This window comes from Salvelinus fontinalis, chromosome 30, assembly GCF_029448725.1.
Source record: "Salvelinus fontinalis isolate EN_2023a chromosome 30, ASM2944872v1, whole genome shotgun sequence".
NCBI lineage: Eukaryota > Metazoa > Chordata > Actinopteri > Salmoniformes > Salmonidae > Salvelinus > Salvelinus fontinalis.
Window position 1 is genome coordinate 38,579,444 of NC_074694.1, and position 64,723 is coordinate 38,644,166.

The window sequence follows — 64,723 nt, forward strand, 5'->3', positions numbered from 1 at the left end:
CCTCCATCCCCCCCATCTCCCTCTCTCTCTCCCTCTCTCTCTCTCTCTCTCTTCCCCCCTCGGCTCTCTCTCTCTCTCTCTCTCTCTCTCTCTCTCTCTCTCTCTCTCTCTCTCTTCCCTCTCTCTCTCTCTCTCTCTCTCTCTCTCTCTCTCTCCCCTCTCTCTCTCTCTCTCTCTCTCTAGATCCAGTTATACTGTACTACTAATGAACTATAGATGTCAGGAAATCAGGCAGGACCATTTCCTCTTGCGGTAAGTAACACTAGCGTGTTGAAGCAGAGGGGCAAAGGGGAGTGGCAGGTTAGAGGGGTATGATACTGTAGTTACTAGCTACTGGGACAATCTGATTACACTGACCCCATGCTGCTGTCTCCAGTCTTGGGCCTGGCCTGGTCCTGTCGTGCTGAGCAGAGGCAGGGTTATGGAGCTAAGAGAAGCTGAGGGCCGGACGTGGCTGGCTGTTGGATGCCAGGGGATGCCTGGGGTACTGTACTCAACAGCACACACTCCTATTCACACTGCCTCCACCACTTAGCAAAGTGATCTTCAGACAGGATGGGGGGGGGGGGTGAAAGAAGGTGAGTGGTAGGAGTGAAGGAAAAAGAGGGCAGAGGTGAATGGAGTGAGGAATGGAGAGGGAATATAGTGATGGACGATACGGGGAGAGGGAGGAAGAGGGGCGCAGACTCTCATAGGTCAGTTTAATACCAGAGGAGAAAAAAAAACACAACAATAACATATATAGGATGTGACCCAGGAGTACACAGACGGCTTCATTTCCCCGAACAATTACCACTCTCAATGGGAGAAACAGAAACAAGGTTATTCTTTCTGTTAATAATGTGCTGTCTCAGCATGTCCACTTCTGATTCAAGGCCTTTCAGGCTGTGGTTTGGGGTGCAGAGTGGTACATTGCGGAAGAGACTGGTTTGAATAGCTGACTTTTATCCTCCCTCCTCCATTCAAACATTTGTCTCAACAGCATATATTAAATCATTTTGACATCGCTATGGCATGTTGTTTTCTTGAATTACTTAATTATACAAGATCTTACTTTTACATAATGTCCCTTCCTTTTGGAGAGGGTCCCTTTCGGCGGGTTTTGGGGAGGGCAGAAGTGGGAGTGGGACGAAAGGAAAGAAGGAGAGATGCTAAGCAATCCGATATCATCACTCTTTCATTTGGCTAGCAGCCTTTCCCAGGTAGTATAAGAGTGAGTGACTGTGCAGGAAAGAATAGGGCTTTTCATGAGGCTGACGAACCCTGACGGCCACAGAGAGGAGGGGGAGGGAGAGGGAAGCCATGAGGAAGCAGAAATGGGTTGACAAAATTGCCAAACAACATCCTATAACACATTATGCATAGCTGCATAGCGATGCTGAGGTCGTCTAAGCCCTGTCGACGAGTCAACAATGACTAAGTGGTTTAAACCACAAGACCGTGAGCGATTTTAAAGGCAGAACGGTACTCATAACGGTAGCTCCGGCAGGTCATTTACCATGGAGTGCCCTTGTCAGTGTGACAGTGCGAACTATATTTAACCACCTTGCTGTGGTTACGGAGAACAGAATCAAGGAGGGAGGGGAGAGGGTTTGGATGAGGATCCACTCAACAGCACCTAACACAGGTGCTCAGCTGTGAACCAGCCAGGAGCAGGCAATGACATCATATCCAGTTAAACGTCGATAGCTCTGAGAGTCTGCTACTGGACCACCGAGTTTGGTCAGTACAAGTGAGTCACTGAAACACAACAGTCCAAGATACACACAGACACACACACGCATTCATGCTAGGGACTTATGTGAATTGGACCTGTGTAAAAATACATCTGCATTGTGGTTTTGCCCTAACTGACACCAAATAATGGCATAATGAACCACATCAGTTAGTGGGAAACAAACATGTGTAAATGGCAAGCCCACTGCATGGCAGCAATTACCATAAACCCCAGCCATTAAGGCATCAAAATCAGCCCTGAAACGTAATTGAGCAGAACCACGGGTAACTGTAGGTTACAAAGCGCTAGACTATGAGGACAAATAATTTTTAGAAAGCATCGAGCACCTCTGTCTGCACTGCACAATTCAATAAGCTATGAAAAATGTGCTGCGTTATGGCTGGAGCCCCTTCCAGTCAGACTAAGATTTTGCTGTGTCAGAGGTTTTCAAGCATTCTTGCTCTCCGCCTTGGATGCTCTCTCCCTCTCTCCATCTCTCCGTCCACAGACAGAGTTTTCCATTGGCATGGGCCTCCCACTGACAAACCATTATCCTCTCCCCACTGTTAAAACCTAACAACTGCTCAGCATTAAGGTGTGTATCTGTCATTAGTTAACTAGCCCTGGCAGAGGACACCATTGTTATTGTAGAGAGAGGTATTTGCACAAGCCGTATCTTTGGAGAGCACCAGTATTTCTGCGGCTTTTCGCCATCCCCTGTCTGAGTGGATCCAGTTTCCCCTGGCTTGCTCCCATGCCGGTCACCTGATTCACATGTTTTTTTTCAGGGTTTTGAATTCCCTGGAAACCTGACATCTGAAGGCCTCAGAGTGATTCTATGGAAGATCACACTGGATCTGTGCTGGAGACATTCTATCCAAACAACAGAGATGATATTTAGTGGTGGTTTGGTTGGTGTCCAGCAGGGGAGAAAGAGCGAGAGAGAGAGAGAGAGAGAGAGAGAGAGAGAGAGAGAGAGAGAGAGAGAGAGAGAGAGAGAGAGAGAGAGAGAGAGAGAGAGAGTGGGGGGGAGTTAGGGAGTAGGATGGAGCAAGAGAAGGAGAGCATATAGTGGGAGAGAAAGATATTTAGAAAGAGACAGAGAGAGAGAGAGAGAGAGGTAGGTGGGGGGAGTTAGGGAGGGTGGGAGTAGGATGGAGCAAGAGAAGGGGAGCATAAAGTAGGAGAGAAAGAGATTGAGAAAAAGGGAGAGAGAGGGAGAGAGAGAGAGAGAGAGAGAGAGAGAGAGAGTGGGGGGGGGGTTTGGGAGGGTGGGAGTAGGATGGAGCAAGAGAAGGAGAGCATAGAGTAGGAGAGAAAGAGATTGAGAAAAAGAGACAGAGGGAGAGAGGTATAAGGGGAGAGGGGGAGGAAATGCGAGGGAAAGAAGCTCTGCCTCAGTGTGCAGGTGTCAGGGGCCTGATAAGTCCTGTTTAAACATTCACTGGAACAGAATGACGTATGTCAACAGACGCCTGGTACTCAGGTCTCTGTGATGTGAGCTGAGCCGCTAGCAGGCAGGCACACAGCCCTACAGGAACTATAAATCACAGACACTCGACAACGAGCAGTTAGTGACACCTTTGACCCACGCAGCCAGTAGCCCTGGCACACGCATCCAAGCTAAACCATCCCTCTCCTCTCCTCGTCTCCACCGCACCATATGACGGATATCACATCCAGAACTTCCAATTCTGAACACACTTCCACATATCAAACACCCTGTCACAACAAGTTGAAGTGATTGACTGAATTGGTGGCCTGGTAATCAAAGAATATACCACTTCTGTGTACGATGGCGAGGGAGGCATGGATCTATGACATGGTGTATTGATTATCGTTGATATATATATATATATATATATATACAGTTGAAGTCGGAAGTTTACATACACCTTAGCCAAATACATTTAATCTCAGTTTTTTACAATTCCTGACATTTAATCCTAGTAAGAATTCCATGTCTTAGGTCAGTTAGGATCACCACTTTATTTTAAGAATGTGAAATGTCAGAATAATAGTAGAGTGAATGATTTATTTCAGCTTTTATTTCTTTCATCACATTCCCAGTGGGTCAGAAGTTTACATCCACTCAATTCGTATTTGGTAGCATTGCCTTTAAATTGTTTAACTTGGGTCAAACGTTTTGGGTAGCCTTCCACAAGCTTCCCACAATAAGTTGGGTGAATTTTGGCCCACACATTTTCTATAGGATTGAGGTCAGGGCTTTGTGATGGCCACTTTAATACCTTGACTTTGCTGTCTTTAAGCTATTTTGCCACAACTTTGGAAGTATGCTTGGGGTCATTATTCATTTGGAAGACCCATTTGCAACCAAGCTTTAACTTCCTGACTGATCTCTTGACATGTTGCTTCAATATATCCACATAATTGTCCTTCCTCTTGATGTCATCTATTTTGTGAAGTGCACCAGTCCCTCCTGCAGCAAAGCACCCCCCACAACATGATGCTGCCACCCCCGTGCATCACGGTTGGGATGGTGTTCTTTGGCTTGCAAGCATCCCCTTATTCCTCCAAACATAACGATGGTCATTTTGGCCAAACAGTTCCATTTTTCTTTCATCAGACCAGAGGATATTACTCCAAAAAGTCTGATCTTTGTCTCCATGTGCATTTGCAAACCGTAGTCTGCCTTTTTTATGGCGGTTTTGGAGCAGTGGCTTCTTCCTTGCTGAGCAGCCTTTCAGGTTATGTCGATATAGGACTCGTTTTACTGTGGATATATATATTTTTGTACCTGTTTCCTCCAGCATCTTCACAAGGTCCTTTGCTGTTGTTCTGGGATTGATTTGCACTTTTCGCACCAAAGTACGCTCATCTCTAGGAGACAGAACACGTCTCCTTCCTGAGTGGTATAACGGCTGCGTGGTTCCATAGTGTTTATACTTGCGTACTAGTGTTTGTACAGATGAACGTGGTACCTTCAGATGTTTGAAAATTGCTCCCAGGGGTGACCCAGACTTTTGGAGGTCTACAATCTTTTTTCTGAGGTCTTGGCTGATTTCTTTGGATTTTCTCATGATGTCAAGCAAAGAGGCACTGAGTTTGAAGGTAGGCCTTGAAATACATCCACAGGTACACCTCCAATTGACTCAAATGATGTCAATTAGCCTATCAGAAGCTTCTAAAGCCATGACATTATTTTCTGGAATTTTCCAAGCTGTTTAAAGGCACAGTCAACTTAGTGTATGTAAACTTCTGACCCACTGGAATTGTGATACAGTGAATTATAAGTGAAATAATCTGTCTGTAAACAATTGTTGGAAAAATGACTTGTGTTATGCACAAAGTAGATGTTCTAACCGACATGCCAAAACTATAGTTTGTTAACAAGACATTTGTGGAGTGGTTGAAAAACGAGTTTTAATGACTCCAACCTAAGTGTATGTAAACTTCCGACTTCATTTGTAAACATATACATAATAGGCACATGTACAGTAGTTATGTCATGTGTAGTAATTTGCCTACATAGTAGTTACAAAATAGACATGCACACTCTGGACTCAATGTCTAATCATTGCATCTAGATGTGTCCCAGCTAGGACATCCTTTAGGACTGTTAAACCACAACCTGAATGGAAAGAGAGAGCGCTAAGCCCAGGAGAGAACTCCCAGATCTCCCCTCAGACAGCCCAGTGAGATTCTCAGGAAAAGGCAGACACGGTTTAGCGATTGACTCCCACTGTTTGCCCAGAATTTTGACGCTGCAACTCGAAGTCAAGATGAGAAGTTTCCCAAGGCGTCTCAGCCATACCCATCTCTGGCCTGTCCAACCAAGGCAATGCCTTATGTATGACCGACACTCATCACTCATGGACTGGAGTAGTTATGGTGGATTACATAGTGGAGTGTAAGGAATTCAGACGCTGCATAACGTGGATGTCACGATGCAGCACTTACTGTATAGAAAAAATGCAAAACCCAAGGCACATGTAGTTTAGAACAATCCAGTATGGTTGGAATGAAAACAATGTCACATTTCATCCAAATACATAGGCCTAGGTCAGCTGTTCAGCCAAAACCAAAATGTTAAAATGGTCTTGATGAAAATAATAAACTATGTGAAATCTTACCTAGGTAACAATAATGTAAATGCCTGCACCAAAGCCTGCCATCTTATCCTCCAACGGAGACGTTTCTTTTTAAGTGCCTAATTGTCTTCTTATCCACTTTTTTTTATGCATACATGTGTATAGATTATGTCATGTCTTATAGATGCAGCCTGTACCATGTTTGACCATGATTGTTTTTAGTGTCTCAAAACTCAATTTGACTTGGCCACAATGTGGTTAAAAAAATATCTATTATGTATTATTGTATCATTGTGGAGTGACACTTAAATAAATGCTTCCAAGTCCAACTCGTTCTAGGCCTACGGCTCAGTGAGTCTTATCATTGTCGTATCCTACCTTTCAAAGGATAGACTATTTTCGACATTGTACAACAAATAGGATAAGGCGTAGGCTATGCATCCCAGCCGATATCTTACAGTCAAGAGAAGTCATAGTATGCTATCTGCACAGTACGTAGTGTTTTAATTCCATTCCACCGTTGAAAAGTTGTCAGACATTTCACATTGAATAGAAATATAAACTTGTCAGAGTGTGTGATATGTGGGGGAGTATGGCTGAGTGTAAAGTACATTAGACCATATGTTTTGTTAGCTTGTTGTGTGCCAATTCTGTAGACTTTGTTATCTTTGACAGGACGTCGCGTGGGTGTAGGGCTACCGTAGCAGTAGCTCTTCTGTACGCACTCTGAGGAAGGGGAGGGGGGGGGGGGAAAATCCACATGGTGCAATGGTTACAAGGTGTGTAATCGTCAGTCCAAAATGTTTTAAAACGGCGACCGTTTACTCCAAACGACAACAAAAAAAGAGAGTTTCTATTGGAAAAATTCAGGTAGATCCCTCCCTGTTTGGTTCCGTTTGGTTCCGAGTGAATGTACCCCTTGGATTCAGGTGTGTTGGCCTAGTCTGCTATCTTGGTGCTGAGCAGGTGGCTGGAACTAGAGGCAAACAGAGAGAGAGAGAGAGGAGGGGTTACGGGTGAGTCACATTTTTCCATCTCTACTAGTTTTGATACTTGGGCCTCTTTAACCTACACAACTTAGATGACACAAACTAGGTCGAGGAGAGAATCTTGTGTATTGTAAAGAGACGAATCTACATAGATTAAAATCTCTCTTGAAGAGATGTCTTCTACACTACCTCCGGAGGTAGAGGGTCTTCACACTGACTAGACTTTTCACAAAAATACCCTCAGCTGCTCATTTTGTGACACTCGCCCGACAGTTACTAAGCAGGGCAGTGTAAACAGAATTGTCTCGTTAAGGCAACACTCTTACAGTAAAAGTTGTAGTAGCAGAGCAATTTCACAGCTGAAATCTACGGACATTTTAAATTTTTCTAAACTCACCAGGGAATTATAAAAAAGTTCAGTCGCAATTTGCTTTTTACCTCATATCACGAGTTCCACGATACTGATCAAATTAAGCCTGGTTTGTTTGAAGGTGACTTTAATATCTCCCCACCTTGCAAGCTAAATATTTTGGTGGCAATTTTACTAATTTTGCCATGGGGCAGAGAAGGACATTTGAAGTTGTACAGCAAATTTTCTGCAATTCCACACATTTTGCAATAGGGTAGAGAGAAATGTTCTCAGTTTTTAATATAATATCTGAGTGAGAGTAACAAACATAATCAATGGGGGCCCCCCGGTAGGAAATTACAGGTCAGATGCTGAATTGTCTGTTCTGGCAAAGGTATTGGAGTCCCTAGTCAAAAAGCAGCTTAAGGCCTACCACCAGGAAAACAATATTTTGAGTGGTTGTAGGAATCAGGTTTCAGGTCTAGAAACAGCATTGTCACAGCAACTTAGAAGGTTTTGAGTGATATGAACTGTGCCCTGTGTAAAGGCGATCCTCCTCCTCTCCCTCTTCGGAAAAGGAGGAGTATTGAGGGAACCAAGGCGCAGCGAAGTTTGAACACATATTTATTAAACAAGACGAAAAACGAACACGAACTACACTTGAAATGATACAAAATAACAAACGACGTAGACTGACCTAAACATGAGAACTTACATAGACACGAAGAACGCACGAATAGGAAACAGACTACATAAACCGAACAAACCGTATACAGTTCCGTATGGTGCAAACATAACACAAACACGGAAGACAATCACCCACAAACAAACAGTGAGAACGCCCTACCTAAATATGACTCTTAATTAGAGGAAAACGCAAACCACCTGCCTCTAATCAAGAGCCATACCAGGCAACCCAAAACCAACATAGAAACAGATAACATAGACTGCCCACCCAAAACACATGCCCTGACCATAAACACATAAAAAACAACATAAAACAGGTCAGGACCGTTACAAAACCCCCCCCTCAAGGTGCGAACGCCGGGCGCACCAGCACAAAGTCCAGGGGAGGGTCTGGGTGGGCAGTTGACCACGGTGGTGGCTCCGGCTCAGGACGCTGTCCCCACACCACCATAGTCACTCCCCGCTTCTGTCTTCCCCTCCCAATGACCACCCTAAAACTCACATCCCCTAAATAAACGGCCAGCACCAGGAGACGGGGCAGCACCGGGACAAGGGGCAGCACCGGGACAAGGGGCAGCACCGGGACAAGGGGCAGCACCGGGACAAGGGGCAGCACCAGGATAAGGGGCAGCACCAGGATAAAGACCAGCACCGGGATAAGGGGCAGCACCGGGACAAGGGGCAGCACCGGGACAAGGGGCAGCACCGGGACAAGGGGCAGCACCGGGATAAGGGGCAACACCGGGATAAGGGGCAACACCGGGACAAGGGGCAGGTCCCGGCTGATATACTCTGGCAGATCCTGGCTGAGGGACTCTGGCAGGTCTATGCAGGCTGACGGCTCTCGACGCTCATGGCAGGCTGACGGCTCTCGACGCTCATGGCAGGCTGACGGCTCTCGACGCTCATGGCAGGCTGACGGCTCTCGACGCTCATGGCAGGCTGACGGCTCTCGACGCTCATGGCAGGCTGACGGCTCTCGACGCTCATGGCTCTCTGACGGCTCTGGCTGCTCATGGCTCTCTGACGGCTCTGGCTGCTCATGGCTCTCTGACGGCTCTGGCTGCTCATGGCTCTCTGACGGCTCTGGCTGCTCATGGCTCGCTAGCGGCTCTGGCAGATCCTGTCTGGTTGGCGGCTCTGGCAGATCCTGTCTGGTTGGCGGCTCTGGCAGATCCTGTCTGGTTGGCGGCTCTGGCAGATCCTGTCTGGCGGGCGGCTCTGGCAGATCCTGTCTGGCGGGCGGCTCTAGCGGCTCCTGTCTGGCTGACGGCTCTAGCGGCTCCTGTCTGGCGGATGGCTCTGTAGGCTCATGGCAGACGGGCGGCTTTGCAGGCTCATGGCAGACGGGCGGCTTTGCAGGCTCCTGGCAGACGGATGACTCAGACGGCGCTGGGGAGACGGATGGCTCAGATGGCGCTGGGGAGACGGATGGCTCAGATGGCGCTGGGGAGACGGATGGCTCAGATGGCGCTGGGGAGACGGATGGCTCAGATGGCGCTGGGGAGACAGATGGCTCTGGCCGGATACGGCGCACTGTAGACCTGGTGCGTGGTGCCGGAACTGGAGGCACCGGGCTAAGGATAAGCACCTTCCTACTAGTGCGGGGAGCAGGGACAGGGCCCACTGTACTCTCAAAGCCCACTCTGTAACTGATGCGAGGCACCGGCACTGGTGACACCGGGCTGAGGACAAGCACATCAGGATTAGTAGGGGGAGAAGATACAGTGTGTACAGGGCTCTGGAGACGCACAGGTGGCTTAGTGCGTGGTGCCGGAACTGGAGGCACCGGGCTAGATACACGCACTACAGGGAGAGTGCGTGGAGGAGGAACAGGGCTCAGGATACGCACTGGTAGCCTAGTGCGTAGTGTAGACACTGTAGGTACTAGGCTGGGGCGGGGAGGTGGCGCCGGAAATACCGGACCGTGGAGGCGTACTGGCACTCTTGAGCATTGAGCCTGCCCAACCTTACCTGGTTGAATACTCCCGGTTGCCCGACCAGTGCGGGGAGGTGGAATAACCCGCACCGGGCTATGTAGGCGAACCGGGGAAACCATGCGTAAGGCAGGTGCCATGTATGCCGGCCCGAGGAGACGCACTGGAGACCAGACGCGTTGAGCCGGCCTCATGACACCTGGCTCAATACCCAATCTAGCCCTACCAGTGCGGGGAGGTGGAATAACCCGCACTGGGCTATGCACTCGTACAGGAGACACCGTGCGCTCTACTGCGTAACACGGCGCCTGCCCGTACTCCCGCTCTCCACGGTAAGCCTGGGAAGTGGGCGCAGGTCTCCTACCTGCCCTTGGCCCACTACCTCCTAGCCCCCCCCCCAAGAAATTTTTGGGAATTTCTTACGGGCTTTTTGGGCTTCCGTGCCAGACGCGTTCCCTCATAGCTCCGGTTCCTCTCTCCGGTAGCCTCTGCTCTCCCCAGTGCCTCCAGCTGCTCCCATGGCTTTTCGGGCTTCCAGCCACGTCTCCTTGCTGCCTCCTCAAACCTCCGCCTCTCTGCCTTCGCTGCCTCCAGCTCAGCTTTAGGGCGGCGATATTCTCCTGGTTGATATTCTCCTGGTCCCTTTCCATCCAATATTTCCTCCCAAGTCCAGGAGTCCTTGTTGCTCTGTCCCTTACTCCCATTACTCCGCTGCTTGGCTCTGGAATGGTGGGTGATTCTGTAACGGCGATCCTCCTCCTCTCCCTCTTCGGAAAAGGAGGAGTATTGAGGGAACCAAGGCGCAGCGAAGTTTGAACACATATTTATTAAACAAGACGAAAAACGAACACGAACTACACTTGAAATGATACAAAATAACAAACGACGTAGACTGACCTAAACATGAGAACTTACATAGACACGAAGAACGCACGAATAGGAAACAGACTACATAAACCGAACAAACCGTATACAGTTCCGTATGGTGCAAACATAACACAAACACGGAAGACAATCACCCACAAACAAACAGTGAGAACGCCCTACCTAAATATGACTCTTAATTAGAGGAAAACGCAAACCACCTGCCTCTAATCAAGAGCCATACCAGGCAACCCAAAACCAACATAGAAACAGATAACATAGACTGCCCACCCAAAACACATGCCCTGACCATAAACACATAAAAAACAACATAAAACAGGTCAGGACCGTTACACCCTGGGTAAGAAGCTGCATTGTGTATCTATATTCATAGACTTGTCAAAGGCATTTGACACTGTGGACCATACTGTCTTGGTGCAGAGACTGAAGTTCATTTTTATTACTGGTCATGCTTTGGAGTGGTTTGTGAACTACCTGTCAAATTTAACCCAGTGTGTTAAGGCTATAGAGTTATGCTTGGGTGTGCCTCAAGGATCAATTTTAGGTCCCTTGTTGTTTATTATCTAGATCAACAACATTGGGAGACATATTTTAATGCGGATGACACTGTTCTATATTCAAGTGACAACAGTTCGACTTTGGCATTTTGAAAAAGCTCATAAAGCTTTTCACATCATTCAATAGAATCTGTACAATTTTAAGCTTGTTCTGAATTATTTTAAAACAAAATGCATGGTATTTTCCAATACTAAACAATTGCTACTTTGGAAGGACATTCTATAGAACAAGTCAAAACGTACAAATATCTGGGAGTTTGGGTGGATGAGAAGTTGAAACCGAGCATGTTGAAACCAGAAGTTGGAACAGAGTATGGAAAAAGATACTTTCACCGTGTACCAATGAAATGCTTACTTGCAGGTTCCTTCTCTACAATGCAACAACAATAAGAAATAATAAAATATAAGAATACGAACTAAGTAAATGTAGAATAGAATAAACATTTTACCCTAACTATAATACAGGAAGGCATCATTTATAGTCCAATATTTACACATAATAAGAGTTTAGTAGCAGCGTGGGTGAGTTTATGTTTATTGTACTTGGCAAGTCAGTTATGAACAAACTCTAATTTTCAATGACAGCCTAGGAACAGTGGGTAAACTGCTTTGTTCAGGGATAGAATGATAGATTTTTACCTTGTCAAATCAGGGATTTGAGCATGTAATCTTGCGGTTACAAGTCCAACGCTTTTACCACTAGGCTACCTGAGTGAGTGAGTGGGTGAGTGAGTGCATGTGTGCAAAGGTATGGAGAATCAAAGCAGGTGGTCAGTCCAGTTCAAGTGTTCAGCCGTCTGATGGATTGTAGATAGAAACTGTATCTGAGCCTGTCGGTATCAGACCTCATGCTCAACAGTAAGGCAGTGAATAACTCGTGGCGGGGGTGTGTCGTGTCCTTGATGATGCTGTCTTCCTTCCTCAGGCACCGTTTCAAGTAGATGTCCTGAATGGGTGGGAGCACGGGTCCCAGTGATATACCGGAACGTCTTCACCATCCGCTGGACGGCCTTGCGGTCGTGGACGGAGCAATTCCCGTACCAGGCCGTGATAACCGGCCGGGAAACTCTCGATGGTGTAGAGGCAGTATTTGGAGAGGACCCAGCGTGGCATGCCAAATTTCTTCAGTCGCCTTAGGAACAGAGATTCTGTTGTGCCCTCTTGACAAGAGTAGTGGTGTTGTTGGTCCATGTCAAGTCCACGGTGACGAGGAACTTAAAACTGCTTACTCTCTCTACCGCAGTCCCATTGATGTGGATCAAGGGATGCTTCCTGAATTCAACAATCAACTCTTTTATTTTGCTGACGTTGAGGGAGAGGTTGTTGTCCTGGCACCACAGTGCCACTTACCTCCTCTGTATTGGCTGACTTGTCGTTGTTGGTGATCAGGCTTACAAAGTGGTGTCGTCAGCAAACTTGATAATGGAGTTGGCGTCATGCGAAGCCATGCTGTCATGGGTGAACAAGGAGTACAGCAGAGGGCTGAGGACACACCCCTGAAGGGAGGAGTCTGTGTGGAGGAGATGTTGTTGCCAATCCTCACAGCCTGTGGTCTGCCCACCAGGGAGTTCAGGATCCAGTTGCAGAGGGTGGTGTCTTGATCCAGGTATTTGAGCTTGGTGTCGAGCTTGGAGGGAACAATAGTGTTGAATGCTAAACTGTAGTCAATAAACAACATTCTCACATAGGTGTTTTAGGTCTGAATGGTGTGAAATTGCATTTTCCAATGGATTTGTATGAGCGGTAGGCAAATTGGGTCCAGTGTGCCTGGATATGGTCCACGACCAGCTTCTCCAAACACTTCATGATGACCAGGGTGAGTGCGAAGAGACGATAATCATTTGGGCATGTCACCATGTTTATCTGGGACACTGGGACGATGGTTGTCTCCTTCAAGCAGGTGCGGACTACATCCTGGGACAGGGACAGGTTGAAGATGTCCGAGAAGACGCCCGCCAACTAGTCAGCATACACTCTGAGGACGTGTCTTGGGATGCCATCTGGGCCGGCGGCTTTGTGAGTATTCCTCACATCAAGCTTGGAGAGCGAAAGCACCTAGTCGTCCAGAGCAGGTCGAGTCTTCCTGGATGGCTCGGTATTGTCTGCCTTGAAGCGAGCATAAAATGAGTTAAGCTCATCTGGGAGGAAGGCTTCGGTGGGCACCACACAGCTGGATTTTCCGTGATAGTCTGTAAGTCCTTGCCACATGCGTTCAATTCAAGTTTAAGTATGTATTGTCTTTTTGCATCCCTAATGGATTTGCAGAGCTCATACCTGCTTGCATTGTCATAGGGGTTCATTCTGCTGACATTTAATACTGCATTACGAGCCCACAGCATGGTACTGATATCTCCGTTCATCCAGGGTTTTTGGCTGGGCTATCCAAGCCTAAAACTCCAGGACCGGGTGTTCCTGGAGGAGTTCAAAGGACAAATAGATGAACATGTTGTTGAGACATGTACAGTGCATTCGGGAAAGTATTCAGACCCTTTGATATTTTCCACATTTTGTTAGGTTACAGCCTTATTCCAAAATTGATTAAATTGTTGTTTTTTGTCATCAATCTACACACAATACCCCATAATGACAAAGCCAAAACAGGTTTTTACACATTTTTGCTAATGTATTAAAATATGAGTATGACGCTACAAGCATGGCACACCTGTATTTGGGGAGTTTCTCCCATTCTTCTCTGCAGATACTCTCAAGCTCTGTCAGGTTGGATGGGAAGCGTTGCTGCACAGCTTTTTTCAGGTCTCTCCAGAGATGTTCAATCAGGTGCAAGTCCGGGCTCTGGCTGTGCCACTCAAGGACATTCAGAGACTTGACCTGAAGCCACTCCAGCGTTGTCTTGGTTGTGTGCTTAGGGTCGTTGTCGTGTTGGAACGTGAACCTTCACCCCTGTCTGTTGTCCTAACCGCTCTGGAGCAGGTTTTCATCAAGGATCTCTCTGTACTTTGCTCCATTCATCTTTCCCTCGATCCTGACTAGTCTCCCAGTTCCTGCCACTGAAACACATCCCCACAACATGATGCTGCCACCACCATGCCTCCCCGTAGGAATAGTCCCAGGTTTCCTCCAGACGTGACGCTTGGCATTCAGGTCAAAGTGTTCAGTCTTGGCTTCATCAGATCAGACAATCTTGTTTCTCATGGTCTGAGAGTCCTTTATGTGGATTTGGCAAAGTCCAAGTGGGCCGTCATGTGCCTTTTCCTGAGGAGTGGCTTCCACCTGGCCACTCTACCATAAAGGCCTGATTGGCGGAGTGCTGCAGAGATGGTTGTTCTTCTGGAATGTTCTCTCACCTCCACAGAGGAACTCTGGAGCTCTAACAGAGTGACGATCGGGTTCTGACCAATGCCTTCCTCCTCTGATTGCTCAGTTTGGCCGGGCGGCCAGCACTAGGAAGAGTCTCAGTGGTTCCAAACTACATCTATTTAAGAATGATGGAAGCCACTGTGTTCTTGGGATCTGTGCATCGACATAATCCTGTCTTGGAGCTCTACGGACAATTCCTTCGACCTCATGGCTTGGTATTAGCTCTGACATGTAATGTCAACTGTGGGAACTTATATAGACAGGTGTGTGCCTTTCCAAATCATCTCCAATCAATTTAATTTGCCACAGGTGGACTCCAATCAAGTTGTCATCTCAAAGATGATCAATGGAAACAGGATGCACCTGAGCTCAATTTCGAGTCTCATAGCAAAGGGTCTGAATACTTATGTAAATAAGGTGTTTCTGTTTTTCATTTTTTATAAATTAGAAAATATTTCTAAAAACATCTTTTCACTTTGTCGTTATGGAGTATTGTGTGTAGATTGATGGGGATTTTTATTTATTTAATACATTTTGGAATAAGCCTATAAACGTAACAGAATGTGGAAAATGTCAAGGGGTCTGAATACTTCCCGAATCCACCGTACTGTAGTTGCTTCTAGTTGTTTACCCGATGTCACTAGTTTGCGTTGCCTGATGTAAGGAAGCACGTTGTTTTATTTCACACACACCACACGCCACACTCATGCCTGCATGCACACACGCGCACATTGACTGTTTGTTTGCCGTTGTATTTGTGCTGTTGCCAGCGTCTTCTGTCGTTTTGTTGTACTTTTGGTTTTTTCCCCATCCCCACATGAGGCCTATTGCCTCTTGCCAGGCTATCATTGTAAATAAGAATTTGTTGTTAATTTACTTGCCTAGTTAAATAAAAATGCAATTCAATCATGATTAATACAAGTTTAGATAGCTGGCTAGACTAGTTTACTCATCTAAAACGTTTTATCTCTGACATGGGCTAATTAAGTGACAGTCAGTTACTGACATAACAAGAGAGCAACTGTTGATGCACAACCAAATTTCAAATGTGCACCTTGTTGTATTCTCCTATTCTAACTCTCAATAGTAAGTCTCACTAGACTTTACAGTATTTCATTCATGTAAATCCACCTCAAGGCCACACCTTTTTTCCCCCCTCAAAACATTTGTGATGATGCGGCCTTGCACAGTGTGAACGTCTAATTAAATCATGGTCTTATTCTCCCGCTCTTTCATCCATTTGGTTGTCTACCTGTTTGCTGAGTTTAGGCCTGAATGTTAGCTATTGCGCTCGCTGTAAGGTTATTATCCCAGTATTTGTAACATTGTGATCAATGTCATTTTCTAATTAGGCCAGTAAAAAACAAGTATTTTTCAGACATTGAAATCAGGTTCATTTTCGGTTCTGAATTAAAGTTGAACTGACGTCTCTTCCCGGATGTTGAAAATGCATATTTTCCGGGCGTTGAAAATACGTATTTTTCTGACTTTTATCATATTTAATTTACAGACTTTGAAAACATGTATTTTCATGTTAATAATTACTCTAAGATTAACAGGGATGGAACTCTTGGAATCTCAATCTGTGCCATTAAATATGAAAATAACAAATTTCACTGGCCTGGCGGTCTAGGTTTGCATGTTTTCTACTAGCCTGGTTTGAAAACTACTAGCCTCGAACTAGCAGGCTAGTTAAATGTCCATCCCTGCAGACAAGCATTCGATTTATAAAACTTTATTCAGGAGTCTACTTTGTTTACATTACATGGCTCGCTAGTTATTATGCATTTTGCTACTTTTAAAAGTAAATATTACTCACTTTAGAACTGTTACTTGCAAGCTCATTGTTTCCTGCAAGTGTGTGGTGCACTTCCTGTGCTTAGTTTCTCCCTGTTTGTTATTTTGATCATATAAATGTTATTTTGAGATGAGGGATTGTATGCACGTTTTGTAGTGAATTTATGAATGTCATTTCATTTGATTATTAGTTAAATACTCTGATGTATTTTAAAAAGATAATGTCACCTCTCCGTAGAAGTGAATTGGAATGACCCAATCCAGGTTGGGGTGCTGCCGTCTGGTATCTATGCCAGCCAGTTTCAGACCTGCAGGGCTAGAAGATTGAACTAGCTTGCTGATTGTAAGAAAACACCTGACTCCACCCGACAGAGTGTTATCCAGTGCCTTCCTCCCTTGGCCTTGAAACTTTAGAACAACATTGTAAGTCCTCATCTTCCTCATCATCATCCTTGGAGCTCTGTTGGTGAATGTATTCAGTGATGCCTTTATTCCTTTCAGGACGATAAACAAACAAGGACACTGTTTAGTGGCGCATGGGTTATTAACAAAAGTCTAAAATGCTCTCTTCTGTTTATGTTAAAAGTGAATATCTTAAATAAACAGGCTCAATGTAAATAAATGTCTGCACAAGAGCGGAGACACCATGGGAGTTTCTGTATCTGGAACCAGAGCTCTAATTGCACTGAGGAGAAGATAGGATTACTGACTGATTCTACATTTCGGCAGGCTGACATAATACAAACAAACAATTTTACAACATCCAGAGTCCCCTTCCACTTAAGCAGCCCGCAATAGGCATAGAAACAGAGAGGGGGAGAGAGAAATAAAACACATGTTGCACACACACACATTACAACCTCAATCAAATTTCCACAACTTTACAAAGCCAAATAAACAACCAAACGACATGGGTTCGTTCGGAAGGGACTGTGAATGACCAAGCCACTCCCAGTGTACACCGACTTTATTACGGAGATCTCTAGGTGAGACATACATATTTCTGTGTTTTGAGGGAGATATAAATATTATTTATCAATGGAAAAGTGCATGGTGAGCTTGGGTGAGGAAATACTTGTTCGATTTTATAGGAGAATTTTGACCACTGCTTTTATCTCCAGCGCTGTCAATAGAAAAAATATTAATCATCCTCTACGGTTGCAGCAGTGCAAATGTTTCAACCTTTTCTTGTGTTCCTCATGTCCCAGAAAAAGGCACACGTTGTAATGTAAGTTCCTGGGCTGCTGTCTCCCCCTATGGGCATATGTTATCATGGCATGCATGGACAAACATTTCATTTCGCCTTCAATCCCTCTCTGCAAACCAAACGGTAAAGACTGTATGGACATTTTGAACCAGTAAAAATAATAATTGGTTTGGTATGCATCGAATAAATTGTTTTTTAAAATATATTTGTAATGTATCTGCTGTGGCCTTTGTTTGTCCCACATAATAGCCGTAGGGCATGGTCACTACAGACCCTCGATTGTATGAAGGTATGACTTTGTATGCCTTTCGACATGGGATTTTGCATGCAGACAAATTGAGTCATAATGGAAACACAATTGGTGGGCCTATTTCCATGATTTCATCCTCAATGTTTTATTTCGTCAAGTATTAGTTTTTTTTTTTACTGGTTTAACTTTGAAGGTGTGAGTTAAACAAATCAAATCAGATCATTTTTTATTGGTCATATACACATGGTTAGCAGATGTTATTGCGAGTGTAGCGAAATGCTTGTGCTTCTAGTTTCCCGACAGTGCAGCAATATCTAACAAGTAATATCTAACAATTCCACAACAGATACCTAGTACACACAAATCTAAGTAAAGGAATGGAATAAGAATATTTAAATATAAGTGTATGGATGACACACTCGAATAGTCTCTGATTTAAGAATATAAACATATATTTGTAAACCAAAATCAATTTCAGTACTTTAATTATTATACCTACATCAGTATTGTACACAAAATGTAAAACTGTCTGTGCATATGCTGTGTGTGTGGACGGGAGGGGGGCGTAGGGATCCAATTCCTTCAGTTCGTTATGCTCTGTCGACCAATCACATTTGGTTATTCTCCGGTATTCTGTAGCCGCACAGTAACTCACTTATAAAGTCCGCTTGCGAAGGATTTCAGTTCAAAGCACGCACACGTTCTGGAGATACTATTTGGAGACAGACTAGAACACTTTCTCTTTTTATCTGGGAAAAAAAGTTGCCGCAAATCATCAGCTGTTGCTCGAGTGTGGAGACGCCTGCAAACAAAACTAGGTTATTATACAATATTTTAGAACGGCATATGCATAAAGACATTCTCTCTCCAAAAGGCTTTGTGCAGTTGACTGCCTCATTGCAGGAGCAAATAACGTCTACTGTTACTTTTTATCCACTTTTGGACATTTTAAATACTTTGGTCAAACTTTTCCTCGTGTGTAAAGCATCTCTAGGGATCTCACCCTCAAGAGCCGTACTTTCATATTTTGTGCGTAATTGTTCGACAACATTTTTCGTATGAATCTACTCGACCCCTTCCTGAAAATGACAGACGAACAAGACAAATGTCTCTCTGACGCACCGAGCCCGAGCATGTCCGAGGACTCTGCGGGATCCCCGTGCCCTTCCGGCTCTGGCTCAGACACCGAGAACACCAGACCTTCAGAGAACGGTCTGCTGATGGGTCCGGACGGTCCCATCGTCGAGTTCAAGAAGGACGACGATGACAAGTTCCCTGTGTGCATCCGCGACGCGGTGTCCCAGGTGCTGAAGGGCTACGACTGGACCCTGGTGCCAATGCCAGTCCGAGTGAACGGATCTAGTAAGAACAAGCCCCACGTCAAGAGACCGATGAACGCGTTTATGGTTTGGGCGCAAGCCGCCCGGAGAAAGCTGGCTGATCAGTACCCTCATCTGCACAACGCGGAGCTGAGCAAAACTCTGGGGAAACTATGGAGGTGAGTCTCACTCCTCTCTGTCATTACTTCCAAAGGTTTATTTCGAGTGGCATCGCGTTTGTGGTCTTATTACTGAAAATAGTTTTATTTAATAGGCAAACTCAATTCTAATTTTACTCATGCATTTCACGCTCGCATGTGAACTCGATACTGTGATCATTTAACCTTCGTAGTAAACTATTTGGTTGTCAATTTAATATTTGATTTACTCATGTATCTATTTGCCTTTCACGCACAGGCTACTCAATGAGGGAGAGAAACGTCCGTTCGTGGAGGAGGCAGAGCGCCTGAGGGTACAGCACAAGAAAGACCACCCCGACTACAAGTACCAGCCCCGGCGAAGGAAGTCCATGAAGAACGGACAAAGCGAGTCTGAGGACGGCACCGAGCAGACGCACATATCGCCAGGAGCGATCTTCAAGGCGCTCCAGCAAGCTGACTCTCCAGCCTCTAGCATAGGAGAAGTGCACTCCCCCGGAGAACACTCCGGTAAGAAGAAATAAAATGCGTAGTGCCTATTGCATTGGTCTCATTCAACATGTGTTCATCAATGTATATTTGACACTTCAATGCTGCTAGACTTTTTATAAGAATAAACCTGTATGAAATAGATTGTTTGAAAAGCCGATGACTGATATTATCATATATGTTCTCTGTTAGTTTAACTTGATGTCTAGACCCATTTCTTATTCCACTCATGCTTGACCACTTGTACAGCCCTTATTTTTCCTTTTCAATTAAATCCATGGGTCTGCTCTTGCTCTGAGATTTGTATTACAGAAATAGGTATTCTATATGTAACCCACCCTCTCTCTCTCAGGCCAGTCCCAAGGGCCCCCCACCCCTCCCACCACACCTAAGACCGACATCCAAGTGGGCAAGGTGGACCTGAAGCGCGAGGGTCGCCCCTTACAGGAAGGCACGGGTCGTCAGCTCAACATTGACTTCCGCGATGTGGACATCGGTGAGCTGAGCAGCGACGTCATCTCCCACATCGATACCTTCGATGTCAACGAGTTTGACCAGTACCTGCCCCCCAACGGTCACCCAGGCGCTCCTGGCACTGCCGCTGGCCAGGTCTCCTACAACGGCACCTATGGCATCAGCAGCTCCGCAGTCAGCCAGGCAGCAGGGGGCACCGCAGGGCACAGCTGGATGACCAAGAGCCAGAGTCAGCAGCAGCACTCCCTGACCACGCTGGGTAGTGGAGGGGAGCAGGGCCAGAACCAGAGGACCCCCACACACATCAAGACAGAGCAGCTGAGCCCCAGCCACTACAACGATCAGCAGAACTCCTCCCCCCCGCAACACGTCACATACGGCTCCTTCAACCTGCAACACTACAGCTCTTCCGCCTACCCCTCCATCACCCGCGCCCAGTATGACTTTTCTGACCACCAGGGCGGCACCAACTCCTACTACAGCCACGCAGCCGGGGGCCAGGGCTCAGGGCTCTACTCCTTCAGCAGCTACATGAGCCCCAGCCAGAGGCCCATGTACACCCCCATCGCAGACACAACAGGAGTGCCCTCCGTGCCACAGACCCAAAGTCCCCAGCATCACTGGGACCAGCAGCCAGTGTACACACAGCTCTCCCGGCCCTGAGGACACAGTCAGCTACACACAGACTTACATAGACTGATAGACATGCCCATCTTGCAGAGGGAGACTTTGTCACCACATTCCAACATCTAGCTCCCAGCAAACAGACACTTGAATTTACAACAGAGGAGAAGACAACAAAGAAGAAGAAGGAAGCTGGACTTGAGAGAAGTGAAATTAGATCCGAATGGCTCACAACGTGCCTTTTTTTGTGTGTATTGATGAAACATATTTTGAGCATTGAGAAATCCTCTGTGAGGACTGTTTAAATTGTTGATATTTTTAGTAGGTACTGTGTATGTTTTCTTACCTTTTTTACTCTGGCAGTTTGCTATTCTGGGGGATTTTAAACACGTATTTGTAGAGAAAAAGCTTTATTTTTATCCAGTTCAGCAGTAAACCACAGTAGTGCAGTTATCTATTCTATGGCCTCAATTCTCTGGTGAAATTTTTTACAGGCAGTAAATCTCTGTCCTTTTTTGGTTGTGTTAGTTTTTGTTTGTCTTCCTGCAGTGCATTGTGCTTATATGTGCTGTGGCATCCAACAAAATGAACTACATTTGTATTTGTGCAGTTTAGGGTTTCTCCATCAATGATTTATTATGATTATAGCACGTTCTTAGATGTAAGAGGGGCATGTTGTGAATGGCAAGGGAAGAAGTTTGGACGTTATCGTTTTGTGCAGGAGATTCCAGCCTTTTGCACCGTTAGTGCCTAGCATATCAGAGGTTGGGTGATAGGATGTGTGTGTGCTACAGCACAACCTATAGAAGAGAGAAGTCACAGCTGAGATTCTACTTACCGTCTGACAGCATGTGTTTGACAGCCACAGGAAGTGCCCTTTGACCTCTCGGGCGTCCCCTGCAGTCCACCATCACGCCAGTGTCGTTTTACAGCCCCCTGCCTGATCCACCTCTCACCCCCTCCCGCCCCCTCTCAGTCTTAGCCCTTTAATTTATTTATTAGCTTAATTTTATTTTCAAAGTAATTATTATTTAGCATTTTATTCTTTATTTTATATTTTATACAATTAATTAATTTGTCTTCAAAATAAGTTACCTTCTGGATATTAAATGTCATATAAACCGGTCTTTTTAGCCGAGGGGGTTACTTAAAAAATGACACAAACTGTAATCATCATGCTTTATTTATCGTATGTAAATGTTTCTATTTTAAGTGTTTAATTTGTCATTTTTTTGTTATCTAGTTGTGTACGGATTATTGTTAATTGTGAAGTTTGGATTCTAAACTGGAAATACGTTTTGAGCATAATGACAAAGTTTTACAATTAGTTATGTTTACGCTGTGGCTAATATGTTTGTGTTATTAGAGGTACCAGCATCCCTGTCTTTTCGAAGGACTTTCTTTTTTAACGTCCTGACACATACAGTACTATCTCAGTATTGATGTTTTTTTTTCTGATGCACCTGAACAAATTGTCATTTTCTTCAGCTAGCTTAACGTGTTACTGTACTGTCTTAAAAAGAAGCTTAACTTTTGTATTGTATTTGCAATAAAAGAGAAAATACTCTAGAAACAAAATGGTTGTCTATATTTTATTGCACAATACATGACCTACTTATTGAATAGGGTGGGGGAACAAGGAATCTAGTTGATATGGATAAACATTATGCTGCATAACACCTCTCTATAAGCTGGAATTCATAACATTTAAACCAACCCAATATCAATCTCAGAATTGTACTGTTTAGTCAAGTTGAGACAGAGAGGTAGACAGAAAGAGTTAAAGAGCGAGCCTGAGAGAAGGCAGTTCTCTCAGAAGCCTTGTTTTTCTCATTTGTTTTCTCGTTCTTTCTCTTCCGTCAGCTGGAGCAACAGGGGGTACCTCCTTCCTCCTGTCTGCATGTTGTAAGGCTCTGGAGCTTTACTGGGAGAGGCTACTCTGCAGAAAAACATTACAACCGTGAAAAAAACGTTAATGTTTTTCAATTTAAAGCAGGGGACTTTGCTTCCCTACCAGCAAAGCTCTCTTTAAAGATTGTCAGTGCTGCCACCTTTTGAAGGTCAACTCAAGGAAATATTTACAAGCTTCACAACACCAGGGGACCAAGTGCCATTTTCCTATTCTCTACTACTATGAATCACACCTTTTGGAAGCTATTGTGATTTTTGAAACCACAGTTTTATAGTATGGACACAAGGCATAGGAGGACCATAAAATGTGACTCGTTTCAGGAAACTAGGCGTATGTCTTGCGTCACAAGCATTCGAACGTAAACATTTATTTTTGATCAAAGTGTGTTTTATGGCAGAAATGCTTTCTGGAACATGTAAACTTCCATGTTCCTTAATAACAAACTTGTATGCCATCTGTAAATATGAGTAAAATAGAGGCTAGTTGGTTTAGCCACAGAAAAAGTCAGGAACCTTCCCGCTAGCCATGATTGGCTGAGATAATGGATGGACTGGACATGCTGAGAGATGAGTTCGGATTGGTCTGCCATGTAGCACGCTTCTGTCTATAACAAAGGGCTGCTCAGTATGTGTAGGTAACCCTTTCTAATACAGCTTTAATGAAAGATATCACAAATAACTGCAAAAGTGTTGTTCTCCACTTTCTGGAGGACAGAGTTTTGGAAATCAGTGGAATGCCCGGTGGAAGCAGCATATGACAGCTAAGGAGATGGAGAAAATTCTGTCTTTTAATTGCAAATATGTGGAGGGAGTCAAAAACAGGACACACAGAAGGCTGTTGTATAAAACACCTGTCTCCGGATCACATCTTCAAACTAAGGGCAACCATGGCATCTGTGACATAGAGGAAGGAGTATTTATCCATGTATACGGACGGGTAAGAGAGCCTGGCAAGCTACATTTTCCGATATTATACGTTTCAAATTTAGTCAGAAAGTTGTTTTCATTGCAAGTTAAAGCGTGCTGTTAGCTAGCTAGCTAACGTTAGCTGGCTGGCTCGCTAGCTAATGTTACATGTATGATCTGAGTAGTAATATTATTTGTATCTCAGAGCCATTTGCATTGATAGTTATAGCCTAATGTTAACTAGCTAACATTGAATCTAGTTGATTTGCTATCTGCAGATTCATGCAAGGTAGTAATGTCATGAGCTAGCTAGCTACATGTCTAATCAAAAGACTCTACTATGCAAGGTACCCTTTCACTGTACCATAACACCTTCTGTATCCTGTGCATGTGACAAATCAACTTTGATTATATTTGATATAGTGTGTGTTTACCAGAGACGGTAATGTGAAGAACAACATGACTTGCACCAAAGTCAAATAAGCCTATAATGAATGCCCTGCTTTTATTTTGCCGCACTCACAACTGGCAAGATTTTTTCTGTAATTAGCATGCCATTAACTTGTAAGTAATGATCTTGTTGTGAGTATATTTTCCTGTAATAATTAATACAAATTAGCTAAAGTTAAGCCGTTATCAGCTATATGATGTGGTCATTATTTGAACTGGCTAGCTAACTAACTTAACGTTAGCTAGCTATGCTAACAAGCTAGAAACAAACCAAAACATTGTTTAGAAAGTTGCTTTTAGTTGCCTGGTTTGCAAGATTGACATACAAAATGTATTTTTAAAGGGATGGGTTTATTGGTGTTAAAATACACCGGTTATGCTAGTTTGGACCACCAGGCTGCTGATGTCATGAATGTGAATCGTTAAAAGAGATGGTGGGGCTAGGCTTCAGAGGATGTGAACAATGCTGAAAGAGTATAGACAAAGTTTATCAACTTTCAAAGCAGAATGACTCTCCCATTGTTCCTCAACTGTAGTGTATGAAATACAATTTTCTAGCTCTGAGTCTCTACTTTTATCCAATGTAATAAAACACCATTTCAAATGTTTCTGCATAAGACCGAATCGATCCAGTCGGTCAAAAATATAATTGTATCCATGTTATTGTACAGTATGTTTTTTAAATCATCATCAGAATCACTATACGCATAGTTTTATATGGCATCAGTCATTGTTTTTGAAACCCGAGAAGTGAGAGTGACAGTGACAGTGTATTGTAACCTTTTAGGCATAATAGAAACATTCATCAAGGTGTGAGAGAAAGATGTAACTTGCTGAATTAAAACTACCACTGTAGCTGTTTATAGAAGTGAAGTATCCACTTATGTAATGTAATTACCTTATTCTTTTTAAGTGTCAATGACAATTACATACAGTCATTTCCACCATATTATATGATCTGGCTCTGCACCTAGTTCATTGGCTGATCAAGGTGGGAGGAGGATATCTAGCACCTGTTTCCAGTGATCCGATTGGAAGACATCAGTTTGGCACCTTGGAATCGATTCCTAGACAGGAAGGAAAGAGGGGGAGGCAGAGAAGAGCGAGAAAATGAAGCAATAAGGAGGGAAAGAGAGGGAGAGAGATGACTTCAGTTGAAAGCAGCCCAGCCCATCTGAAAAAGCCATCAGTATCCCTGCTCTTCTAATGGGGAAATGGTAGCACTTAGGAGTGGACAGATGACATGTTTCACATGGATGTTTTCCCCCGCCAGTGTGCTCCCAGGCCAAGTCACATGCTGGGGTGTAGGCTCAGTCCCAGCAGTGCACTGAAATACAATGAACGCTCTCGCCCTATGACAAGGCATGTTGCTAAGCATCATCCTCAACCCATCCGCCTATCTTTGGTCCGGCATGGCTCAGTTGGTAGAGCATGGCGCTTGTGTTATAGGGTGGACTTTAGCTCTTATATGAATTGCATTTTCACTGATCTTTGCATGATCTCGCAAGTAATTGACCTTGATCGACCGCTGATTGCCATTCATTGGTTGCATGTGTGCTGTGACTTGGAGATTTGCTGTGCTTAATTGTAGGAACTTTTTCAACCACCCTCCTCCCGTGATTGGAACATCCCTTAATTAACTATGCTCTCTCTTTCACTGCAGTTCACGCCCTTGGTTTCGTTTATAACCCGTGGTGCATTTGTGTCTGGGGTGGAGCACCTGTTAGGGCAGTGTGCCAGGAGCGCGAGACTACAAATGTTTGAGGTCTGGTTGGTGCTAGCTTATAGCGGTGTCTGTTGTAAACAATTTGCCCTGCTTTCAGGGGGTTTTGGCTTTTTATTTTTTTAATGGGAGAGCGCCGCGGTGATGGTGGCTTTGCTTGGGTATTCGTAACTATTCATAATCTGATCATTTATTGCTCTTAAAGTGACGCTAATGTGATTGTAATCCTAGGTATTCTAGTTGTCTGAGTCGTGTGCAAGCCACCATCTGGGTATGTATCACCGCCTGTTATTTATAATGGCGACGTTAAAACGGACTATGGCCAGATAGTTTCACTTACAACATTTCAAAAATATTTTCATAAAATGGTATATTTGATTTAAAGTGTTGCCTTGTCCATTGTCTTGCTCATGGCCCAATCAATATGTTGCGTGTCACAAACCTGTCTTGTCCTGGTTGAGGTGTTCCACCTCATTTAACAGGAACCTGCGTAGTCTGGTAGGTGAGCCATGTTCGTCTCGGGCCCGGGTGGGATACTTGCATAGCCAGGGTTGTGAGGTTTCATTCCCAGGGCCACCCAGAAGTAGAAATACATGTGCGCATGACTAAGTCGCTTTGGATAAAAGCGTCTGCTAAATGTCACTTTATATATTTCTTGGGTTGTCTTCATTGAGCTACCTTGTCTGTGTAGACCTATAGCTTATTTCTGACCAGAGAAGGTCCCCATAGATTTTGTTAGTAATTCTCATGCAAATATCAATAACATGGCTTAAGTATGTTTTCTCTCTGCCCCATGGCAATGTGTAGAATTGTAGGAAATTAACTTCAATTTCTCTCTACTGTCAAGGGGGTTGACACACTAATGTTTTGCTGTGAGGTGGGGGGGGGGGCCCAACCAAATCTCGCTTGGGGCCCCCACTAGAGCTTGCACTGCCCAACTGTGGTGTGGAACTAATCACATAGACAGTCTGTCTTGTCAGCTGCTCTGAGGGACAGGTCTAAATAAAGGCCTGTTACTGATTGCCATAAGATACCCTATAGCCTTGATACTGGTGACTGAGGGACCAAAACAGTTCATGTTCACTATAGGATCTCTGGCTGGGTCTGAAAATATCCCAGTGCACCTATTGGTGGTGGATTGGGTTAGTTACCCCCGTACAATGTAAAGTGTTTTGAGACAGAGAAAATGGAATCTTAAACGCTATCCATTATGATTGTCAATAGGCTTGTGCATCATTTAACTGGCACATAGACACACCAACCTTCTCTGTCTTTACATGACTGTACGAAGTCTGAAAATAACCACATTTCGGAGTTATGCTCTAACTGTGTGTGACGCACACAATTGACTGGGTGAGGATCAGACCCCGGGCTTGGCGCATACACCCACTCCCCAGAGGCCGGAAGCAGGGACACTGGGTTTGGAGTGGCTCAATCAGTGGGCAGTTTTCCCAGGAGAAGCCAATTAATATTCCGAACAGACGTCTCGATGGGAATTTGTCCCCTCCGAGCCCAATGGGTGGTCCTTTTTTAAATGTAAAATACCACACCACAAGAGAACCTGGCAACTTCCAACCCTCGGACAATGGACTGCTTCCGAATGCACAAATAGATAAGCGACTTGGTTTCGTGTGGGAGAAATGCCAACCTGAAAACAGGGGGAAATATGAATAAGTAAATGTATTGAAGAGCGAGTGATTGTGTGTTAACATGAGTGTGTGTGTCTGTGAAAGGTGTAGTAGTGTGTGTTTATGCATGACAAAGTTTACCGAACAAGAAAATGACCTAATCAAATAAACAATCAGTATTGCATGGCCTCCTTGCTGCTGAACATAAAAAAACACAATACCATACCCAAAGCAGAAGTCAACTCATTAAAAACAATGGTAAGTAGCATTTGCTAATTCAGTAACAACCCTCAGGGCAAACTTGCTTGCTGATGTTGATGTTTAAAGCCCACTGTATGAAAATCACATTGCCTTTATGACGCTCTTGGGCTGCATGACTTACTGAATGATTCCGTCCAGTTCTCTTCACATTCTCCAACTCCTTGCTGCTTCTGGCAACATCCATGTGTCGTCCCCCCCCCCCACACACACGCCCCGTCCTCTTCACATCTAACCCCTCTGTCTCGGGTACGTTCACCCCACTACCCCCTCACTACAGCAGCCCCCTGTCATTGTTCCTAGGGACCAGCACAAACGAGACGACTTGACCCCTTCGTGCCCCCCCCCCCCCCCCCCCATTTCCTCTCCTTTCAAACTGCCTAGCCTCCCGAAAGCAGTGCCTGGACACAGAGGAAACTGTACATCAATTAGGACCGGCGAGACAGGATTTTTTTTACTACACTTCACACAGAGGCCGATGGAGAGGAACATTGATCTCCCCCGGCAACAGACGCCCACACGAGCCAGAAACAGTAGCCTATATGGTCCCTAGCCTGGATATTGTGAGATCCGTCAGGTGCTAGTCCTGTTTGTCTGGGCTCTTACACAAGTGGGAGGATTTATAGTATCTTCATCTTTTCTCTCTGTTTCTTAGGATGGCCTTGGCGCATACAATGTGGCTCTGAACATCCCTGCTTGCCACAGATCCAACATCCTCAACCGCTTTTCCACCTTCTTGGTTGGTGAGAGCTAGTGGTGCTCTATTGGTTCTTAAACTCCTGGACTGCATCCACCCTTGTTGGAACCCACCTCAAAGGGCCAGTAAAGGGTGATCTCTAATATATTATCTCTCTTTAAAAGTGTGGACCAACCTGGTGCCTCGTCTGAGTAAGGCCCATTGCCTGTAGACTGCAGCAGGGTCACGGTCTGAATGTGATCCACAGCTTAAATGACATCACACTCTCCTCTCTGTAAAAACTAGCATGCCCATCCCCAAATTGACAGCAGGCCCAATCAACAGCCGCCAGCTACCTTCTCCCATCTCCATATCCCATTACCACCAATCTCCTCAAACAGCCTCAGATTATAGGCACCTAAGTATGATTATGTTTAAATGCATGTTATCATTTGGTCTGCATGGGCAGCAATAACACCTTTGGCTGAGTAAATAGACATAGAGAATGGCTGAGCCCCCTTCTGTAACTGATCTATAGGGGGACTTTAGCACGGTGGTGGGCTAGGATAGGCTTGTTTAGAGAGCCCTGGAGTAATGCAGAGGACCATGGATGTGGCAGACATGGGGGGGGGGGGGGGGGGGGGGGGGCTCTATTGGGGGTAGACCATCATTGCTTAAGTAAGCAGTATTTGGTGGGGCAAGGGAGGGGGGTAGCTAGCTACTGTACCAGGAAGTTCTAAACCCATCTCCCTGTTTCTCTGTATAAATGGCATTCAGACAACTTGAGAGAGGAATTCACTTTTTAGAATTGACGGTCAACTTCTGTCTTCGGTCCTAGTTCCACGTCCAGAAAGACAGTTCAGAGGTTAGTCAGAAGATAGCTTTATGGAGCGACGGTTTAGCGAGAGAGGAGGGTGAGAGGAGAGTTGAGGGGGGCTCCTGGGGCTCTGAATGTTTGGGCGAGGGTCTAACACCATGACAGGCGCTGGGGTTTTTATGTGCGTTTGGGGTTAAGACAAATGGTCAATGGTAAATATCCCTGAGTTATTTCACAGTGACCCAGCATTTCCCAGAAGACAGTCAGAGCAGCGACCTGGCAGTGCACTCCATCTCCCAGGACTGGAGTTTATGAAGAGGAACGTTACACACACACACACACAGACACACACACACACACACACGTTATCTCTCCCTCTCTTGCTGTCGCTTTCTTTTTCTCTATCACTCTCTCTTACCAAATTTTAACACGTATTGCTATTCATTCCTAATCTATTTCTTTTACTTACATTTTTTTTGCATGGCATGAGCTGTTCTTCTTCTACCAACACTCCACCCACCCACCTAAAACATCCTCCAACACCTTCCCCCTTTATACACACATCCACACATGCACTTACAGACAGTCACACACAAACTCAGTTGCCACATGAAACCATGACGCTGCCCTAATAGATGGGCTGGGGTTTGGACTCTGACAGCTCCTATACATCACTATGGTTGAACCCAGTCTGCGTGGCTCTGGTTAGGCAGATGTAGCCTCTAGTTCAGTACTACATCTGTTGGGTTCTGCTCACCACCTGGTGTACTGCACTGCACAGGGGGCCCCATCAGAGAAGTGTGTGTGCGTGTGCGTGTGATGGGGGGTGGTGGTATCTGAACTTTGTTATAGCATCTATGGTATCTGGTAGCGTTTAGCCAATGAGTTGTACACACATCGATCAAACCGCAACCGCACCGATAAAACTAGCGCAAGCCATCCCTTCAAAGGAGCGTATCACCGGCATCGCTATCGTACAACAGCGGTACAGGGCTCTGAATCATGCTAGGGTTACTCTCGGGTAATTAGTTAAGGTCGTTTTGAGTGAGTAAGGATATGTCAGAGAATGACTGGAATACTGGTTAGCAGGCCAACATGTCTTCAGGACTCACTCCAATCCATGTAGACAAGACATTAGCCAAAGCATGCAGGACTCTGTCATCTTTGTAATGTGCATTTGATTGTCATTTGCTGTAGTTTCAGGAAATGACACCAATGGTGAGATTATAGAGAAATGTCTCTCGTTCAATCCAAACTTTAGCTTAAGCATATTACTCTGCAACGATTAACCTGTTGGGGATGGGGGCGCTGTTTAGACTATTTATGCTAATGTGGCTAATTTTTTAAACGGCTTCCCACAAAATCCTTGATCGTACAATATGCATATTATTATTATTATTGGATAGAAAACAGTCTATAGTTTCTATAGGAGTTGAAATTTTGTCTCTAAGTGGAACAGAGCCCATTCTACAGCAATTTCCCTGACATGGAGTCAGATTTGAGAAACGTTGGCCACTTTTCTGAAGTCATTTAAACGGGCACTGTCGTTGCTATGACTATACGGACACTTCTTACGTCTTCCCCTGGATGCCTTTACGTGATGACGATTCCAACGGGCTCGATTGCTCGTTCACAGGCCCTACAAATGAAAAAAACCTTTAGCTAGCAAGTCTTTTCTTGCTGCGTAACGCGCGTGGAAGACACCGACCCTCTCCTGTTCCAAGCATTAGTTTAGCCTGTTATATTTCTCCGGTCATCTTTTCACTCGTTATAGGAGTTACAAACATCACAAAGTAGTTAATTTAAAGCGTTTTATAGCAATTTATATCCGTTTAGTGCGATTTTGGGACATTTATTTTTGCAACGATGTGAAAAGTTGGTCACGCTTTTCAGTTCATCCCGAACGTAGTTGACATTTCCACATGGCAAGAGGACAGCTTTCCACCAAAAGACGATTTCTCCCAAGAAAGGATCCTTTGCCCAAGATACTGATGGAAGAACAGCTCAAGGTAGGACATTTTTATTATGATAAATCGTGTTTCTGTCGAAACATTTTAGTGGCTTAGGACGCCATGTTTTTTGACGTAGCTTCGCTTGGCGCAAACTGTATTGAAAAGTAAGGATAAATTAAAAAATGTAATAACGCAATTGTATTAAGAATTAAATTGTCTATCAATCCCTGTCCACCCTATATTTTTTAGTCACGTTTATGAGTATTTATGTATAAGAGTAGATCACTGTCTAAGTGGCGCAAGGACGTTTTCTTTACCAGCTTGTCTACATTTCACATTGTCTAACCATGATTTTGGTGGCTAAATATAAACATTTTCGATCAAACTGTATATGCATGTTGTAATGTGATGTTACAGGAGTGTCATCGGAAGAATTCTGAGAAGGTTAGTGAAAAAATTAATATCTTTTGGCGATGTTGACTTTTATCGCTCACTTTGGCTAGAATCAATGCTGGGCTGCTAATTGCTATGTGCTAAGCTAATATAACGATTTATTGTGTTTTCGCTGTAAGACACTTAGAAAATCTGAAATATTGTCTGTATTCACAGGATCTGTGTCTTTCGATTCGTGTATGCTGTGTATTTTTACGAAATGTTTGATGATTAGTAGTTAGGTAAACACGTTGCTCATTGTAATTATTCTAGTCCATTTGTGATGGTGGGTGCAATTGTAAACTATGCCATCTACCTGAAATATGCACTTTTTTCTAACAAAACCTATCCCATACCATAAATATGTTATCAGACTGTCATCTAATGAGTTTTTTTGTTGGTTAGGGGCTATAAATATCTTAGTTTAGCCGAATTGGTGATGGCTACTGGTGTTGGTGGACAAATAAAAGATGGTGGAATATGCTAATGTGTTTTTAGGTAATAGATGTACATCTTTACATATTGTGTCTTCCCTGTAAAACATTTTAAAAATCGGAAATGTTGACTGGATTCATAAGATCTGTGTCTTTCATTAGCTGTATTGGACTTTAATGTGTGAAAGTTAAATATTTTAAAAAAATATTTTTTTTGAATTTCGCGGCACTGGTTTTTCAGTGGGGGGGGGGGGGGGAGTGCCGCTAGCGGCACGCTGATCCTAGACAGGTTAATAACAGCATAACACACTAGCACTAATACAGCAGAAATCAATTCAGAAAAGTGAAAATAAGACAGGAACTGATTTATAATGGCCTCACAAGCTATGATTCACCAAAAAAACGATTTCTAAATACATTTCTGTTGTTATTTCAACACTTGATATGACTAGAGTGATGTGATGCCTGGGGAGTTGAGCGTTCCCCCGGTTCGACTCCACTGTCTCAGTCTCACAAAAGGGACCTGTCACAAAAGGGACCTGCTCTCCATTTTGGCTCGGAGAGTGCCAGGGACTGCAAGATAAAAGATAAAAGAGATGTGTGAGAAACGGTGCTTGTTAGAGTCTGCCAATGTGGCGTAAGCGGACTGCTCTGTTTTTTAAATTGAGAGATGAAGAGCAATAACCTGCTGTGAAATTCTAGTAGAGTCTGAGAGGTGAGAGAGACAGACAGAGAGGGGAGGCTCCATTTCAATCATAACCTCAGGTTGTGTTGAACAGCGCATTTCTTTTGGCTTATACTTTTTATACTGTCCTGTGGAAGTTTTTCACAACATTGCATCATGTTACAGCAAAAAAGGCCACTGAACTCGACTATTAGAGTGGCTTTACTATCTACATGCTGTGGATCTGCCTGTCTTCAGTCAGGAAAGACTGTGCTAAGTCGCACCGTGTAGTGGTTGTGTGGACAAGGTTAATGGTTGGAATTCATAGGGACTGGAGAGACCGTACGTTGCTGGCCCTCAATGGCCAGGTGAAAGTGGCCTGCAAACACCAGAACAATCTGAGGGCCTGGGAAAGGGCTGGACCTTAGCATAGGCCTGTGCTAAGGTTCCACTGGGACGGTGGTTGACTTCAAACCACCTACAGTACATGCACATTATTACCTCGACTAACCAGTGCCCCCGTACATTGACTCTGTACCACTACCCTCTGTATATGGCCTCGCTACTGTTATTTTATTGTTGCTCTTTCATTTTTGTACTTATTCTTAACACTTTTTCTTAACTGCATTGTTGGTTAAGGGCTTGTACGTAAACATTTCACTGTAAGGTCTACAAATGTTGTATTCGGCGCATGTGACAAATAACGATTTGATTTGATTTGTTGTCGCGGAAGAAGTTGACTATGTTTTGAAATCAGTGGAATGATAAGGAGATGAATAGAACCGTATTACATCTTCAAACTAAGGGCAACCATGGCATCTGTGACAGAGAGGGAGAAAGATCTGATGATTCTTATGGCATTGCACACGGTCAGTGTGAACCAGAGTGACTTGACACAACGGGCCAAGCAAGCTGTACAAACGAAACTGAAACGACACAGGACGTCTTATTTAATGAAATGGTTTAAGGTCTGTCGTGAAGCATTCGTCCATGTATACAGGTAAGAGTCTAGCTAGAGCTTCAGATAGTATACGTTTCTAATTTTGTCAAAGTTGTTTTCATTGCAAGTTAAAGCTTACTGTTAGCTAGCTAGCTGATGCTAGATGGCTAGCTCGCTAGCTTACATTACATGTATGATCTGTGTGTAGTAATGTTATCTCACAATACCATTTTGCGTTGCTAATTATAGCCTAATGTTAACTAGCTAACATTGAACCTATTTAGTTAACTTTAGCTAGCTGTGACAATCGGTTTGTATTGCTAATGCTCTATGGATTGGGATTATGGTTCATTGTTTTGCTAGCTAGCGACATGTCTAAACGAAAGACCCCAAGTTAAAGCTTACTGTTAGCTAGCTAGCTGACGTTAGATGGCTGGCTCCCTAGCTAACATTACGTGTATGATCTGTGTTGTAATGCGCATGCAAATGCCATTTGCATTGCTAGTTAAAGCCTAATGAACCTATTTGGTTAACTTTAGCTAGCTATGACAATCGGTTTGTATTTCTAGTACTCTATGGATTAGGATTATGGTTCATTGTTTAGCTAGCATGTCTAAAAAAAAGACTCCACTTCGTCAGATGATTACATGACCCATCAAGTTAGCCAGGTGTGTCTGACGGTGATTACGGTTATCTGTTGTATAATGATGCAAAATATTTGTATCTGGAATTTGTCTTTCAGCATCAGTAGAACACGCCTGACTCTCCTCCACTATTCATAAAAAGAGAATGGTCTAATGCCCCCCATCAAAAAGAGAGCTGGCCCAAGCAAGGCAGGTTACACCTGAAGCATGAGGACTTGCAGTGAGTTGTGAATTTCAACAACTACGCAGAGGATAATGCAATAGTATTACCAGGACGCCACCCAGGACACAAACACTTTGGTTGAAAGCTGCTGCCATCCCATGTGATGAAATCAGCAGTGTGGCATCTCTACAAGGAATCAATGACAACACTTCCTATGTAAAGCATAAACAACACGTTTTGATGATTTCATTTACCTCCAACATGATTGCCACTACTTTTATTGATCTCACATTATTCCTGTATTTTCCAGAGGTACGTGTAATCGGGCTGTCTTTCTTCAGGAATCTGTAGAGAAAGTTGCGGGCCCACATCTCAAGCACTAAGCCCAGGACAGACCTGGACACCTGACTCGTACTTCTTATCTAAACTTGGGAGGTGAATTGATTGTTATGAATGGTTATTTCCTGTTTTACAGCTTCGATGCTCTGGAGCCTGGTGTTGTTGTCGCTAAGGAGTGTTCAGACTCAGTCGGGACCAGGTTTCAGCTGCTGCGCAACACTGACATCCTTCCTCCCATAGATGGTCTGCCTGTACAAGCACCACCTGGACTGGACACAGCTAGACAAACTATCTTTTTCAGATGATCAGGGAGTTTTGCGACGAAGAGGCTATGGATATCATATGGCTTACACCGAAGTCAAGGGCAGGACAGAAACAGGCTCTCCGTATATAGATTCACTTGTTCATGCGTGGTTCGGACAGACCAGTTCATCATTGGGGGCAAGTTCCCAGTCATTAGCACTATCTGCAGTGCCTCTATTCAAATGACTCTCTCCTAACACACATGCCATACGTTGCTGCTACTATTAAAAAAAATGTATCCTGCTTCTCAGCCACTTTATCCCCGATTTGTATGCATATAACTACCTCATCTATCACTGTTATCGTTATTGATATTGTTCTTGTACATACTGAATATTATTTTCTTTATATTGACACTACTGTATCTATTTTTAGAGAGAGTAGAGACCCATCTACTTAGCTGGATGTGGCTGGGGGTTATATAATTTCTTTCACATGACCCATCAATTTAGACAAGTGTGTCTGGGTAAGCGTCATCTAATATCAATAAAATATTTTTATCTAGACACTTTCTGTTTACCTGGATTTTTTCCTTATTGTAGGCTACTACTTTTACCACTTTTAGCCTTAATCTTTACTACACTACTCACTGTTTAGCACATTACCTCACATGTGAATCCTTAAAGAGATGGGTGGGGCTGGTTTAAGAGGGTGTGAACAATGCAGAATGGGTGTGGACAAAGGAGAGCTCTCCAGCAGGTGTACCAAAACATTCAAAGGCCATTTTCTCAAAAGTGGGGTAACAAGTTTATCAACTTTCAAAGCAGAATTACCTTTCCATTGTTTCTCAAATGCAGTGTATGATATATCATTTTGTAGCTCTGTATCTCTGCTTTTATCCAATGTAAAAAAAAACACAATTTCAAATGTTACGTAAGACCGAATCCAGGTACTCGGTCACAAATGTATCAAGCCCAACAAAAAATGTCTATTAATTATAATCCACATAATAATTGACATTTCCTATTGCTACAGGATACTTTTTCTGCTGTAGAAAATTGCCCCATATTAAGATCCTACATCTGTATGGTGCAAAATGCTTAATGCTTCTGTCTGCTTACTCTCATTCTTCCCCTCCTTGCCCCTCTGTCCACTCTATTCTCTCTGCTATCCCAATGCATCAATCCTATCCCCCTCATCTTCCCACTCTCTCTATCCTTATCTTCTCTTCCACTCCTCTACCCTTTCTCATTCTCCTCTACCTCTCTCCCTCTTATTCTCCTCGAACCTCTTCCTCTACCCCTGTAGGCTCATATTACTGACCTCAGCACTCCTGGTACTGTTTGTAATTTTACCTTAACGATTGCGGCACCGGCAGGCAGGCACCGCAGCAGTAACATTTGGTCACCAGGTTTCCCTCTTCCTTCTCCCCTCGGCCTTACTCTCCTCTCATAGAGTTCACTCGGCACAGAGAGAGATGGATGACGGTGATGGCAGAGAAGGACATTTGAGGACATGATCAGAGGGTCTCAATCACACAGTTGCTTTATCAGACCGCGTCCAGATGGAAAGATGGTCAGGCAGACAGATAAGTAGAGCAACCTTTAGGAACAGAAAGAGAAACACGGAGAGTGAGTGTGAGTGTGAGAAGGACAGTTTGAGAGGGAGGAGGAACTGAGAGATAGAATGGAAGAGGCGAGATCCCCCACAGGAATAATATCTACCATCCCTGCTTGGGGTGGAAGGAGGGGCTGCCGGGAGGAAAAAAGACAAGTCAGACTGTTGCAATCTTATCTCGATGTCATTAACTGTATCCCGCAGTTCCTTCCTCCTCCTCCTGCTTCGTGTGAGGAACACTTCCCTCACTACGTAGCTTTCTACACACCAAGGAGCTCTTTATAATCTACAGGAAGGACCGTTTTGCTGTAGGTCTCAGAACAACTCCGATATAGAATCCAAATACAGACAATTCGTCAATTAATTTATTAACTCATTAAACGACTCGCGCACATAGGTAGCAACAGGTCAGCTGACAAAACAGAGTAGAGTGTTAAGGACATGGGGAATGGGGGGGTAGGATGAGGGGGTAGAGGAATTCAGGGGCGAAGTGACCTCAACTCCCCCTGTCAGGAAACCCCTGGTGCCCTTGAGTGGAAATCAAAGCTCTCATCCCCCTCCGCTGCATGTTGGGGTGGGATCCTCCTGTCTCTCCCCTCCTCCCACCAACGCCCCTCCACAGCCCCTCAGAGTACCCAACTCCCCCCAATCACCCCCCCCCCCCCCCCATGCTCCCATATCTACCATTAAAGGGGCCAATGATGTAATCAAGTGCTCATTTGTCATTGTGAGTGACAGGTGCCAGTGCACAGGGTGGCCAGTAGCTGTAGGCCTAACGTCTTGATTAAATTTCACGAGTCTAAGGGGCTCCCTTATAATCGGCAGATACAGACATACAGTAACAGACACCGAAACACACATACACAGGAAAGCACACACAGAGGAACACACACACCATCCCAACATGATATCATAGGAAAATGTAATTCTGTCACATTTTTTCAAAAAGTTAGGCATCAACCAATTGAAGCTTCTGTCAATTAGCCATGTTCCCAGCAGGCTTTGCGGTTCCAATGGGAAAAGATGAGCGTCAGCTACTTGAAGCTTATGTAAATACATTGCAGTCAAGGAGAAAAGATGAGCATCAACCAATTTACACTTCTGTTAATACATTGCATTCAATGGTGAAAGAAGTGTCACTAGATTGACGTTTATGTCAATACATTGCGTTCAATGGTAAAAGAAGAGTGTCACTAGATTGATGTTTATGACAATGCATTGCATTCAATGGGAAAAGATGAGTGTCACTAGATTGACGTTTATGTCAATACATTGCATTCAATGGTGAAAGAAGAGTGTCACTAGATTGATGTTTATGTCAATACATTGCATTCAATGGGAAAAGATGAGTGTCACTAGATTGACTTTTATGTCAATACATTGCATTCAATGGGAAAAGATGAGTGCCAGACATACTGTATTAGTGTGACAGGGAGAAGGTTGTAGCCGCTAAGCCATCTTGTTTTAACAACACATACATATCAATACAACTAAAAACAACAAAATACAAGTTCTAAACAGCTGTGGAGCGTAACGCTTAATTTGATTCTCTGTAGCAAGGCAAGCAGCAGCCCTGATCGGGAGATCACCAGAAACATTCTACAACATTAAATCATCTGAGCGCTCCGCACATATTAACCGTTATCTTCAGCGCTGTCACTCAAACAACAAGCTATCCAATCCGATTCAATATCAGCTTTCAGGTAACAATTTACGAAGTGCGTACAGCTGAGCAAGGCATGCTGCTGGGAGAAGGAGAGCGGATCTGGAATCGAGATGGGCACTCACGTGTCCAGCACACTTACAAACTTTTGTTAATGGAATTTGGATTAGGCCACACCTAGTGGTGTACAGTACTTAAGTAAAAATACTTTAAAGTACTACTTAAGTCGTTTTTGGAGGTATCTGTACTGTACTATTTATATTTTTGACAACTTTTACTGTTACACCACTCCATTACTGAAGAAAATAATTTACTTTTTACTCCTTACATTTTCCCTGACACCCAAAAGTACTCGTTACAATTTTGAATGCTTAGCAGATGCAAGACAGGAAAACGGTCCAATTTACACATCAAGATAATATCCCTGGTCATCCCTACTGCCTCTGATCTGGCGGACTCACTAAACACAAATGCTTTGTTTGTAAATTATGTCTGTGTGTTGGAGTGTGCCCCTGGCTATCAGTAAATAAAATAAAATAATTGTGCCATTTCGAGGCTTAATATAAGGATTGTGGAATGACTTATACTTTTGATATTTACGTATATTTTAGCAATTACATTTACTTTTGATACTTAGGTATATTTAAAACCAAAGACTTTTAGACTTTTACTCAAGTAGTATTTTACTGGGAGACATTCACTTTTACTTGAGTCATTTTCCATTAAGGTATCTTTACTTTTACTCAAGTATGACAATTGGGTACTTTTTCCACATCATCCCCACTCTCGTTCTCCTAGAGCACACCGACCTGTACATGAATAAAAATCATCTGCTGAACACGGAATTTATACACCAAACCCCATCCCACACTCACAGGCAGCAGCTGGAACTAATCGCAATGAAGTGAATCATATCACATTAGCTACATACCACTGACAGATCGAGCCTTCAGTCATACGTGAATTGTGAACCCGATAAACCTCGTACAGGTTTTGTCGAGAACCAGAGCACGCACTTACACGAAGACACCAAAGAGTCGAAGAAGTAGAAACATTTCCATGGCAGGCCCATTTCAGGGATCATTTCCATGTCAGGTCCGCACTGTTAAGGAATTCAATTTGGAGTGAGTGTACGTTAACCAGGCCATAGGCAGAGATGGCTTCCTGGCTGTAGTTTGATTGGCAGGTGGAAGGCCCAAGTCTGCAGTCTTGTCTGATGCTGTGCTGGGAGACAGTAGCACGCTGAGACACATCTGTCTCTGTCACACACAGACAGCACAGCACACTGCATCTGGTCTGTGAGATGGTCTTTTTTTTGGAGAGATATAGTTTTACTTGAAAGTAACATTTTAGTTTTTGCACCGGTAGCGCCCAACACTTGCACAAATACACAGGCATGCGCACACCTACAAAATACACGGAACAGTTACTATAACTGAATCAGTGTCAGGAAACATGAGCCGAAATGGCGATACGTCACGCAATCACACAGACAATCAATCAAACTTCAAGCAATCAACGCTGTCAAGTTCAACATGAGTCATTAATCATACATGTCAAATAAAATAAAATAAAATACAATTTTACTGGTCCCATACATATATTTAGCAGATGTTATTGCAGGTGTGGTGAAATGCTTGCGTTCCTAGCTCCAACAGTGCAGTAATATCTAACAGTGCAGAAGTATCTAAAAACGATTCACAACAATACGCACCAATCTAAAAGTAAAATAATGGAATTAAGAAATATAGAAATATTAGATTGAGCAATGCCGGAGTGGCATTGACTAAAATACAGTACAATAGAATAGAATATACTGTATGGATGTGTTGGGGCCCCACCACATGGTGGGTGGCCCCAGATGGTGGCCCCACCACTGAGCCCTGGGAGCTTGTCATAGGTTGAACACTGGGGGTCACGGAGGAGGCAGAGCCTTCAGTCGCATGTCCGCACACTACGGCATTTTGAGAGGGCCATTTATCAACGTCAGACCGCCCTCCTCTCCTCCGTTCATCCTCTCCATCCTTCATTGCCTCTCTGTCTCTATCCATCTTTCCCAGCCACTCATCTGTCCATTAAACTCTCCACCGCTCCTTCAATCACTTGTTTGACTTTCTCTCTCTGTGTGGGCAGCATCTCTCGATCTATCATCTCGGCTGTCATCTTTGTTCATGTACAATGTGGGACTATTCAAACATATAAAGTAGCCTCCTTTACAATCAAGAAATAACCCAAATAGACATTCTGTTAGACTCAAAGAACTGAGTCTCATACCATGTCAAGAGATGTGGTTTCTAAGGTCCCACAGTTGACCTTCATTCAGTCTCCATCAGAGAAGAGACCACTGGCACAGGCCACTACGGTTACCTAAAACAACAACAACACAGACATACGGTTTAAACTTGTACATGACCTGTACACCTTTGTTTGTGTTTTCACCAAACACATGTTAAATCCTGAGGGTCAAGATCTCTGACCTACGCCCCAAGGTCATTGTGATTACATCATTACAAACATCCTGTCATTTACCATACACCATGATAACATCCTGATGGCATCACCAACCAAACCATCCATCTATCCATCAGATGATTGTTCCAGCGTTATTGTGGTGATGGTGATTGCGCAGTGCTGTGGACTGGGGATGTTGTCTTGATCGTGATGAGAACTTGATTATAGTGAGTGGTGCTGGCTGTAATTGTGCAGTCCACCGACCCTCAGGACGGTGAATTAAAGTGTACTCAGTCAGCCGTGATGATGAAGGTTCACATCCAGCCCCAGAACCTGATTACCGGTCAACCTGCTGACCCCCGTTCACAAACCGTGGCGAACCGTGGCGAGGTAGAGCAGTTTCCTCCTCCTCATCTTTCCTCCATCTCTTTCCTTTCTCTGGTTTTCTTTCTCCCCCTCATCATTCTCTTCACTTTCCCCTTTCTCCTTTATCTTCCTCTTTGCCCTTGCTAGCCAATACCCTGGGCCTATACTGCACACAATCCCTCCCTCCTGCCATCTCCACTTCCTCCCCTTTCCCACTCCCAACTCTCCTTGATCCCCCTTTCCCCTTCCCCTCTTCCTTGGTGCAAGCTCCCCTCTACACAATCCCCATACCCTCTCAACTGACTACCCCACTCCCTTCTCCCCTCTCCCCCAACTACCCAACTCCCTCTCTCCCTCTCCCCCGGCCTTGGCTCCTTTTCCATCTACTTGCGTCTGCATCACTGACTTTCAGAGGACATGCTGACAGTTGTAGATGTAATATTTGGGGAGGGGGTGATGGTGGCCCCCTACCCCCTCCCGCCAGCTCAGTGTGCCCCCTGCCAGAGCCAGCGTCTGACTGATCACTTCCATATGGGCCCTGGTCACCGCTCCAGACATGTTAACCTTAGATACACGCACGCACGCACGCACGCAAACGCACACGCACGCACACACACACACACACACACACACACACACACACACACACACACACACACACACACACACACACACACACACACACACACACACACACACACACACACACACACACACACACACACACACACACTGGGTCTTGACTGTCTGGTCATAACTCAGCTGTTAACTTGGCTAATGGCACTGCCCTCCTCTGATGGGAGGGAACCAACCTGGGAGATTAAACGGAGACGTGACTGCAAGCCACACTGCTCTAAAGGGTGTATGGTTTGTATCCCTTGGAGTATAAGGCTCATACAGTGGATATTAACAAAATACATCCTATACACCACCTCTGCCTCAAACCTTATATCCCCAATCCCCACCCCATATAACATTACAGACACCCATGGGCTGCCCTCTTTATGACAAACAAGAATACTCCCAAAGCAAATAAAATATCAGCTTCATCCCCTCCCAACTCACTGCTTAGAACAAATACTTCCGCCCCAAAGCCCCTTGACCAATAAAAACAAAGATTCTGGACAGTAGTGGAGTCTTTGATAACTGGATACACCATCCGGCCTTGTTCCCAGCTCCCCCCATCGGCAAGTTGGAGGGGAGGAGGAGTGATGCTGAGATGAACAGAATTCCGTAGGTGGTGTTGGTTTTTGTGGAAGTGTAAACTGAATCCCTCTGGGCTGTCCTTAAGAGGAACAGGACTACACCCCGCCAACGGACGTTTCCAAGTTTTCCCCGAAAACCTCTATGAAGTGAAAGCGCGTGGAAATAAATACAAATCCCCCATGATCCTCGGTGCCATACACCTCTCTAATTACAGTGTTTTGCGCAATAAACTCCTCCTCTCCTCCGACTCTGTCTTTCCCCCTAGCCCGGCGCCCATCTACCCCACCCTGACTCTCCTGTGCCTCGTTTCACCAACTGTAGGTGTACGTGAGACCTTGCTGTGGGCCAAATGGCCTATTTGCCTTTAGTAGGTTACAGTAATTGTGTTGGGTGAATTGCTCTGCGATACTATACACCGAGGGTTTTTAAAGCAGGGAAGGAATAAAACATGTCCTGTCCCCAGGGCCTCTTGCCTAAGGCATCCATTCATGAAGTGTCTTGGCCGGGGCCGGTCAGCTAGGCTGGGGTTGCCTGGCCCGGGAAAGACTAGGTGGGGACTGGGGGTCCTCACATGGATGAACTACTCTGTCCAGAACAGAACGGAACATAACAGAACAGAACAGTGGAAAGCTATTTTTTTTACTACAGACCTGTGCGTAATAATCTAGTGGCATGCACTGCAGGTCAACTCCATTAAAAAAAAAAGATCCCAGAGCCCAGAGGAGGGGAATTTCCAGTTAGCCACTTAGCCCTATAAAGAGGTAATATGTCAAGTAAGAGAAATCAAGTAAGAGAAATCACTCCAAAGTAAGCTAAAGGTTGAAAGTTTCACTTAGGCACAGAAATGAGTAGAGCAGAATAAGCTTACACTCCCCAACCTATAGGCTTACATTAGCCATGGCCCAGGTATGGCCTATGTCCTTTGCCCTGAAAACCTTTAACTCTTTGCTCCAAAAGGAGCTTTTGTGAAATAGCACAGTTACAAGTGGAAATAAAATTGGATGGACAACAGAAATAGAGGAAGGACTAAGAACAAATAAGAGAGAACTATTGTAAAGTGGACTGTGTCTGTAAGATAGGTATAAGATGTAGAAATTGAAGGTAAAAGCAGAAGTGTTTATAAGTTTACTCCAATTGGGGGATTGGTGGTAGGGTCGCGGGGAATAATAATAAAGGCATATTCCTTAAAAAAGAAAAAAAAAAAAAAAAACTCTTTGCTCCAGCTGACCAGCTGACCAGTTTTAGCCGGATAGATCGGTATCTGGACCAGCCAACAGGATGTTAATACGCGGATTCACGCTCCAACGGACGATAAAGGTTTCAGAGAAGCAATTTGCCAACACACAGTTTAGTTGGAGCTTTGATACTGCCAAGGAGTAATTTTAATTATGGGAAATCTCGGTATTTGCCAACAGATTTATCAATCCTAATTGCACTGTTTAGAAACCATTGTCTGGTCTTGTGGAACACTGTGTTTTTGAAAGGTATAAAGAAAGAGGCTGAACTTTCCCATGCATCCTTGTGTCGTTATGCAAATACGCTGAATACGGCATTATCGTTTTGAAAACGGCCTGTGTGGCATCGATAGGAGTCCGATTTTTTTCCCTCTAGTGTCATAATTGACCACAAAGTATAAATAGGATCATTTTGGTCATAAAGTCAGTCTCGTCCAAAATTTGCAAGATTATTGTATGTCACGGGATTAACTGTACCGTGACAGTTTTTCTTGGGTTGGGAATATTTCAATCCTACCCTCACCCCCACAGCTGGCAGTAGTAATCATCATTTTGGAGTGCAGCTGCACTGCGACCCAATGCACATGGGACAATATAAAAAAATGCAATAGCTCCAAATTTCAATCACTTATTGAGCGGTTCTGAAACAGTTCCCGACCAAACATTTTGTGTACAGAGCGCTCTGTGAACAGTGCAACATCAATTGCTGTGCACTTCGTGGCGACTCTGGTTGTCCCTTTTCGCATTCCGTTCTCCGTTCTCATCTGAGAATGCAGTATGTGAAATCTGACACCTCATTTGCATACGGAGCGACACATCACATTTTCTGGCCTATCCAGACAAAGAATTGAACTTCCTTGGCTGTGAACCTCGCAGCGCCGCTTGCAATACGACATATAAAACGGGGAGTCTCATCTCACTGTGCTTTTGTTAGATGGATTTAGAGCTCGCAACCCGAACAAATGCAACAACAACAGAAATCTTAGAATTGAAACAAGATCACTTTCTCTTGGTCACAGGTGGACGGAATCACCATGTGATTCAAGCTGAAGTTGCAGTGTGACAGCAGGCACTTGACTGGCGTCTGTGTGTAGCGAGGAGGACATTTGGCAGAAAATCCTCTGTCATCAGTTGTATAAACTGGTGTCAATTTTATACAGTCACTAAAGTATTTGATAGTTATAAGAAAGGTGATAAGTCATTTATCATTTGATTGTTACTATATTTAGAAAGCATTTCAATAATATCGAGCCCTATTCCCCCACTTTTGTTGAATACGAAAAAAATGATATATGATTGTTCATATTTTCATATTTTTTAAAATATTTGTACTGTGTACTTGAGCTTGTGTCCTCAAAGGTAACTACACCACAGTAATTTATTTTAAAAAATTACCAGAAAGGCTACATTTGAATTGTTCTGGCAGCATTACTACAGTATAAGCATTACTAGGTATTGTTTATGGCCCTCTCATGACAAATAATTACTTTTGGGTGTGTCTATTTATGTGGAAATCTACATTGTTTGTTTTATCTTTACCAGATCTAAAGTATTATATTCTCCTACATTAGTTTCACATCTCCACAAACTTCAACGTGTTTCCTTTCAAATAGTATCAATAATATGCATATCCTTGATATGCTTCAGGTCCTGAGCTACAGGCAGTTAGATTTGGTATGTCATTTTAGGCAGAAATTGAGATGAAGGGTCCGGTCTTTTTAAGGGGAGTTTATGGCTCAATTCAGTAAGTTACTATAACAAACTCTACTCCTCTGATGAAGTGACTATGAGGTAGAGAAAGGAAGGTCAGGATTATGAGGTAGGATCAAAGTACCATCCAGTCCGGATAGCTCCCCGAACCCCACATCAAATTATGTCACTCTATGAGTTTTGTCACCTTGTGAATTCTCATGGACCGTTTTATGGGCCTGTCCACCACACACCCGCCAAACCCACACTCACATTCCTCTGACCACGATTTCAAATGAAACCCCTCCAAAGAAACCGCTACACCTTTCCCTCAGGTGCGTGGTAGTAATGTGAGTCCGGTGCTGTGCAGCACTGTAAGTATTATGATTAGATACTGATCCTGCTGTTAGATGGGAGGACAGGGCCTACCTCCAACACTAAGCTAGCTCCTGGGAAGTCCCTTTATGGAAACACCTCAACTTTATAACATAAGCAGGCCAGGATCTGCCATCCCACATGTTATGAAGAATTCCTCTCACTGCCTGTTATGAATTAATAAGATGACTGTAGACTCTGTGTGACTGTGTCGATGTGCAAAATGTCCGTGCGTGTGGTACATAGTGTGTGTGCGTACGTGTCGTGGGGTGTAAGCGTGTGCATGTACTGTATGTGTGTGAGCATGGGTGTGTGTGAGCTCACATGTCTGTCCACTGGACTGTTCTCCGCTCGACAACTCAACGCACTGTTAGAACGTAGCAATGGTCTCCCAGAGACAGGGACAGGAGAGATGAGTCTGTAAGCCATGTACTTTCTCCTGTTCCCTCTGGGACAATTGGATAAAGTCATCTGACAGCCATTTGGACCCAGAAACAGGACATCTGTTGCACATTTCTCCCTTGTCAGGATTCATGGTAGTTTAACTTTATTTGTTTGTTTCTCCTTGCTGCTCCTATCTTCTCAGTCCTTTTTTATTGTCTGCCAGCCTTACTACTGCTGCATTTCTGTCTTATGTGTGCATGTCCAAATTTACGGGTCTTGCGTAAGCCATTTAGGAAGAGTAGGGGTTGAATTTCTTTTTACACGCCTGTGTGTGCACGTGTGTTTACACAACTTTATGAATGTTGTCACACATACAGCTTGTACAGTATGTGGGATCATGTCCCACTAATAGCTGAAAGAGTATGGAGTGATCCTTGCTCTTGATGTGCGTCAGCTTCCTTCCATGACCTCAATGGTTTTGGATGCTGCCGCCCTGGTTTTGCATGGATCCGCTTTACAGAGGGGGTTAACCTAAGCCGGATCTAACCACGGAAAATAATTGGGTTGATTTCTATGTAATGGTCTGTTGGTCCCCACCACAATGTTGCCAAGCACTAGCTGTAAACTACAGCTTTCTCACATGGACTAGGCCCCCGGCCAGGCCTCAGACTGGAGTTAGAACATATAGGGGAAGGGTGGGGTGGGATGGGATGGGATGGGGGATTAAGATAGGACAGGGTGTGGGTGTTAGCTATTGGATGTCTTCGACCACCCAGACCTCTTCTTTCCCAGGCTAGTCCAATTAGACACCTGCGCAGACACACAGCCGACCAGACGCACACACACACACCTTGCTACCATTGTTTACCCTGCGTCCTTCTCCCCACTCTGGGGGCTCTTGGCAGCAGCTTCTCTCTGACTGGGACCTAGCCTGAGGTTCTGCAGCATGCTCACTTTTTACTGCTGGATTCAGTCATGCTTTTGTGTCCAAGGGACACCGTGAGACTTCCCATAATCCCCGCTTGCCACTGAGCTAACGAGGTAACGATGGAAACACTCTGACGCGCACTCCCTCCGTCGCACGCTCTCCAGATCTAGCAAAGGTCCGAAAAGGATTTGAAAATAGGAAAATCCTCTCTCAATGGGTGCTCTCACTTCAAGCCCGTCCCCTTTTCTCGCTCTCGTTCTCTCTCTCACTCTTTTTCTGACTCGCTATGCCTCCAAAGAGCACTACAAGGTTATTATAGTTTAGTCTTTATATTAGTTTCTATTTCTATTAGTTCTAAGATTTTATTAGAAATTTAGTTAAGTTTTAGTTAGTTTTCAGATCAGTTTTTATGTAGTTTAAGTTGTATGAAAACAGAAAGACTCAGGGGTTCCCAAACTCATCCTGGGGCCCCCCCTGGGTGCACATTTAGTTTTTTTGCCCCAGCACTACACAGCTGATTCAAATAACCAACTCATCATCAAGCTTTGATTATTGAATCAGCTGTGTAGTGCTGGGTGCAGCGAGATGACGTAGATGCACAACATAACCAGTAGTAGTGGGTCAACTTCCGCAAACACGAGCGTTGAAGAGCAAGGATAAACTTCTCTGCTGTTTTGGTACCAAAGCAAACACGTTGTAGCTGCGTGAAGCGCACCCGTGGACCTGTGCAGATACTGTGTGAGGAAAAAGTCTTGCATCTGCTCATCTCGATGGGCGCGTTCAAGCAGATCACTTTTGCCAAGTCGGTAACCATCGTTGCTCGCCACCTTTCAAAATGTGTTGCATTATGGGGATAAAAATTGTCCGACTTGCACATACATGTCGACTGCACGAACTTTAGAAAAACACTAGATTCTGCAGTTGCTCTTCACCATCTTCATCCTGCTGCCATCGCCTGCATTGTGGGAGGCTCTATTGTGAACTAGGTTTTTTTGTTTGGTCTGAGAGTCCTTTAGATGCCTTTAGGCAAACTCCAAGTGGGCTGTCATGTGCTTTTTACTGAGGAGTACCTTCCATCTGGCCAGTCTAAAGGCCTGATTGGTGGAGTGCTGCAGAGATGGTTGTCCTTCTGGAAGGTTCTCCCATCTCCACAGAGGAACTCTGGAGTTCTGTCAGAGTGACCATCAGGTTCTTGGTCACCTCCCTGACCAAAGCCCTTCTCCCCCTATTGCTCAGTTTGGCCGTGCGGCCAGCTCTATGAAGAGTCTTGGTGGTTCCAAACTTCTTCCATTTAAAAATGATGGAGGCCACTGTGCTCTTGGGGACCTTCAATGCTGCAGAATTGTTTTCGTACCCTTCCCCAGATCTGTGCCTCGACACAATCCTGTCTCGGAGCTCTACGGACAATTCCTTTGACCTCATGGCTTGGATTTTTGCTCTGACATGCACTGTCAACTGTGGGACCTTATATAGACAGGTCTGTGCCTTTCCAAATCATGTCCAATCAATTTAATTTACCACAGGTGGACTCCAATCAAGTTGTAGAAACATCTCAAGGATGATCAATGGAAACAGGATGCACCTGAGCTCAATTTCGAATCTCATAGCAAAGGGTCTGAATACTTATGTAAATAAGGTATTTGTGTTTCATTTTTGTATAAATTAGCATACATATCTAAAAACCTGCTTTCACTTTGTCACTGTGGGGTATTGTGTGTAGATTGATGAGGATTTTATTTTTAATCCATTTTAGGATAAGGCTGTAACGTAACAAAACGTGGCAAAAGTCAAGGGGTCTGTCACGCCCTGACCGTAGATTGCATTGTATGTTTCTATTTTTTGTTTGGTTGTGATGTGGATGGGCATTCTATGTTTTGTTCAATGATTTGTATTTCTATTTTATTTGGCCTGGTATGGTTCCCAATCAGAGGCAGCTGTCAATTGTTGTCTCTGATTGAGAACCATACTTAGGTAGCCTGTTTTCCCACTTTTAGTCTTGGGTGGTTATTTTCTGTTTAGTGTTTGTTGCACCTTGCAGAACTGTTCGTTTGTCGTTTTGTTGTTTTTGTTCGAGTGTTCATATTTATTAAAAGTATTATAAATACTTTCCACGCTGCTCTTTGGTCCTCTTCTCCTTCTCCCGACGCCGTTCGTTACAGGGTCTGAATTCTTTCCAAATGCATTGTATACATGTATGTGCTATTTGAGGTTCTCTCACTAATTGATTGTACAATGTGTACACACATAACATTATAGTATGATTTCAGTTTGTGACTGTGTGATATAGGGGTTAGTTACATGTTTATTTTGACATTATACAAAAAGAACTTTTGTTAACAATGGCAACACTGCCATGTTGATCTAAGATGCACCGTCTACAGTCGGTTGCTTTAGCTCTACCACTCAAATGCACCCAAAATTTGCTCGTGGCAAAGTTACCTTGCTGAGTCTACCTTTTAAATTATAAAGTAAATCAAAAAAAAATACTTGAAAACCCCATTACTAAAAAAAACTTGACATTTTCGCACCCCCAAAAATATTAAAACTGAACCTAATTCATGATGTTTTAGTTTTTTTTGCTTTTTGGAGTGAAAGATAATAGTTTAAGTATAGTTTTAGTTTTCAAACGGGTTTGTTCATTATTTTATTTTACTGTACTGCTTTTTCATGGATAGTTCAAAAAAAAAATATCTGTTTTAGTTCACTATAATAACCTTGGAGCACCCACACTGATGTGGGTGAATAATCTGTGACATACAACGCCATAAAAAGCATCTGAACGTGAGAGTGTTGGTGGAAACTACTGGTGTCTGTTCTAGTGAGTTCTGGAACAGGGAGGCGCTGCTCATTCTGCCCCACCCCTAAAAATGGGTTCCTTATTCCAGCATAACATCTAATTTCATGGGTGGGTGGGTGTGGAGCTGTGTGTGTGTGTGTGGGGGGGGGGGGGGGGGGGGGGCATTCGGCTGGATGTCATACTTTCCTTTTTGGAGAAAAAAAAAGTATTTTTGAGAAGCAGCACCGGGACTGAACGGGAGCAGAGTGTACCTTTTCTCCAGGATCCTGTTTGGTGTGGCTTCTATTCCCCAGGCAGCCTGCCTGAGTCCTGAGCCCTGAGTCCTTGTCTGGCCGGTGACCCAAATGAGCCTGGCTGGCAGACATGCTCTCACTCTTTCTTTCTCTATCTCTCTGATGCCTTCCGCAACTGTTGATTAGACCCAAACTCATTATGATAGTGTGAGTGGAGAGTGGGAGAGAGGAAAACAGAGGGAGAAAGACAGAGAAAGAGGGAGGGAATTAGAGTACGATAGAGAGGGAAGAGAGTGGGAGCGATGGAGAAATAGTGTGAGGAAGGTAGAGAGAGAAAGAAAGAGAGGGAGAGAGAGAGAGAACATGGGATTGCAAGGGCTTGGGAATATGGCAAATCGAATTACGCCCCTGGCCACCCTCTGTGCCACTTTTCCATTGGGTTTTGTCGTGGGTGTATACTACAGTATACCTACATCTCTACAGACATGGAGTCCACAGTCATAACACTGAGGTCAGCCGTTGGCACTCGGTACCCACTCATAGCTGTCAGTCTGGCCCACTGGACCCAGGCACCAGAACTGAAAAGCAGAGGTAGGCCAAGGCTGGGCCCGGTCTTTCCACTGCTCCTAGACTCATGTAAGAAACTAGCTAATCAGTTCAGAAAACAAACTCCACACTGGTGCATTGTGTGGCCCCTGATGCCAACAAAGTCTGTATTCCATCATCTTCATAGTAGCAATTAATGCAATTCTCACCTTTCCCTCCACTCAAAAGTCTCCGCTCACAATCTGCTCACAAGCCTCCGCTCACAAGCCTCCGCTCACAGTTCACTCATAAGCCTCCGCTCACAATCCGCTCACAATCCTCAACTCACAAGCCTCCGCTCACAATCCTCAACTCACAAGCCTCAACTCACAAGCCTCCGCTCACAATCCGCTCACAATCCTCCGCTCACAATCCGCTCACAATCTTCAACTCACAAGCCTCAACTCACAAGCCTCCGCTCACAATCCGCTCACAATCCTCCGCTCATAATCTGCTCACAATCCTCTGCTCACAATCCTCCACTCACAAGCCTCCACTCACAATCCTCCACTCACAATCGACCGCTTACAATCCTCCGCACACAATCCTCCGCTCACAAGCCTCCAGTCACAATCCTCCGCTCACAATCCTCCACTCACAATCCGCTCACAAGCCTCCCCTCTCAATCATCCACTCACAATCGGCTCACAATCCTCCGCTAGCAATCCTCCACTCACAAGCCTCCGCTCACAATCCTCCGCTCACAATCTGCTCGCAATCCTCCGCTCAATCCTAGAAGTCCGACCACACACTAGTGCACCTACATATGATTTCAGACAGGACCATCTTCAGGTTAGCATGGATCTTCCCCATCAAAGTGACAGAAAGTCCATATGAAACTTTGTAAAGTAGACATTACTCATCATCCTCCACTTCCTCTCTTCTTGTTTCCAACCCTGACCTTTAAGCCAAATGCATCTTTGTTTGATGATAGACATTTTAGGGAACTGTCTCTGAGTTTTCCACCGTCTCGTCCATAATACTGTCGCAATCCACCGATTCATCTATAATATTGTGATGATCAGGCAGGTGGACAGTCTTAGGGAAACTCTCCTCCATGCATGACAATGTCTAGGCTATAGCTATGGCCAGCAGAGACATGGTGACACCAAGAAGTGATGGTGACTGAGAATAGACGAGAGCATCACCTCAGGGACAAACTGGGGTTGGGGAAGTGAGTGGCGAGAAAGAGTGCTTGTAGAGAAAGATGAGAGCTAATTTCATGGAAGACGAATCACCATCATCATCATCACAGGTCTAGAAAGGGAAAAGTCTTATAAGTACTTATTTTTTTAAATTATACAGTTCTATACTGAAGTGGACAAATGCCCAGACTGACCCAGCCAGCCAGACATACAGACACTGCCCACCAGCCTTTCACCTTGTCCTCTGAGAGGTTTAGGTTCCAGGGAACCTCCCTCGTCCTTCTATTCTCAAGCCTGGCAGTGTGGGACCACGAGCAGAACGAGACAGCGAGACGGGGGATGCCACTTTAGATTTTAGACGTCACTCCCCCCTAACCCCCTTAAGGGTTGAAGGGTAAAAGCAACATGCTGCAAGCTCCAAACACCACGGACACAATCCTGGCTCTGACCTCTTGAGCGCCACTCTGTATTAGCAACGTTTAACTAACTAAAGATCCTGGAGCTGTTTGAATGATCAAAACAAACCGCATGAATGACAACAAGGGAGAGAAAAAAAGGGTGGCAGCCGAAAGTGCATATTTTGAGATTCGTTTTTACGTTGATTTCTCCCGACTTCCGTACAAATTAGGCACAATTAATTCCTGGCAAAAAACTACAGACTGTGCTCTCCAAGAGGATCTGGTTGGGACGCTGGACGCTGCACTCTGCACTCTTAACAAACGTCACAATGGCTTCTATTGTGGCGTTGGTGCACACCCTCCTGGCACGGTATGCTTTCAGCCGAACTGCCGTCCTCGCTCACAAACTCAAGTTAGCTGATTATGAACTTAAGTGCTCGTTCTGAGACATGGTTTCTATCCCAACAGTTGTCTGTTCACCTTTCTCTTGGACAATGGGATGGAAGGGGGGAGGTAAGTAGGGATGGAGAGAGGGAGGGAAGGAGGGATAGACAGTGGGGAGATGGAAAGGGTCTTTTTTTAAGTGTATGTTTTTTCATAACGCTCCCTAATTGATATTCTTGGAGCGGCTGCCCTGCCTCGGCCTGCCTGCACATGTGTGGACATTAAACATCCCTGGCTGCCCAGAGCTTGCTCTGCTGGCACCACTTTTCAATCAGTATACTGGCAGAAAGGCCAAGGGCCAAGTGCAGCGCAGTCGCGTTGGAAACGTTTCCCCGTGTGTGGTTAACCCCACACTCTCTGAGCAGCGTGCCGCTCATTCTACAAATTGATGGCCTCCCACGCTATTGCATAAGGTTTCCGACACTCTGACGCATGAGAGCTCAGTCGAAGTAGTAGTGTACGGATGGGTAGCTACATACATTAGCTACATACAGTACCAGTCAAAAGTTTGGACACACTTACTCATTCAAGGGTTTTTCTTTATTTTTTACTATTTTCTACATTGTAGAGTAATAGTGAAGATATCAAAACTATGAAATAACACATATGGAATCATGTAGTAACCAAACAAGTGTTAAACAAATCTTAACATATTTATTTGAGATTCTTTAAAGTAGCCACCCTTGATGAAAGCTTTGCACTCTTGGCATTCTCTTGGCATTCTCTCAACCAGCTTCATGAAGTAGTCACCTGGAATGCATTTCAATTAACAGGTGTGCCTTGTTAAAAGTTAATTTGTTGAATTTATTTCCTTCTTAATGTGTTTGAGCCAATCAGTTGTGATGTGGCAAGGTAGGGATGCTATACAGAAGATAGCCCTATATGGTAAAATACCAAGTTCGTATTATGGCAAGAACAGACCAAATACGCAAAGAGAAACGACAGTCCATCATTACTTTAAGACATGAAAGTCGGTCAATGCGGAAAATTTCAAGAACATTGAACGTTTCTTCAAGTGCAATTGCAAAAACCATCAAGCTCTATGATGAAGCTGGCTCTCATGAGGACATTCACAGAAAAGAAAGAACCAGAGTTACCTCTGCTGCAGAGGATACGTTCATTAGAGTTACCAGCCTCAGAAATTGCAGCCCAAATAAATGCTTCAAAGAGTTCAAGTAACAGACACATCTCAACATCAACTGTTCAGAGGAGACTGCATGAATCAGGCCTTCACGGTCGAATTGCTGCAAAGAAACCACTACTAAAGGACACCAATAAAAAGAAGAGACTTGCTTGGGCCAAGAAACACGAGCAATGGACATTAGACTGGTGGAAATCTGTCCTTTGATCGGATGAGTCCAAATGTAAGATTTTTGGTTACAACCGCTGTGTCTTTGTAAGACGCAGAGTAGGTGAACGGACAATCTCTACATGTGTGGTTCCCACTGTGAAGCATGGAGGAGGAGGTGTGATGGTGTGGGGGTGCTTTGCTGGTGACACTGTCTGTGATTTATTTAGAATTCAAGGCACACTTAACCAGCATGGCTACCACAGCATTCGGCAGCGATATGCCATCCCATCTGGTTTGGGCTTAGTGGGACTATCATTTGATTTTCAACAGGACAATGACCCAACACACCTCCAGGCTGTATAAGGTCTATTTGACCAAGAAGAAGAGTGATGGAGTGCTGCATCAGATGAACTGGCCTCCACAATCACCCGACCTCAACCCAATTGAGATGGTTTGGGATGAGTTGGACTGCAAAGTGAAGGAAAAGCAGCCAACAAGTGCTCAGCATATGTGGGAACTCCTTCAAGACTGTTGGAGAAGTATTCCAGGTGAAGCTGGTTGAGAGAATGCCAAGAGTATGCAAAGCTGTCATCAAGGGTGGCTACTTTGAAGATTATCAAACATAAAATATATTTTGACTTGTTTTAACTTGACACTTTTGGTTACCACATGATTCCATATGTGTTATTTCATCGTTTTGATGTCTACAATGTAGAAACCAGTAAAAAAAAAATAAAGAAAAACCCTTGAATGAGTAGGTGTGTCCAAACTTTGGACTGGTACTGTACATTATGTGCTGGCGAGAAGACATACTGTAGCCACATTCTCGAGGAACAGTGTGGATGTACAGTACACAGATACATCTCATGTATCACAGACGTTGTAATTGTGAGGCGTTGCCCAACGCACATCGCTGTGTCACCTAGCATAACAACAAGATTGGCAGAGCGGAGTACAGATGCATTAGGGCCAAGCCAGATGAAGACGTAGCAATCAGAACATGAACAGAGAACCAAGAGACAAACAAATAAGACAAAGAGATAAAAACACAGGCAAGAAAAAAAGAAGTCAAAGAAAGAGAAGTAAAGAGGATTAACCTTGGCCGCGGATACACTCCCACAGTCCACCGCTGAGAGAACGCTCTGACTACCTCTCCTCCCTCCCTCCTTCACTCCTCCCCTCCCTCCTCCTGTTGAGCTTAGCTCTGGGCTCAAGGTGGGTGTCTTTATTAGAAAGTGATGAGAGTCCGCTGGGAGGGGCTGGCAGCTGACCATGACAGAGCTCAGAGACTCCAACCCCCTTACTCACACGCACTCACCTCCACCCTCCAGACAGCCTGTAGGGCCCCATCCTTTCATCTCAGAATGGAGAGAATATCACAGAAGGCAGGCAGTGGGGAGTTAGTATGTTCTCCCAACGGGAGCTTTTTGATATTGTGTTTGTGTGAGTCTGACAAGCAATGGGAAAAATGAAAAGAGTGTTTACGTTCTTACTTCCATCCGAACCCTGCCACAAGAGCAGGAAAAAATGCAATATTGCCTCACTGCTCCTACAAGGGATCACATGTGAAGTGGTATTATTGCCGATTACGAGAATATAACCACCCGTCGATTGGAAAGTGGATAATCATGTGCACGATCATTTCCTACCTTTCCCAACCTAATCTAACTACGCCATTAGCAGAACAACCCGGGATAGTTGCAATAGTACTACTTCTCCTTCTTTCCCTCTCTCTCCACTGATTATTTCCCCATACATCCACTGTTCTCTGTGTCTGCGCTGTGGACTTGGCTATCAGACCTTTGATGAGACGTTCTGCCATTATGAGACGCGTCACAGGGCTAAATGTTGCCGTAGTGTTTTGGTTAATGTGGCAAGGATCGGTCCCGTGGCAGCACTCTCAGATGGTCGGCCATCAGTGAATCGTCTGAGGACACGGTTGCCGAAGCCGCAGCGTCGTTTCTCACTGCAAATGAGGAGTGGAGGAGAAAACCACAAGTCTGCAGCTGTTCAGTTGGAAGACCAAATACACTTTTCTCCTTTTTAAAGGCAAAGTGTGTCAAATGGAAGCTTAGACGTCCAAAGTCTAAGGGTTCTGCCTCATGAGAGAGACCAGTGCTGTAATGCTTATTGGGTTAGTTGAGTAGGCTGACAAGTGCATTTACCAGCTAAGAATCAGGTATCACAATTGTTCACAAGCTTTACAAAAACAACTCTACGGCAGGAAATTAACAACTTTGTTTTTCCAAGAATTCTCAAAAGTAAAAGTGACAGCTTTGACATGAAGAGAACGCTTCTTAATTGCTTACTATAGGCTATCTTAGCCACACAAAGTCACACAGCATTTTTTGATAAGCCTAATAATAACCTTTTGAGGGACGCTGCCATGAATTTGAAGAATGGTCTACTCTTCCTCCACATGTCAAGTTAAGAAATGTGGACACTGGAGGGAATGTGGATATTGGATTTTGGAAAGCGATAACAGCCAGCATGTTATCCAATCCGTGTAGTATATTTGGCCATACATTGAAAAATATACAACACTTATATTTTGGATCGCACGTTCTACCACACACTGACACGTATCGCGGCCTCAGCAAGGTTACAGATCATACAATGCAGTCGAGATTCTCTCTGTCGGTTTATGATTTAACTCTTCCTAATGATTGGCCTAATTTATGTGTATATTCTATATGTAATCGTCCTCTCGTCTGGATGAACACAGTCTCATCCTCTATTTGTTGACATGACTGCTCTCTTTTTCTCTCCTTCCCTCTCTACGTCCTTGCGCCTGCACGGCGCATGTTTGGGCACAAGATGAAAGGGGGATGAAGGAGAGAGAGAGAGCTGGGGGGAGGGGGAGAATCTGTTTGGTCATGCTCCATAACTGACATGATATAACAAACAGACAATCTGCTCCTTGTCTAAACCATCCCCTAGTCAGACCTGTTTCAGCAGTGTGTGTGTGTGTGTGTTGGCGTGTGTGTGTGTGTGTGTGTGTGTGTGTGTGTGTGTGTGTGTGTGTGTGTGTGTGTGTGTGTGTGTGTGTGTGTGTGTGTGTGTGTGTGTGTGTGTGTGTGTGTGTGTGTGTGTGTGTGTGTGTGTGTGTGTGTGTGTGTGTGTGTGTGTGTGTGTGTGCGTGTGTGTCTGCAGACATTTACAATCCTCCTACCCCCATCTTCTTGTGTGGAATTTGTCTCCTTTAAGGCTAGAAGACTTCACTCAGACCAACCCAAATTCCCCATCCACCCCACCACATGGCAGACTATCAGATTCACTGTGATAACATCACATAGGATGGTTAAACAGTGTTTGACTCTTCCGCAAACACGGGCTCCAGTTTGCATATACTTCACTGGACTTCCTTAAATGATTTGTTTGGTCAGTATGGCGCCACACATACCTATAACTAAACACACACGTTCTCAAGTACCTCTGATCATGAGTTGGTGTGTGTGTGTGAGTTGGTGTGTGTGTGTGTACAGGGCTGGACTACCCAGAACCTTCCTGCATTTCAACACATTTTGCCATGGTGCAGAAAGAACATTTTGCTTTTATATAATGCTATTCTACACATTTTGTCATGAGGTTAAAATAGTGCTGAGCGATTAATCGAAAGTGTGGTCGTTTTGTTTTTTAAAAGACAAATTGAGGGAAGTCAGTTGAATTATTTGAATTCCATTCCGTTTGTTGTTTTTCTGTGAGCACAATGCACAGTTTCTTTAGAGAGAAATCCGATCACGTCCAAACTGCGATGTAGTAGGGAGTTGAAGTTTCCAACAGGCCAATACTCTACATAGTTTACAGAGAAAACGTGGTAATTAACTACTGTGACCATAATCCATTGAGTGGATACTTGTCCGGTCAGACAGAGAGAAGAGAGGAACATACAGAGAGCAGTTTCTTCGAAGAACTACTAAAATAGTGATTATGTCAGAGATCATAGGCAGGAGCTCTATAGAGCACTGTGTGTGTGTGTGTGTGTGTGTGTGTGTGTGTTCGCGCGTGTGCGTGTGTGTGGTTTAGGTTTTATTATCCTTGTGTGGACCAAGGAGAGTAAAAAAAGAAAAATTCAGGGCCATTTTGCTGGTCCTCACAAGACAAAAGGCTATTTAAGGCAATGGGGTTAGGTTTAGGGTTAGGGTACACTCAAATTAAATCAATAAGGGCTAGTGTTAGAATGAGTTAGGGATTAGGTTTAGGGTTGGGAGTTAGGGTCAGAGTTAGGGGTTTGGGATTAAGGTTAGGGTTAGGTTAAGGGTTAAAGAAAACAGGAAAATATGTTCCCATGTATGGTATACACAGTATACATAACAATTACAATGCTCAGTTTTTCTCATGTTATGTATAAGAGCACAGCATCGATCAATGATGCAGAGTATTTCAACTTCGGGACACACTGTTAAAAACGAAAAATACTTCACACATTGAATAACAAAATAAGCTTGCGTCACACAACATCAATAAAATGCCCCAACGTTTGGAACAGCGACACACTCAAATCTGCAAACACTACAGGATGGAGGTAAAAATTTGCCAGTAAAAAAACATGGGATCTCATAAATCTTTTAAGAGAAAGTGAGGCCCCACAGGCCCCTCCCCCCAATGGTGAGGGATGGTTTTTATTGGCTTGTTAAAAATGAGTGGCAGCCGAACAGTGGCGGCCCAACCACTACAATACAAGGAAACCTCTAGTCTGTGCATGACGACAGCTGATCAACAAGCGCCAGGTGATAGCTGGATGCCTGGCTCCAAGCGTCAGCATCATTAGACACGCATCAGTCACTCTCACTTCACTGCATCACGACTCCATATTGCTCGTTAGCTCCTCAACAACACAGAAGCCAGGCCAGCGTCATCCACTTCAAGCATCCGCTAAGGACAACTCATTATCAGAGAGCATGTCGTGGCTCCTCATCGATCCAAAATGGCGGACACATCACCACCACCTGTATTGTCATTGGGACTGGAGGAACTGGGAATGGAATGAAGTAAGATGTAGTCGTGGAAACGGACATGGCAGTGGTGTGCGATGTCCGTCCAGCCAGGAGCACAGTCTGTCCAGAGCACACAGTGTTTAACTGCCACAAGGGTTTCTTGGTCCGCAGTCACAACAGCTAAAACAGCCTGACAAGGCAAGGCAGGCAAGGCCCCAACTCACCAAGTGGAACCAAATCGCTCCCGGCACACATCTCCAGCGCTCATTAACCACTAACCAGGCAGCACATTCTGAAACGCCCCAATTACTCATCGACCCATCCCCTCCGCCACTCGACCAGGAGACTCGTGTTTGTTCCCGCATTAAAAACCCTGAACGTTTACGAAGGAGTTTTCCACTGAAGTGAAATCATCACCATCTCACTCCTTTTATCAGGGGGAGGACATGACAATAAAAAATGCTGGCCGGGTCGCCGGGCCCTGTTCTTTCATCTGGACTAGAACTCTCATTCTCTCCTGTTAATTTCTCAATGGCACTCCGACTCAGTCAGACACAGTGGCTTGGTGCTTGGTTGGTTAGGGCCTGGCTGGGGGGCAGCTGAAGGCAGATTTCTGAAGTTTATGGAACACTTCACACTTCTTTAGTGATCACTATATACAGTACAATGAAGCTGTTTCATGTCTATGATTGGAAAATGGCACCATCGAACGAGTCAATGAATCATAATGGATCATGTTATGCTAAAAACAGGAGGCAGAGGTAGACTACAATTATCGAATTTCCCAAGTCTTCTAACACTTTAGATGTAAGGTCCCCTGTTTTGGGGACCTGTGTGGTTCTGGTACCAGATACAACTGACATTTTCACTTATAAATCGATCTGTGGACATTGTAGATTGAAATGGCTTGCATTGAGCGATAGCCCTGATTCCCATGGAGACGGTAGTATTTTTTTTCAGGGGACGTACTGAAGGATGTGAAATCTGACACCACCTGAAGCTGGGATGTCCCTCCTACCATTTAATTTTCTCTTCCGACTGTCCATCAACTCCTGGCTGAACCCTACTTCGCAGCCACTGACAAAGCACATGGCGGCACATTCAGAGATCGATTTATAGCCATTAATCTAAAATAATTCATCGATTTAAAACAAAAAAACGCTTTTCTGTTTGTCATAGACTGAAAATAATAATATGAGATGAAAGGCGAGTTCCTAACGAGTTCAGGAAGCTAGGACACAGTGAGATGTTCACAGAGATCGGGGCAAACGTTTGCAAACTTTAAGAATATATGCACATTTTCTCTAACACGAAACATACAAATATGTATTTTACAGTTATAAAGAAGGTGAAATCTTATAGTTAGTCATTTTATAATTGGGTTATGCTATATTGAAAAAGCATATACACTACTGTTCAAAAGTTACTTAGAAATGTCATTGTTTTTGAAAGAAATGCACATTTTTTGTCCATTAAAATAACATCAACTTAATTGAAATACAATGTAGACATTGTTAATGTTGTAAATGACTATTGTGCTGTAGCTGGAAACAGCTGATTTTTAATGGAATATCTACATAGGCGTACAGAGGCCCATTATCAGCAACCATCACTCCTGTGTTCCAACGGCATGTTGTGTTAGATAATCCAAGTTTATCATTTTAAAAGGCTAATTGTTCATTAGAAAACCCTTTTGAAATTATGTTAGCACAGCTGATAACTGCTGTCCTGATTAAAGAAGCAATAAAACTGGCCTTCTTTAGACTAGTTCAGTATCTGGAGCATCAGCATTTGTAGCATCAGCATTTGTGGGTTCGATTACAGGCTCAAAATGGCCAGAAACAAATAACTTTCTTCTGAAACTCGTCAGTCTATTCTTGTTTTCTTTCAAAAACAAGGACATTTCTAAAACTATTGAGCATTAGTGTCAGAAATTTCAAGCCTTATTGATACAATTTTGTTGAATATTTCATATTCTTTATCATATTTGTACTGGGTACTTGAGCTTGTGTCCTCAAAAGTGACTACACGGAATTTATAACAATTTTTACCAGAAAGGTAAACTGGCTAATCTAATCTAACAAGATGGGCCTCCATCACAATGCATCATGTACATTATATGTACAGTGCCTTACGAAAGTATTCATATCCCTTGACTTATTCCCCATTTTGTTGTTACAGACTGAATTCAAAACAGATTAAATATATGTTTTTCTCTCACAAAGTGAAAACACGCTTTTTAGAAATGTTTGCTAATTTATGGAAAATGAAATACAGAAATATCTCATTTACGCAAGTATTCAGACCCCTTTGCTATGACACTCCAAATTGAGCTCAGGTGCATCCAATTTCCTTTGATCATCCTTGAGATGTCACTGCAACTTAATTGGAGTCCACCTGTGGCCAATTCAATTGTTTGGAAAGAAACACACCTGTCTATATAAGGTCCCACAGTTGACAGTGCATGTCAGAGCAGAAACTATACCATGAAGTCCAAGGAACTGAACATAGATCTCTGAGAATTGTGATGAAGCATAGCCACTGAGTGTACAAAACAATTAGGAACACGCGGGAAACTGTTGAGCGTTAAAAACAACAGCAGCATTGCAGTTCTTGACACACTCAAACCGGTGCACCTAGCACCTACTACCATACCCCGTTCAAAGGCACTTTGTCTTCCACATTCACCCTCTGAATGGCACACATACACAATCCATGTCTCAATTGTCTCGAGGCTTAAAAATCGTTATTTAACCTGTCTCCTCCCATTCATCTACAATGATTGAACTGGATTTAACAATTGACATCAATAAGGTATCATAGCTTTCTCCTGGATTCACCTGGTAAGTCTATGTCATGGAAAGAGCAGTTGTTCCTAATGTTTTGTACACTCAGTGCGTGTGTGTGTGTGTGTGTGTGTGTGTGTGTGTGTGTGTGTGTGTGTGTGTCTAAGTGGGTGTCTAAGTGGGTGTCTACGTGGGTGTCTACGTGGGTGTGTGTGTGAGTGAATGATCTAACCATTCACATTTTTGAATCCTCACAAAAAAAAACAGTAGAAAACAATTTCTAGAGTGTTGAAAGTTTCTAAGAGAATAGAGTTCTCCATCATTGGGAAATTGAAAAAATATGGAACTACCTAGACTCTGCCTAGAGCTTGCCGTCGGACCAAACTGATCAACAGGGCAAGAAGGACCTTGCTGAGGGTGACTAAGAACCCAATGACCACTCTGACAGAACTACAGAGTCCCTTGGCTGAGATGGGAGAATCTGCCAGAAGGACAACAGTCTCTACATTACTTAACCAATCTGGGATTTGTTGAAGAGTGGCCAGATGAAAGCCACTCCTGTAAAAAAAAAGGCACATAACAGCACGGATGGAGTTTACAAAAAAGGCACGAGAAAAATTCTGAGAGCATAAGGCAAAAGAGTCTGGTCTAATGAGCCAAAAATGTTACTGAATGCAAAACACTACGTCTAGAGAAAACCAGACACAGCTCATCCCCTGTCTAACACCCTCCCTACCTACCATGATGGTGGCAGAATCATGCTACGGGGATGCTTTTTAGAGGCAGGGACTGGGAGACTGGTAAGGACAGAGGGAACAATGAATGGAGCCAAATAAAGGCAAATCTTTGATGAGAACCTGCTTCAGAGTGCAAACGACCTTAGATTGGGGCCAAGATTTACGTTCCAACAGGATAAATACCCCAATCATACAGCCAAAGCAGCGCTGAAATGGCGTCAGAAAAGGAATGTGAAACTCCATGAGTGCCCCAGCCAAAGCCCAGACTTGAATCCCATTTAAAATCTGTGGAAAGACTTGAAGATTGCTGTTCACTGCCACTCCCCATCTAACTTAACAGCGCTTGAGAGAATGGGAGAAAATCCCCAAATCCAGATGTGTAAAGCTGATACAGACATACCCAGGACGACTCAAAGCTGTAATTACCGCCAAAGGTGCTGCTAAAAAGTAGTGACTCAGGGGTGTGAATACTTATGTAAATGAGATATTTCTGTATTTCGTTTTCAATAAACATGTTTTAATTTGGACATTATGGGGTATTGTGTGTAGATGGGTGAGAAAAAAATAATATTTAATCCATTATGATTTCAGGCTATAACACAACAAAATTTCGAGGATTTCGAGGGATGTGAATACTTTCTGAAGGCACTGTAATACAGATACATAGTTCTAGTACAACACAGCATTACACCTACATTGGTGGAGAAAACGTAGCTTTTCAAAGAAATGGCACGAGCCAGGTGAATGACAAACCATGTCATTCACAACAAGAATAATCTAATCCCATTCGCAACAAGAACCCACACACCGCGTCACTACACTACACCATCCCATAATGCTTTGTTATCCTAGTCTCATCCAAGCGCTGTGTTGCCATGGTGATATTTAAATACTAGCCTTGCCTTCGCGTGAACTGCAGAGAGTGTGCAGTCTGGCAGTGTAGAGCAGAGGGCAGAGAGGCGGATAGGACAGGACAGGATAGGATAGACAGACAGACAGCCCTCATCACCTAAGGGCAGGACACGGCTAGGACACAGACAAAGGCAGCTTTGTTCCTCTGAGAAATGTGACACCTCGCCATGCAGGAAGTTTGTTTTTCTGTTCCCGCACTAAAATGGGGAATCAGAAGCCACAAATGAGAGTGGCAAAGACCGGAGAGGGGGGGAAGAGGAGAGAGGACGAAGGGAAGAGGTGGCTGCACCGACACCATCCTGTCTAAGGACCCTCACACTGACATGGAGGGATGGATGGATGGATATGTGATCATGATACCACACATACGACATAAGCACTGTAATATACCTTATGCTGCATACGTACAGAATACAGCCAGGTAGAAATGTACTGTTCGTACATCTCCAACAGTGGAGGCTGCTGAGGGGAGAACGGCTCATAATATTGTCCGGACCTGAGCAAATGGAATGGCATATAGCCTCGTTATTGTTATTTTATTGATGCTCTTTTATTTTATTTTTTTTACTTTAGTTTATTTAGTAAATATTTTTTTTAAACTCGTATTTCACTTAACTGCATTGTAGGTTAAGGACTTAAGTAAACATTTCACGGTAATGTCTACACCTGTTGTACACCTGGTGTTTGATGTATTTGCTACGATTCCACTGATTCCGCTCTAGTCATTAGCACGAGCCCGTTAAGGTGCCACCAACCTCCTGTGATCTCCATCAAGGCATGAATAGAACAAATGGCTGTATGAAAGGAAGGGATCATGTTTGCCGATTTTAATTGTGCTTGTCCACACCCCAAAAGACAAGTGTGGTTATAACAAGAGCAAACATTATCACACTCAGTGTCACTTTTAGTCTGCAAGTGCAGGACTGAAAGTCAGGACTGAGCACTCCTTTCTCTCTTTTAATTTACTGGATGTTTATTTTGCCAGCTCTAAGTGGTCTGATCTTCTTAGCAGACGCGTACATCTGATACACTGGATTCTAACATTCCTCCTGTCCTATCACTGCTGACTACTTGCTTGGAGCCTTCCTGCCTGCCTGCCTTTTTGCCTGCTTGTTGAATGAGTCTGGAAGGATTTCAACATCCCAGCACCTACACCTCATCTAACCTCTTTTTCTTCCCATTCTGCCCCTTTCTCTCGTTCTCTTTTTGTCGCTTACATAATCTGAAGACTTTTTTTTGCTCACTTTCCCCATTCTCTCGCTCCCCTGCCCTCCCTCGCTCTCTCTCTCTCTCTGAGGAGGTTGAATGTCCCTGCTGTGCTGGTCCCCAGCCAGCTGGCAGGGTTCACCCAGAGTGAGCAGAGTCCTGAGCCCAAAGAGCTCTAAATGATACCAGGTGACCTACACAACCACAGGAGCTCAGGACCCGGCCCACCTGTGTATCGGCGCAACAGTGGCTCTTATTACACACCCGAAAACTCACACAAACTCCCTCCCCCTCTGAGCTCAGCGCCGCTTCGCTTTTCATCTCTCTGCATGAACACACATGCACGCTC

General features: G+C 44.2%; 1 protein-coding gene and 1 long non-coding RNA gene across 3 annotated transcripts; one reads left to right on the forward strand and one right to left on the reverse strand.

Annotated features, from left to right (window-relative positions):
* The first annotated feature begins 18,419 nt into the window (after nt 1–18,419).
* LOC129829188 (transcription factor Sox-9-A-like) lies at nt 18,420–22,387 on the forward strand. Its single transcript, XM_055890797.1, has 3 exons — nt 18,420–19,243; nt 19,482–19,732; nt 20,064–22,387. The coding sequence occupies exons 1-3, from the start codon at nt 18,804–18,806 to the stop codon at nt 20,846–20,848; spliced, it is 1,476 nt and encodes a 491-aa protein (XP_055746772.1). The 5' UTR covers nt 18,420–18,803; the 3' UTR covers nt 20,849–22,387.
* On the reverse strand, nt 22,388–54,980 carry LOC129829189 (uncharacterized). Of its 2 annotated transcripts, XR_008755348.1 has the most exons (4): nt 54,894–54,980; nt 36,345–36,591; nt 25,090–25,143; nt 22,388–22,748 (listed from the first exon to the last, which is right to left on the reverse strand). It is a non-coding gene; the product is annotated as an uncharacterized LOC129829189 (long non-coding RNA). The 2 variants fall into 2 exon arrangements; XR_008755347.1 differs by lacking the exon at nt 54,894–54,980 and having other exon boundaries at nt 36,345–36,987.
* Between the last annotated feature and the right edge of the window lie 9,743 nt (nt 54,981–64,723).

Excerpts from the sequence above, each read along its gene's own strand:
- LOC129829188 (XM_055890797.1), top strand. The coding sequence starts at position 18,804 with ATGAATCTACTCGACCCCTTCCTGAAAATGACAGACGAACAAGACAAA. Across the intron at positions 19,244-19,481 it reads ACTCTGGGGAAACTATGGAG|GCTACTCAATGAGGGAGAGA; the intron begins GTGAGTCTCACT and ends TTTCACGCACAG. Across the intron at positions 19,733-20,063 it reads CTCCCCCGGAGAACACTCCG|GCCAGTCCCAAGGGCCCCCC; the intron begins GTAAGAAGAAAT and ends TCTCTCTCTCAG.